The following is a 72089-nucleotide window of genomic DNA, read 5'->3' on the forward strand; positions in this document are numbered from 1 at the left end:
TCAATTTTAAAATATTATTCATGATATTCAAAAGTCAGTCAACACACAAATCCGGATCAAATAAATGCGCAAGTAGCAGCAAGTAAGATGCATCAGGATGGTCATTTTTTTTGGTACACCTGTCCTAGACAGACCCAACCCCTGTGTTGAGTCTCCAAAGTCAAATGCACGTGATGCAAACAATCGCTCCTACTAGGGATCCGGCATGAAGCTGAGTTATTCTAAGTGAAAAAACCTGAGGCATATTGATCTAGCCCTGGCTTACCCAAACGGACAGTTTGAGCCGAAGCGGGGGCAACGTACCGGGAGCACGAAAGTCTACCCGGCCTAGTTACTTGTCCCAACTTCGTCTTATTTGGTATGACTTTAACAGAAAGGTGGGCCACGCGCACGTGTGCACCATAAATTTAGAAGACTCAGAAAGAAGGGGGTTTCGTAGCAGTTGTATATATTCATAATTCAAATAATATTAAAGCGGTAAAAGTGTCATTTAGCACATTGGGCATATATCATGTAAAAAAATCAGATAATAAATAAAGCCAACTATAACAATTATTTTAAGCTCGAATTCTTGAACCCTGAACCAGAGGTTCTGGGTATAGTCCCCAGCAGAGTCGCCAGAGCTGTCGCACCTCCTTTTTCCGCGCCCGCGAGGGTGCAGGGAGTTTTCTCCAATTAAAGGACAGTCGAAACGGGATTTGTTTGTTTGTTTCAGAGTCGCCACTTGGGAATTTTAAGGCGTCCCAAGTCACCGGTTTTAATCCCTGAATCGAGGAGAATATGACTCTGTCTATTTAACAGTCTGCGCACCAGAAATCCGGATAAGGAATTCTGTTAACCCGGGAGAAGGTGTTAGGCATTCCCGAGTTCCGTGGTTCTAGCACGGTCGCTCAACTGTTATATTCGGCTTGATTATTTTGATTTGTTAAATACATTTTTATTGCATGATTTTATTGTTACCGCTTCTATTTAGATTTAAAGACCCTTCTTTGAATCGAATCACGCGTACGTATATTCGTGTTATAAATTATATTTTTTAAAACATGCGGAGTTGTGTCACGCGCACGTGTACACAATAATATAGATAATATTTTTATTAAAATAATCATTTTCGAAATTATGCTTTAAATAAAATCAAAAACATTCGCCCTTTTGGTATAATTAAGTAGTGAACCTCACATCTCGGGTTTTTATGAAATTAATAATGATATTCTCCGAGAAATCCCTTTTATTAAATATTCGATCGAAGTCACGCGAACGCATAATCCGAATTGCTTTTAGAAATATAATTAGGTTACGCGAACGTATCCCTAATCACAAAAATATTCTTGATGGTAGTATAAATTTTCCACAAATTGTTTATTACATCCATACATTTTTATGTGAAAGTCATGAGAAATAAATATTCTTCTAGTCTCTAAATTCCTTAAAAAGAATTTACAATTTATTGGACGTTGATCGCAATTTATATTTTTTCGCGTATGAATTATATTCCTCAAACCATTCGAATTTGAGGAGTAAAATAAACAACGTGTGATTAATACTACCATTTAGTGAATACAATATTTGCCTACCCAAATAAACAACGTGCAAATTACGTATAAAAATTGGGAAAGAATGGATGTAAGAAAGGAAGTGATATTTTTGAAGAATTTTCATTATTCTATTTGTAGCAAACGCTATTTACACATTTTTGACTTAAAATGTTACAATTTATAAATCTCATCTTTCTTTTACACCACTTGTTTTTAGTCCGAGGTTATAATTATTTAGTTAATTTTTGATTACGAAGATTGAGTTTGAGATAAACAATAACTCTGCCTATGCGAATATTTACAAACACTAGCTCTATATTTTGTAAAAAAATCATCGACATTATTTCATACATTAAAAGAAATGAGTTGATCGCGTTCCTAAAATAACTATGCCATTTGTTATTAAGAAAGAGAACTAATCTACCAATTGATTTAATAAGACGACATCATCTAGCTTTAAACAAAATTGGATATTTGACAAAATAATCTAGTAATGTAATTTCTGGGTATTTCCGTACTATTCTTTACTTAGCTAACAATATCACAAGATTTAATTAATGGCCAATTTTCTGCAATGTTCCCTATCTCAACAATTTAAACAGTAAATGTCATCACTAGTCCTCAAAACATATAAGATTATCGTGGAATTTACTACTCCAGAAGGTTAATTAGTTAACAGTTTATCATGTCAAGTATAATACTATATTAACCAACTAAAACAAAACTGAAACTTAAACTAATAAAATTTAAATGAGTAGAAGACATCCTTATAATTCCAAACTTCATTTACTTGCCATGTTGAAGCTTTTCATGCCATGAATTTAAAATATATACCTGATATTGGAAGCAAAAGAAAATGATGATGAGAATCAGCAGCAGTAATAACAGTACAATAGCAACAACTGCCCAGCAACAGTAACAACCCAGTAACAGACCGGTGGAGTAGTAATCCCAAAAACAAAAGCTTTAAGCTTTAAATGAAACAACAACCATTAATACTAATTTCAAACAAAGAAAGAAAGCAGTAGATTTTTTTTTAGTTTTATTTTATTTTGAAAGCTTAAATATTTTTCGGAATTTTTCTCTCTTCTATTCTCTGTCCGTTTTTTTCTCTCTATCTGTGTGTATTTTTTTTTCGTATCTCTCTCCCTATTTCTGTTCTTGTCTTGTGTTCAAGACTTCATATATATAATCCCATCCCATAAATCTTTTAATCAATTAAATCAATACTTTTTCTCTACCCAACCCATTATCTTTCCACTCATCCCCATTACATTAAATAAACATATCACACCACCCCATTATATTTTGTCCCCCATGCTTCATTTAAAATAATGCAAGATTCCCCCTTTAAATTTTGTCTTGTCCCCCCTTTATATTAAATAATCATATCACAACCCACCCCATTTCATTTTGTCCCTCATGCTTCAAATAAATAATTACAAAATGTACAATTCCTAAACTACCCCCTCCGACCTTACTAAAATTACCAAACTACCCCTGAACGTACTACAAATTTACCAAACTACCCATCAGCTATAACACATCAATTAATCAAACTTAACCAAAATATAGACAATATGATCAATTTCTAACAATGTTCAAACAACAATATGAACACGGATGAACATCATAACAACAATATCACATGAACACGATTTTAACAACATTTCAACAACAAATCACATGAACACAAATTGAACAACAAAGAACAACTAAAATTTGATTGAACAATATTTTAGCAACAAACAATCCTATTTTCGGATTCAACAACTACAACAAACAAGTATATTTAGATTTCTAACTTCAATCATATTGAACTTAAAATCAATTCTAACAACATTACAACCAACAATTCCTATATTAAACTTTATGAGACAAATTCAAGAAATAATCACAAATGGTAAACAAGAAATCAAGCTATACAAATTTCGGATTCAAGAACAATCAAACAAAGTATGAACATGAATTAAATCTATTTTAAACAACAAACATGATGGATTTAAACGATTAAACCAACATATTTCTCTAACACAACTAAATTCTTTAAACAAATAACAAGATCGACGAAGAAACAATTATGAACTTAAACTTGAACTTAACAATATTAACAATTTCTAACAATACATAAACACATGAAACAAATTGAAGAAATAGTTAATTAAATTTCAATTTGAATCTAACAAACATCAAACTAACAAATACTTACTTAAACAATAATACAAACATGAAATAAACATGAAAACAACTAATTAAACTTCTATTTTGAAATCTGAAAATTAATTTAACAAACAACATGAACACACTAGAAAATTATTTCAACGATGAACAACGAACAAAATAAGGATTAAATCATTTAACGATTTTGGATCCGGAAAATATCAAACAAAATATGGACAAAAAATAAAACTCAAAAACAACTAACCGGAGATGAATCAACGACGAACTTTGATTGTAAACAAATCTGTCCGAGCCTCGCACAAAGCTCGAACGAAGGACGACGAAGCAACGTGAAGCAAACGCAGCTTGAATAGAAGAGACGCAATAGCAGTCATGGCTGCCTGCGTCAATGAGGAGCAGCTGGACGAGCTGGAACGGCAGCAGCAGTGGCGACCATGGCAGCGTGAAGCAGAAGCTCGCAGCTAGCAACAATGGCGAGGAGCTGGAGTCGCAGCCTTGCACAGTTGAAGCAAGTTCGAGCAGCAGCAACGACAACTACGGCGGAGGAAGCAGCTGGTCGTCTACTGCTGCTGCGTTCAGCAACTTATGGAGAAAATGGAGCAGCAGTTCGGGAAGCCATGGACGACGCAGAGGCAGCAAGAAGAAGCAACAAACATGGCGTTATGGCCATGGCGATGGGTCGACGACGAAGACGCAGCCATGGACGAGCCTTTTGAGCTTGACATGGAGAAGATGGGCTTCTTGGTGGTGTGTGCGCTTGTGTCGAAGGAGACGAAGTTGCTGGAGCTTAAGGGGGAAGCCATGGATGAGCTTTGGAGAAACTTGGAGAAGAAGAAGCAAAAGTGGGGGGGGGGGATGACTTAGGTCTTTTTTAGGGTTTTTTCTTCTTTTTTGTTTTTGTTTTGTGTTGTTTGCAAGACAATAGGGGTGTTGGGTTATGGACTGGGTCGACCCAGTTCGAAATGGACTGGGTCGTAGGGAAGATTGGGCCATTTTTTGGGCTTGTGGCTTAAATTTGAAGAAGAGGCCCAATTCCGACTTTCTTTATATTTTCGCTCTCTTTTCTTCTTTTATTTCTCTAAAACTAAATTATAAAAATACTTAAACTATTATTAAGAATTAAATTAAGTTATAAAAGGGCAAATTAACTCCCAATAACAATTAACGCACAATTAAGTAATAATTAAGCATAAAATTGTATATTTGGATATTAAATGCTAAAAATGCAAACGATACCTATTTTTTGTAATTTTTTAATTTTTGTAAAACAAATTTAATTACTAACAATTGTAGAATTAAATCCTACATGCAAAATGCGACATATTTTTGTATTTTTTTATTAATTTAGCAAATAAACATGCACAGACAAATACAAATAATTATTCAAAATATCACAAAATATCACAAAATTGCACACCAAGAAAAATTATTTTATTTTTGAATTTTTTGGGAGTAATTCTCATATAGGGCAAAAATCACGTGCTTACAATCCTGCCCAAAGTCGTTTGGGCATATCGCACAACTTCGAAGTCCAGTATTGGGGCTACCCCGTTCTCTTTGGTTTATGGCACAAAAACTTTAATACTTGTCAAAGTTGGGGAGCCAAGCATCAGATTCTGATACGCGACAAAGGAATCAAATGACGAGGCCATGAATACGAGCCTGAAACTATTGGATGAACAACGTAAAGCTGCCTTTGTTCGACTGGCCACCCACAAACAATGAATCGAGAGGTATTACAATCGAATGGCCAAACTTTGATACGTTAATGTCAGGGACTTGGTGCTAAGGAAGGTAACGCTAAACACCCAAAACCCAAATGAAGGAAAATTAGGTCCGAACTAGGAAGGCCCATACCAGATTCTCGAAATTACAGGAAAATGATCCTACAAGCTCGGCACAATGAGCGGCGAATAATTACCAAACAATTGGAACGTATCGCACCTAAAACGATACTGCTGCTAAGGTACGCCCCTTCCATTTTCATTTATATTTTAAAACTAATCCTGGTAGGTGTTCGATCAGAAATAGCGATGGACTCCTTGACACGAAGTCTTTAGGTCTAAAAGAACGCATTGAACTCTTTTTCCCTTAGATCGATTTTGTCCCAAATGGGTTTTCCGATGATGTTTCTAACGAGGCAACCATTGATCGTGCTAACTTAGAACAATTCAACAGTATCTGAGGCTTCTTTACAATAAACCTCAAATACTGAGGGCATTACCCTCGAATATTAACTTTGTTGTGAGGAAATTATTTCATGTCATCGGGGTCTCGATAGGAAAATTTGTAAGGGCCAAACGGTCAAACGAACCGTGCCCGCGTAGTTTGCTCGAGCCCTGGCATAGAACATGTACGCATGTATAATCAATTATAAAGAGATGTATTTTTCCTTACCAATATCTCATGCCTTTGAAAAATTCTTCTACTTTATAATTTCATGCTCTCGATCTATTATGTAAACATGCCTAAGAGACGATTATAACTAGAGTTCGGATAATTACCCCCACAATCGAGGACAGCCGCCCGAAAAATAAATGAGATCGAATTGTTAAAGCTTCGTGACCATAAGACCTTTCAGGAAACTCCCGATTTTTATAGGCCACGACCATCCCACTCAGGGACTGATACTTCGGGCAAGCTCGAAGTGAAACGGGGAAATAAACCCAAGGGGCAAACCCCGAACTAAAGAGGCTATTGCCAAATTAATATGGATCAGAGACGTCCAAATTCGGTAACAACATAGGCCTTCAAAATCTTTTATAAACCGGTTATAAGGGCTATCTCCGACGAAATCATAAAAAACTTCGATAATATCAAGCCTCGAAAACTCTAAAAACTACAAAATTATTCGAACTCTCGAACAGTTCCTTATTTCATGCTAAGGAATTTCAACCTTTGTGAACACGAATGATAAATAAAGGAAAAACTTTAAAGGCAGAAAAGGGGAGAAAAGCCTTATGTATATGATTAAACGATCATTTTACAAAGGCCACATCGGCCAAATACAAAATTTACAAAGGCCTAAGGGCTACTCTCACTTCGAGTTCGAGATATCACTCTTGCTCAACTACTAAGCTCAAGGGCTACTTCAACTCGATTTCGAATAAATTCTTACCCGGGGACGTTTTTCGAGTTCGAGATAACACTCTCACTCGGACATCAAACTCAAAGATTACCTTATTTCGAGTCCAAATAAATGATCTCACTCGGCTCCGATTTATCAAAAATCGCCTCAGGTCGAGTTCGAATATCCGATCTGGGACCGTTGAATACAATTATATAACGTTATACTAAGGTGCTTTGACACTTGCATAAAATAACAAAAGGACAACGGATTCAGGAGTCATGAAAAGGAAAAGTTTTTACATATCAAAGTTTCTTACAAGTGTCACATGTCCCGATCAAAAAATTCTTTTACAAAGGCGGACCAGCCTCAAAGCAAAAGCAAAAATTACTAGGCCTAAGCAGCACAATCCTTATCGAAGGAAGCTTCTTCACCTTCAAAATCTTCTCCGCCAGATCCGCTCACATTCTTGGAATCCTCCTCGGAAAATGCTATCTTCCGAGCTTTTGCTTACTCAGCCTTGGCGATCTCGAGTTCAGCAGATATATCAAAACTTTCAGTAAGGACCCCCTCGAGAGCCTCCCTTTGGGCCTGCCACTTTGAATGATCCACCATGCCCTTGGACTGCTCGAGGGTGGCTTCGACATCGACCTTGTATTGGGTCGCAGTAGCCTGGGCCTTAGTATTGGTCGCGGCCGCTTTAGATCTAGAAACCTTGAGCTCTTTGGCCTAACTGGCTAAATTGGACTCGAGCTCCTCGACTTTCTTCGCCTGAACTGAGGCATTCTCCCTTGCGAACTGAAGTTGATATTTGGATGACTCCAGCTCTACTTGGACGACCTCTTTTTTCGAGGCTAAGATATCCATACAACCCTTTAACTTTTCAGCCTCGGCTCGTACTTCATCTATTTGCCTTTGAAGGTCCTTGATTTGTTCGAGCCTCTCTCGAACCTGTAGAATTGGATCGTTAGTTGTTATCTCCGATTCGTCCTCACTATCATGAAGAACTCGGAATACCTGCTCAGCCATCTCAGCATGCTCATATTGAGCCTCCACCAAGTCTACCTGAAGCTTCTCACTAAGAAGCTTGTAAGTATCACATTTCTTAGTGAGGCCCTGGACCTCGGCCTTGCGTTCTTCTCAGATTCAAAGAAAGGCCTCGTGATGCAACACTGAAGTCTACAAGAAAGAAAGAAAATATTTGAGATATCAAAAAATCAAAGTCATAAAGAAATAATGCAATGGTCCTTGAACTTACCCGATTCAGAGCATGCTGGGCCTCGTTGAACAAACAACGAACTTCCACCGCATCCATCTTGGCTTGGTCCTCTTCAGTGACCAAGCATCAGAGATAGCTAGCCACCCCCACGGGGGTAGAGAAAACTTGTGCGTCATTCAGGATCTAGATGATAAGTAACCGCTTACGCTCGGAATCAATGCTGGGAGCCGAAAATTGGTTGGTCAGTTTAAAGCTCAAGAAAGCCTCATTCGAGCTCTTCCTCGGTACGTCCAAATCACCTAGACCGATGACATATTATACATCGGCAAAATAACCTCGGAAGAAATCTTCCTCTCCATGGGCTCCCTCCCCGTGACAAGTCTCCATAACTTGAGCGTCACGTATCATCGAGTCAGGAACTGGAGGGAACGAGGAGGAAACCCCGATCTCTATTGCCCCAAGTGGATCTTTCGAGTCATCATCTTCGTTTTGGGGAGACTCGAGCCTGGTTTATGACTAGCATCGACAACATCCTCGATAGCCTTCACACTTCGAGGTGATGTATCTTCGATTCTTTCGGCTCGGGCTCATCAGGTTGGGATAAAACAGATTTGGCTCCCGCCGGTCCAATGGTTCTTTGAATCTCAGTGCCAGCTCGTACACGAGTCACCAATCCAGAGTTTTCTTCTTCTTCATCTTCGGTCTCATCCATTAGCTGTTGGACGGACTCCAGAGTTACATGTATAACATCTCCCTTAGGCTTACGGGGCCTCCTAGCCGGCCTTTTCTTTTTTGGGCCTGGAGAACTCGAAGCATTCTTTCTTTTCTTCTCTTTGCCTTGCTTCAAGGCAGAAGAGGAAAGAAGTGTCTTTTATTCAGCAGAGGGGGGCTCATTAGTACATTCTTCCCGAGACCTATAAAATGGAAAAGATGAGTAAGTATAATAATGAAGCCGGAATGAAAACCTTTCTAAGGAAAAAAGATTACCGTGGTTATGGGCCTCCCGTTGGACCCTTGATAACTCCATCCAGGCACGCTCAGAGTAAGTTTTTTGTGATACTAATCCTTCGACCCATTGCTTCAGGTCGGGGATCACTTCCGGCACAGCGGCCACAACTGCAACACAAAAAACTTGGATGAGGGGAAGACAAGAAGTAAAACGGCAAAAATAAATATTCAAAGGCAAAATAATACTTACGTTCATGTTCCATTTTTTAGGGAACGACATATCTTCGGCAGGTATTAGATCCGAAGTCTTTATTCGGACAAATCTGCCCATCCAACCTCGGTCTCGAGTCTCGTATATGCTAGAGAACGGGGGTTTGGTGGCTCGGTGGTAAAGCTTGATCATGCCTCCACGATAAAGCTGGGGGACATAGATGCACATGAGGTGGTCGAGGGTAAAAAGATGCCCCTTGATCTTGCTTGCAAAGAATCGGAGGAGGATCACGATCCTCCAGAACGACCGATGGATTTAACCTAGGGTGACATCATACCTCTTGCAAAAAGCAATGATGATAGGGTCCAAGGGACCTGTCGTGAAGGGGTAGGTATAGACGCTTAGATACCCCTTCACGTGAGTTGTGATGGATTCCTCGGGGCTAGGCACTACTACATCCTTGCCTACCCAGTTGCACTCCTCTTTCACCTTCTTGAGGAGACCTTCTGTAATCGTACACATATACCTTGACATTAGTTCACATCGACCCGGTGTCGAGGGTGTATTCTCCACCTTGAAATCAGCAGCAGTGGCACACTTCGTCGGAATGAAGTCCTCAAGGGGATGTTTCGCCGCGGCTGCGGGGCCGACATACTTTGATGAAGAAGGGGTTTCCTTGTGCGGAATGATTTTTGAAGTTTTAGCCATTCTTATATGTAGAGAAAGATGAAACAGGGGAAGAAATCTTGGTGTTTTGCAATGGAACAAGTAAAAGAAATTCAAAGATCTGAGAATATAGAGCTTTGAAGAATGCAAAGATTTTGGAAATTGGAGGGAAGAAAATTTGTAAGTAAAGTTTGAAAGATGAAGAAATATGCATTTATAGGTTGAAAGCGACGGTTCAGTGCCAGTGGTTGCCGACCATCGACTGACAAGCATTAAATTCCTAGAGAACTGTACCTACGAGACGTTTCAGTCACCTCTGCTGCTTACGTCACGATGCCTACGTCATGATAAACTGAGGGAAAGTTCGAAGACTCAATTCGTTTCTTGTCATTGCACTCCAAAAAACGAGGGGACTATCTGTATACGGTTAAAATCGGGCTTGCCTAATTTTGTATGACGAATCAAAATCGGGGTGACAGATTAAGGTTCATCCTCGGTTATATCGGACCATGGTACAGAGATGTATTGATAAGCTCGTGGAACAATGACCGATCAAGATCGAGGTCAGCTGTGATCAAGACCGAAGCGAGAAAGAGATCAAGCGAGATCGAAGGAAGCCTGCTAGGTCGAATAACAGAAAGCCGAGATATCTGCGATCGGGCAAGGATTGTAGCGGAAATATCGGCACGTATCAAATCAAGACCGGACATTGAGCCAATCATGGAATTTCTTTCTATAATTAGAATTATACCATAAATAAGATTCATCTACTATGTAAAAGGGTCCTAATTATTTTGTAATGATCATATATTCACGCATAATCAAGCAATATACTACATTTTTCTCTTAAAGCTCTCTTAATTTCTGTTATTCAGTCCATACCTTTTTAGCACAATCTGTTGTTCGAGGGTGATTTAGCTCGAGGGCCACAATTGTTTATCACACCAATTTGCTTTATTTTACTGTTAATTTCTAGCGTTAATTCTCATATTTATCAGTTTGTGTCAAGTGAAATCACATATCCTTAAAACCACTTATAAGTTTAATTGTTATCCAATTTTAAGGGTAAACACTATACTAGTTTAACGAGTACAGTGATGATAGGTTTGAAGGAGACTATGTTGCATTATCACAAGTTTTGTTATTTATCGTGAAATGTATTTGATGATTGCCGTACATTAATATCAATAACTTAATTACCTTTTTAATGAAATATATTTGTTATCCGCTATATACTCCATATATAATCACACACACTTTCCATAAGATATAAGTAATTAATTCTCAAATTTATTATACAATATTCATTTTTAGGGAAAACATTTATTAGAATACATAGTTATATTTTTGTACCAAAAAAATTACAAGAATAGCATTTAACTGAAGGGTAAAATGGTCAATTAATTTGTGATGGGTATTTTAGTCTTTTACCTTAGGCTTAGGGGCTTCACTCATAATATAGTATGATAGAGAAGTCATAAAAAAGAACATTTACTGCCTCATTCGTTATAATTTATATGACATAATTTGATTCAAATAATTTAACTCAATACAAAATTTAAGAAAGAAATATATTTTTAAAATATGTAGCGTTAAATATGCTATAAAATGTTGAAACTTATAATGATAAATATATCATAATATTTACATGACTATAAGATTTTTTTTTGAAATAAAATACTATATATATATATAAAGTTAAATTATTTTCAACCACATTTAAAAAATGTATCACATAAAATGAAATAAGGAAAGTGAGGAGTATATCACTGTACTTTGTGTTAGCAGCCGGCACGTGACAAAGATACTGTAAGACACACTCCTAATTTTCTCTGTATTCAAAATCTCCCACACTGTAAGCATTGAAGTATGCCAAAGCTGTCAACTTCACAACACACTAAACGCAATTCTTCTTGAAAAGCTCTCTGTGTGGTTCAAAGATCGTTTTCCCAAATTTGCCCAGGTACTTATCCTTTTCAAGATCGTTTCGTTTGACTGAAAATGCTTGAATTTCTGATCCATTTGAGACTTATTTTGTTTCTGATAATTTTTCATTATTTTTTTTGTAAATTATTTTTCTTTTTATTGTCATTATACTATGAAGGGTTCCTATTACAAAATCTTGAGTTGGGTTTAGCTTATTTTGTCCTTTTGCATGTTGTTTTTTCTAAATTTTGGTGGAATTTTTGCTGGGTTTCTAGGGTTAGCTCCATTTAGGGCTTGTTCCTGTTCATTTCCCTTAAATTGTGAGTTTTTATTTGGATTTTCAGTCAACGTAGCCATTCTTGAGCAGAAAGTTTGCATCTTTAGCCTTTTTATTGGTGCATGATGTCCTAGAATTGTATTTTTTTTAATGGTTTTCTTACTTTTTTTTCTTGCTGTAGTAATTGGAGATTGTGCATGGATCTAGGTGGTAACAGGAAAAAGTGCAGAGCTTTGTATTTGGGTTATTAATGTGAGTGAAAGCTGTGATCTTTGTTGTTGTGGCTATTGATTTCGATTGAAATGGATCAAGGCTTTGGTTCAGACTCTGTTCCACCAGCAGGGTCCATTGACAAGTCTAAGGTTTTAGATGTTAAGCCTATGAGATGTCTTATGCCTGTTTTTCCATCCCCAAATGGAATGTCATCTGTTTCAACTCCTCAACCCTCACCTTTTGTGTGTGTTCCTCCAAGTGGTCCTTTCCCACCTGGGGTTTCTCCGTTTTATCCATTTTTGGCCCCAAATGGATCCGGAAGATCAGGTGAAAATCAGGAATCTTTTGGTTTTGGGACGCCTATATCTCCAGTTCCTTTAAATTCATTCAGAACTCCAACTGCGAATGGAGACACTGGGCCAAGGAGGCCCGGCAGACCTCGTGCTACGAATGTCTTAGCTGCAGAAGATGATGGTGTCTCTGATTCACAGAATCAGAGCGACCAATTCGGCAGTGGCTATAGCGTGCACGTTAATGATGTAGAAGACACAAGTACAGGAAAAAAAAGGGGAAGACCGAGAAAGACTAGGATGAGTCATCCAGCTAACTCCCATGTCGAAGTGGATGTCGATCCAATACTAAATCAGCTGCTTGCGTCCTTTAAACTTGTCGATGTCGATCAGGTTAAGAAAGCTGATGGTGATAAGGAGCTAGTTGGGCGAATACTATTGGCATTTGATGTGTTTCGTAGAAGGTTGACCCAGATTGATGAGAAAAGGGGTGAGACTCCAGGTTCTGCAAGAAGGCCGGACCTAAAGGCTGCTAATTTGCTGATGACAAGGGGAGCTCGGACAAATCAGACAAAGAGGATTGGAAATGTACCTGGGATTGAAGTTGGTGACATATTCTTCTTCAGGATGGAATTGTGCCTAGTTGGTTTGCATGCACCTAGTATGGCTGGGATAGATTATATGAGTGTCAGACTTACAGGGGATGAAGAGCCTATTGCTGTTAGCATAGTGGCCTCTGGAGGATATGATGATGAAGGGGATGATGGGGATGTGCTAATTTATACTGGCCAGGGTGGAGTTCAGAGACGAGATGGCCAAATGTTTGATCAGAAACTTGAGAGGGGTAATCTTGCTTTGGAAAAGAGTATGCATCGCGGAAATGAGGTGAGAGTAATTAGGGGTGTTATAGATGTTACAAATCCGAGGGGGAAGATTTATATGTATGATGGCCTTTACAGGATCCAGGAATCATGGGCAGAGAAAAGCAAATTGGGCGACTGCAGCATTTTCAGGTACAAATTGCTTAGAGTACCTGGGCAGCCTGAAGCATTTACATTGTGGAAATCAATTCAGCAATGGAGGGATGGAACAGCGACACGTGTTGGAGTTATCCTACCTGACCTAACATCTGGTGCAGAGAGTCAACCTGTTTGTCTTGTAAATGATGTTGATGATGAGAAGGGACCTGCTTATTTCACATATATCCCTAGTCTGAAGTACTCAAAACCTTATATGAAGCCTAATCCATCCATGGGTTGTCAATGTGTTGGCGGATGCCAACCTGGAGGGTCCACTTGCCCTTGCATTCAGAAAAACGGAGGCTTTTTGCCCTTTAGTTCACTTGGAGTTCTTGTGAGTTACAAAACCTTGATACATGACTGTGGTTCTGCCTGTTCATGCCCTCCGAATTGCCGAAATCGAATGTCTCAAGCAGGTCCTAAAGCGCGTGTGGAGGTCTTCAAAACAAAAAATAGAGGTTGGGGACTTAGGTCTTGGGATCCCATACGTGGAGGTGGCTTTATTTGTGAATATGCCGGAGAAGTCGTTGAAGAGTCTAGGGTAGGTGAGCTTGGCAATGACGGTGACGATGATTATATATTTGATGCTACCCGCATGTATGAGCCATTGGAACCTGTGCGTGATTATAACGATGTATCGAAAAAGGTCCCGTATCCCCTTGTAATAAGTGCAAAAAAGGGTGGCAATGTTGCTCGTTTTATGAACCATAGTTGTTCACCTAACGTATTCTGGCAGCTTGTTGTACGTGAAAATAACAATGAGACATACTACTACATTGCCTTTTTTGCCATTAGGCATATTCCTCCCATGCAAGAATTGACTTTTGATTATGGCATGGTTCCACCAGACAAAGCAGATCGTAGGAGGAAGAAGTGCTTGTGTGGGTCATTGAACTGCAGAGGTTACTTTTACTAGTTGTCATGGTCTGATGAAAGAAATGAAGTTCACTGGTCACCACTGAATCAAGGTTTGGTTTCCTTTTTAAATTTGAAAATATCTTATTTTTTTTATTTTTCTGCTCGTTTTGAGTTTTAATCCATGTTTGCTAGTTATCATGTGAACATAAGTTATGCAGAAATCTGAATAGCATTTTAGCAGTCTAAAGTTGCTTTATCTTCATTGAGTTTATGAATTGAAGTGTTTCTGAAGATGACTTTTTTCTACTTTTTGATTTATCCGTTGGGCCTGCTCAGATAAGGTTGCAAGGTTTCTATCTTTCCCTTCATCTTCACTAGTTTGCTGCCATTCTCTTTTTCTTGAATCCGATTTTTACAGTCCTTACATACCATTTTGTGGGACACAATTTGATAGAGGCACAGAACACAGGGACTTAAGAATTGATTGGGCGTTTAAATTAGAAGGTAGTCGTTGAAAGTTAATTGGCTAAGATGTTGATTTAACTTCGAGTTTAATGAATATGAGCTGTTAGAAATTGGGAATGGTCTAGTGGAATATTATTAGTGAAAGTGTCTGAAATATTTTCATGCTCATGATGGAGGAGTCTGAAGGTGTTTCTTGGCTAGAGATTTGACTAAGGAGAACTTAGAGATGTTAACCTGTCATCCTTAAACCTTAGTACCTTGGAGATCTAGACCATACTTATTCACCTGAAATTTTAGTTCATATTGCTAGCAAGGGAGGCAAGATGTGTGGTTGATGTGTCATGGTTTGTAAAATGAGCATCTTCCTAGTCTAAAATTATCTTTTTTTCTTGACTAGTAAGGTAAATTTTATTTAGTAAATAAAATTTCAGTACCTAGAAGGTATACTGCTAGGTACAAAATGTATACGAGAAGAATCTGTATTCCTTCACGAACCATCTTGACCATCTAAGAAATCTAGCATTGATTCTATGTCATTTACATCATTTCCTCTACCCCATAATTTTAAATTATATGGACATCTGTATTTTACAAAAGAAATATTTTCTATTTTCTCCTAAAAAATATCCAAGATACCTCTCTAACCAAACTTTGCCAGAAATACTTAAAGGATTGTTCCCCACAGCTCTCTGTGTTCCTTTCTTAACATTTTATTCCTGTGAGCTAGCCTGCTCGTTTTACATTCCCCTGCGTCACCCCGTGAACTCAATAGATATTCATAAACATGCTATATATTTGCCATGAAAATGCAATGCAGCAATTTGTGTCTTGCTGATTTAGCGTCTTCTTTGCAGAAGAAACACCTGCTGCATTTATTAAATCCTAATTTTGTAGATTGTCATGTGTGTGAAGCCTCATGCACTGCTATCCGTTTTAAACGAGCCACTTTTGTTGGGGGTTTTGTTCTCCTTAAATATTTCTAGGGAAAAAAGTGGTCTGACTTGTCAATCTCCTCCTTATCAAGGTTTGGTAGCAAAATTTGACAGAAAATTTACTTTTGCTTTTTCCTTCCACCATAAGGAATCCTTCCTGTGTTTAACACAGTTTCTTAATCCAGTATTTGTAGTAGTAATGTAACCCTATCAATTCTCCAATTATTAAAGTTTTTTCTTAGTTCTATCTTCCATCCATCCACTCCAATCACTGTGCAATTGTAATCTCTTTATATTTGCTAGATTGAAGAGACCTGAAAGTTGTCTTTTAACGTACCATTATCCATCCATTTATCCAGCCACAATCTGATGTTTCACCATTTCCAACTTTGAATCTTATTCTGTCCAAAAATTGATTGCGCAAATTTCTGATTTATCTCCCAACAGCCACACCATATGACCTGTTAATTGGCTTTGAGCACCATCTATTCTCCATTCCATGTTTGGTTTGATCACTCTTTTCCATAGCTATGCTTTCCATAGATGAATCTCCAATGCCATTTGACTGAGAGACTTTTATTATGTAATCTAAAGTTCTTAATACCCAAATCACCATCTGGTTTGGCTTTCGTCACTGTGCTCCACTTATTAAGTTGATTTTATTTCTGTCCCCTAGAAAATTGCATCTACTTATGTGTAACTTGACGTCAAGTATGTAAAAGTTCCAACCAATTCTCTGTTTTCCCCAAGGTTTCAGCTTTCCTTACACTTCGCCACGATTCTTTTCCACACCCCTGAATCTTTGTATCTGGCTCCAACAGGTGATCCCAAAGTAAACTGTTGGAAATATTTCTCCCCTGCATCTCATTATCTCGGCCAATTCTTGTATATTTTGTTTACAGTTAACGGGAAAGATCTGCTTGCTCTGAGATAAATGTGTAGGCCAGAAATTGCCAAAAAGGCCACCAATTAGATAGCTTTTAAGCAAAGTCTTGCGCCACATAGGAACCAATATTACCAGCCCGGTACGAAATGTGAGACATTTCCACATAGTTTCCCGCTTCTCCATCAATTTTACAGCCTGTAATCATAAGCATTTATTGAAAGTCTCCATAACCAATAACATTAAGAAAGATGATATAGTATGCCTTAATCCCCTTGTAGGGGCGAAAAAACCTACTGGAGTGCCATTGATTAGTATAGAGAGCTACAGTTGATATACAAGTCTTCATCCACATGATCCATTTATCCCCCAAACCTATTTGTTTTTTAATTTAGGAGAAAAAACCAATTTAGTTAAATTTTGAATTAAGCTGGAAATCAGAGAAGAAAAACCAGTCAGATAGTGGATCTGAGGAAAAGGAATGTGTTTTTCTTTTTTGCTTTTGTTACTTTTGTTTAATATGGGTAGACTATCCAATGTGCATTGAGAGAGTAGATATAATGATTATCCTCCATCCCGATTTATTTAAATGTGGTGATGATCGCCTTGAAATGTGCTTACTGTCTTTGAAGTTTTTAGGAATATGTTAAAATAATACTAGTTAGAAAATGGGTGAAATTAAACATATAAAAAGTTGCATCAAATCCAAACAAGTATAAAGTGATATATGAGTGTTTGAATGTTAATGTGAATGTTCACCTTATTGTATGTCAATTTGAGTGTTTTAAGGTCAAGAAAAGCTACTTTTTGGAATTGACTAAAATAGGAAGTAGAGCAAATAAAATGAGATGGAGCATTGCACCTTAAATCAACTGATTTCTTTACCGAAGTTGTCTGAATTCCTCCTCTTTTCTCCTTTCTCTGATTCATTCCTTTCTTGCCATTTGATCTTCTCTTTTCCTGTGTTCTTTGATAGTCATGGACAATAACACTAAACATGTTGGTTTTCCTCTTGCAGTTGATCAGTAGTTGAAGGTAGGAGCAAGGTTTTGGACTTTTGATGCACCCTCAAAATGGATAGCCATTGAAATCTAGTAGTATTAATTATGTCATCACTGGAAGCCAGACCAGGATATTGTAGCTTATCGCTTGCAACAACGCGAGACCTTTTGTAGCTTTTGATGTATTAAAACTTAGGATTGTTATTGACAGGGTAAAACCAAATGAAGGCAGGTCTTTGCTCTTCATAATTTTCCCCATCTTCGGCTGGCTAGTTGATGTTATTGTACTATTCCATATCAATGTATTGACAGGGTAAAACCAACTGAAGGCAGGTTATTGCTCTTCATAATTTTCCCCATCTTCGGCTAGTTGATGTTATTGTACTATTCCATATCATTGTATTAAACTGTAGTGTTATTTTGTTGCTGTTGCATGGCACTTTTTCCCTTCATTTTAAGTTATTTGATAACCTATAGAGGGAAGATAGTCACGCCTAAACTTTGTTTACAGTTTGGCCTAGACCTTCTCATGAATAGTAGACTACTGGAATCAAGCTGCTTTCCTTATTAATCTTACTAGTATTCATTCCCAACATAATTTTTATTAGAAAATATTGCTTGAAAAATACGATATACACAAAGAAGCATGCGAATGGTATTATTTTATGAACATGTAAATGCAATCGATATCCATTGTTTTGTCTCTCCTATAATTTATTTATTTTGCTTTTTAAAATTTGGATTTTTCTGGTGATGACACTTATCATCCTATCCTTGTTTGACATAGATAGATTTTGCTTTTTTAAAATTGAAATTTTTCTGATCATCCTTTCTTTGTTTTGCTTCTCCTATTATATAAGATATATTTTGGTTTTAAAAATGAGAATTTTTCTGGTGATGAGACTTATCATCTCATACATGTTTTGTCTCTCCTATTATATATAGATAGAAAATATAGAATCTATTTTCAATATAAAGTTTTAATTTTTACATTCTTTACTATGTTTGTTGTGATTATTTCATTATTATATATTTTATTTTGTGTGAAGTAATAATAACCTGTGAAGACTTTTTCTCTTATTTTAATAATATATAAATGTTTCTCCTTTTTCTTCGTAAATAAATTGTAAAAATTGCCGATTCCAACAATGGAAGAAAGTTTTTATTTATTCGTAATTGCCAAGTTTTATAAAAAATAAAGTAATTGAACGTATAAATTTCTCCCATTGCCAACAAACGTGGGACATTTATAAACGTGGGAAATTTTGGGGTAATACAAAATAAATTTTTTTAAAGGAAAATGAACACACACCCCAAACAGGCTATTAAGCTTATTACCGTGTTGTCTTTAGATGATAAGATACAGTATCAAATATGTACAATAATTTTTTAAAACTATTTCACTACATTCTCGCAACGTCTGAGAAAGTATATTTAATAAGTTAGACTTGAAGTAATTATTATGTTCTTAAATTTTCAGGTTTAATAAATAATTTTAAAAAGTAGAATATCAAATATGTAAATTAATTTTTAAAAAGTATTTTACTACATTCTCGCAACGTCTGAAAAAGTAAATTTAATGATTTAGACTTGAAGTAATTTTTTTTTTAATTTTAAGGTTTAGTAAATGATTTTTAAAAAATGCCCAAAAAGAGTTTGAATCCAACGTGGGAGTCCATGTTGTAGTTAAGTGGGAAGGTTCAAAAAATTCAAATTATTTTCTATTTTAAATTATTTTTGAATTTCCAAATATATTGGAAGTTTGTCCTAAAATTTAACAATTGTTGAATTGTGGTTATGCCACTTGGCATTCTAACATTGTTTTGCCTTTCCTATTCTATATAAATATAGAATATAGATTGTGTTGTGTTGCTTTCCCTTCGGAGTAAGGTAAAGTCTGCGTACACTACCCTTCTCAGTTTCCACTTGTGGGATTTCACTGGGTTGTTGTTGTTGTATTGTGTTGCTTTTAATCGGGAATTCCAATGATACAATTATAGAAATATCTTGTCGTAATTTGAGCCACCGCAATAGAAGAAAATTTGAGTTAATAATTTTTTAGTTACTAGTAAATGACTAAATATTGAGATTTATAATTTTGAATGTCCAAATACCATTTTCTTTTACTTGTAAGTTAATAAATCAATGTGATTATCATGATATTTTTTCTGGGAAATAAATCACTGATCTGATTGAGTTGAATGGGTGAAGCTATGTGTGGTCAACTAAATACTCTTTGCCGAAAAATTATACCGTATATAAAATAAAATACAGGAGTACTTGTTATTGATAAAAACATAGAATTTGAATATTGACACCACTGCTGATTTTTGATCCGCTTCGACTAGACTCGCTAAGGGAAAATTCCTAATTATGCACAGAGAATTGAGTTGCCTTTTGTTCCTAAAAGATTAATATCAAGGGCTGAACTAAACCAGATTGAAAGTTAAGACCTCTCTCCATTAAAAGATAATCCGCGCGAAATGTGCGAATGAATAAGAGAATTATACTCCAACTTTTTTTAACGGTAATGAGAGAAAAAAGAAGAGGAAACATCATTCTTGGGTTCAGTTTTGTCGTCAGCATGTAGAGCTGCGAATGCTGGTTTTGATCAAAAAAGAGAGAGAGAAAAATAGGGGGGCACTAAGAGAATAGAGGGGAGAGAGACAAATCCTGCTTTCCTTTTTCTTCTTCTTCCTCCTCTCCTAAGTTTTTTTTTGGCACCAGCACCCCACAATATAGAATCTTGATTTTTTTGATCTCAATTATATAAGTTATGGGTATGGTTTTACGTCTATAATAATAAAATAACAAAGTATATAAATTTCTAAGCTTCAACTTTTTTAGATTTATTGTGATGGGAAGTGGGATCACAAATCAAGATTTGGCTCTTTCTTCCAAATCTATGGACCCTCCTATATTGAAGAAAAGGCTTTATCAAGTTTGGAAGGGTCGCAACGTAAGCTCTCTCTTTTTTTCTTTTCTTTATCTTCCTTTTTGAAGAAATTCATTGCATTGCATGTAAAGGTGTATGAAAGAAATTTGTCTAAAAGCTATTAAATTCTCTTAACAAATTTATTATGGTTATTAGAATGAGCCTTGTGCACGAAGGTGAGCCTTGGCATAACTGGTAAAGTGTCTGCCATGTGACCAGGAGGTCAGGGGTTCAAGCCGTGAAATCAGCCTCTTACAGAAATGCGGGCTAAGGCTGCGTACAATAGACCGTTGTGGTCCGGCCCTTCCCCGGACCCCGCGCATAGCGGGAGCTTAGTGCATCGGGCTGGTCCTTAGAATGAGCCTTGTGCAAAATCTTACATATGATCTGATTTAACTTTTTCGCTTGGTGGATCAAGAGAAAGCCAAGAGTCTATTGCTAGTGTTTAAGTTCTACCTGATCCTTTAACAAAAAGGAAAGCTGAAATTAAATGAGAAATGTGTCACTGATTTGAGGTTCAATTACCTTATCCCATAAAAGGGCAGCCCAGTGCACAAAGCAGACCCCATTTACACAGGGTTTGGGAAAGGACCGCACCCTCGAAGGTCAGCCCAGTACTCCATGGATCCCCTTCTACCTTATCCCATAGTAAATGACATCATCTTTGAGGAAGATGTCCAGGGTTAGTTCTAGATTAGTTTAGTAGTAATTGGCCTTTGGCCTTTGAGAAAGAGATTTGTGCTAAAGCATGCCAATATATGAACTTAAATAAAGGTGCTTTATGATCAGTGTAGATCGAAGTTTTGCACGTGGAAGAAAGTGAATTCACTCACTTACGATCTCGGTTATCATTAGGTGCAAGCCGTGGCGAAGCTTCAGTATGTGTTATATAACTCTAAAACGTACTATTTTACCTATATATACAGTGTAATTTTTCGACGAAGGGTGGTCAACTGGCCACCCTTATGACCATGTGGTTTCGCCACTGGGTGCAAGAGCATCCGCAACATGTAATAGGGGCTTTTACAAATTCATATTGCTTCATTTATCATAAGCTAAAGCAAGCAGCCAATTACTACCTATCTTTTAATGCAGAATAGCTCAATCGTAAAAGCTTTGTCTAATGTTTCAGAAATTTCTCTGTGGGGGGAGATTGATCTTTGGTCCCGACGCAGCATCACTCTACTTATCAACATTTCTGATAGGGGCTCCTGCATTGACATTTTGCATAAAAATGCTTTTGATGATACCAAAAGTCAGTCCAGTATATGGGCATGTTGTACTAATTGGGGGACTCATCATGTCAGTTTTGGTATGTAATTAAGTACTTGAGGATAAAATCACATAAAACTTTCTACTAACAATGCTCAAACCTAATACATTGACATAGTGCAGGCCTTGAGTTTTCTGTTCATGACATCTTCAAGCAATCCAGGAATAGTTCCTAGGAACTCAAGACCACCCGATTTGGATGAAATATTAAATACAAGTACTGCATCTATGGAGTGGGTCAACAATGCTGCCCCTGATGTAAAGTTACCAAGAACAAAGGATGTTTTTATCAACGGTCATTCTATCAAAGTCAAGTTTTGCGACACATGTTTGCTATATCGTCCTCCACGTGCTTCTCATTGCTCAATTTGCAACAACTGCGTTCAGAGATTTGATCATCACTGTCCCTGGGTTGGCCAGTGTATTGGAGTTGTGAGTCATCTTTTCAATTCTTAGTATGGTTTCACTATCTCTCTTCTGTTGATATTTCAAGAGCAGGTTCTTTATCTTTGAAATTGGAAAAATAGAATATAAACGCAACATACATGTTCACAAGAACAATTTATTAGGCGTTAAAACATTGATATCAGTAATATTTAATTAGCTTCTGCTCTAGTAGGGAAAAGGATATTGGCATTCTTATTCTCATGCAGGCTTAATTCTGTAGAACCAAAATTAAAAATCTGAAGTTTCAACAGAAGTTGAATATTCGATAATATGATCAGGAAAGAAGCTGAATTATTGTCTGTAGAGTTCTGCTATAAAAGAAAGCTCCCCTCTTTCACTTAAACCTTTTCCTTTTGTTGCTTTGGTTGCAGCGCAACTATCGGTGCTTTATACTATTCATATCAACAACAACAACTTTGTGCATATATGTTTTCACATTTTCGCTGCTGAACCTCCTTGGACAACCAGGAAGCTTTTTGCGTGCTATGTCAAGGGATATCATATCTGTGATTTTGATTGTATATTGCTTCATCGCTGTCTGGTTTGTCGGAGGGCTAAGCGTCTTCCATTTTTACCTGATGTCAACCAACCAGGTTATACTCTCGCTCTTCAATGGTAGTTTTGTATAGCTAGAACATAATTGGTCGATAACAACTTAAATTCAAATGCATCAATTCAACCTCGTGTGCTTTTTCATGCGACATCTCTGGTGATGTGCTGCTTGGAGATTCTTTTGAAATTTGGGGATTTGACATCACATGTTGACGAACTTCTGCATTTTCTTTCCAGTCAGTCCATTCAGAAACACTTCTATAGTTGGATGCACCTCATGTACACATTTGAAAAGATAATTTAACAAGAAAACCAGTGCAAAGCATTTAGCATAATGTTCTTTTATTTGTGGTCACAATATACAGTTCCCTAAACTATTCTATGGCTTCTTATGATGTTTGTTTCTTATGGACTCTTCTATGGTTGCGAAAAGGAAAGGGTCATCTTATTTGTATTGCACATCTTATTGCAGACGACGTATGAAAACTTCAGATATCGTTATGAAAAGAAAGAGAACCCATACAGTCGTGGCATTTTGAAGAATCTCAAGGAAATCTTATGCTCTAAGCCCCCACCTTCTTTGGTCAACTTCCGTGAGTGGGTAATTGAAGAAGACGATCCGAGTGTGAAATCCATCTCGATGAATCATAAATACGGTTCAATCAACTCTAAAGGGAAATTTGATCTAGAGATGGGAGGCATACTTGGAAAAGATGGTACTTTGCAGAATATGGATTATAGTGGGATTGATGACACTTTGAAGAAGGCGAGGAGTGACAATGCAAATTTTGATCCTCTTTTCTTTCCTGATGATCAAGACACGAATGATGCAGAGTCGATGCATTCAAATGGACAAAGAACAGTGGAAGATGGCAGAACTGATGAAGGCAGGAACCACGGATCTTCATAGCAATTCTGCATAGATAAAGGTAGTTTTTTCTTATACTATATAAAAGTTTTAATCTAGCGTTTAATAAGAAGGCCAATTACTTATCCACACGCAGCAGCCTTGAGCTTGTTCTTGATTAACTACGAATCCCCTCAGTTGGAAAATATGGCGAAAGTTTACTCTCAATATAGTAAAAGTGTAAAACTTGAATATATCTAAACAAATGTACTGACTACTGAAGGGGAGCGTTGGAGTAAAGGTAAAGTTGTTGTGTGTGACGTATACGTAATGGGTTCGAGCCATGGAAGCAGCCTATCAGTGGGTAGGCTGTCTAGATCCCCCTAGGGGTGCAACTCTTCCCCAGACCCTGCGTGAATGCAGAATGCTTTGTGCATCGCCCTGCCCCTTCTAAAGTACTGACTGCTGTACATCCTCCATTCAAAGGTTTTTGCTACTCAAGTTCAGTTTTCGAGTCATTCCACCAGGTAGGTGGAAAAGATCCATCATACCTATTTTTAGCAGTAGTGATTATGTGCACACAGCTGAATTTGCAATACGCCTGGATGTTGAAGTGACTGCATTAACATTTATTCAACGATCGTCTGCATGCTGTATTGTGCTTATTATCACTTGCACACTTGTATTTTCAACCTTGCATCAGGTATCCGGATATTGTAACTGGGATCGCAATACTTGCTGCGTTATCCTGTATATCTAATGTTAATAGAGATGATATTTTCCCCTCAATGTTTAGCCTGTGAAAGAATGATTTCATTTTACTAGATTCTGATGAAACTAAAGTAACCAAGAAACTAGACAGTTTCTGACTTCAATGACTGATAATCACGGTACTCACTGTTTATTTTTAGGCAATTTTCTTATGTTTTAACATTTTACACTGAATATATTGTTTCTGATATTGCGGGTTCAAACTTTGGAAGTCTGATTTTTTCTGAATTTGGTTAGTTTTTGAAAGCAGTGGTGCTTTTTACTTGGGATCATTGCTCTTTATTGATGACAACACTACATATTATGCATTTTAAGACAAGTCAATGACAGAAACTTGCAATGTTTTCACAGGTCGAGCGAATGAATGATGCTTATCGACAGACATTTGTGAAGGCATCATCATCAGATGACTTATTTGAATGCACAAGTTGATTTTGCGGAGGCTGAAACGCGAGTAGTTGCTTCCTTTTATGTCTTCAAATATGGAAATTACACTTTTGGAAAGTCTTTGGTACATAAATGAAACATAAAGAGTGGGAAATTGGAGCTAAATGAGGGTACTCTCTTGTACAGTATTTATATGATTTATGTTCTTTCCAACTTGTCTCCTTGTTTACATTTTCTCTAGTTTTGTTTTAGATTTAACGCTTTTCTATCTATCTATCTATCTATCTATCTATCTATCTATCTATCTATCTATCCATCCATCCATCCATATTTGTTCTAATATTTTACGGTTGTTATAGTAAACTGTTGTTACAGAGAACATATATCATAACATAAAATGAAAAACTAGTTCCAAAGAAAATTTGATCGTTATAGTGAGATGCTAATATAGAGGATGACTGTTTTAAAGAAGTCTTGAACAATTATTTATTTAACTTCTAAAGTCGCTCCATGCACCTATATAAGTTTGAGGCAAGTACTATGTCGAGATTGTGTTGAGATTCAAGATATAAGTATTGGATGTGTGTGGTTATAATAGTTTCTATAGTATGCGAGTTGTTTAACCGCATAACTACACATTAATGTGTTGATATGACATAATTGAATTTGAGTATTGTTGGCTACGTAGGGGCGGATCCAACACAATAACTACGGGTTCCCGTGAACCTAGTAGTTTTTGTCTAGATATTGTATTTGTATTGAAAAATTCATTAAATGTATAAAAATATTCAGATTGAAACCCAGTCCATTAATCCAATTAATATTGAGATTTCTTTAGGAATTTGTACACTTAAAATTCTGGAACCGAGAATGTTAAGTAAGTAAGTTCCCTCGGATAGGCTAAGCTTTCTAGACCACGACCCTAGGTTGAATTGTGACATCTTGTCTATTAAAATTTTAGTAAAAAATACTGAATGTATCTAAAAAACAGTTAAATGGTCAAGACATTGCATTTAAATTAAAAGAGTTAATATTGCAGTTATGATTATTAGAATGGTTAAAAGATAAACCTTTCAACACTAAATTTTTCACCCTTTTCTTCCGGGGAGAAATTCAAAAATAGACAGTTTTACAAGTGGTCATTGAAAATAGTCATAGTTTCAAAAGTAATCGAAATTTAGCCACTTTTCATGTAAAGATAAATATGAACGAAAACACTGTTCAAAATCCAGAAAATATTCCAGCATAATATACTGGAGTTCCAGTATAATATACCGGTTCAACATAATATGCTGGAAGTTCATTCACGGGTCCTCCATTCTCCAGTATATTATGCTGGAACTTTCCGTGTGTTGGAGTTCCTGTTGAAGTTTGGCAAAATGCCAAAGTCCCACATTGGTTGGGAGTTAAGTTTGGGGGGATTTTTCCCCTATAAAAGAAGGCCTAATGTTTAGGATTGAAAAACACCTCTCATTTGCCTTCTCATCTGTTTAAGGCATTTGTATCTTCTCTTTTTAGTATTATTTCACTTGTATTTTTGGAGTGAAATAAAATATTGGTTGTGTCCGAGGAGTAGGCAAAATTAGCCGAACCTCGTAAATTCTGGTGTTCCCTTTATTGTTGTTTTATTGTCTTATTTATTATTTGGTGGCTGTCATAATTTTTGGTATAGTAGTTGTGACTTATTCACACTATATACATTTGGCTTCCGCAACAATTGGTATCAGAGCCAAGGTACTGTCTAAGTATGCTCTGTGGTTGCAGCATAGTCTGATCTTCCACATCAGAAAAGATTTATCTTGGTAACTGAGTCAAGGTTCTGTCTGAGTATGCTCTGTAGTTGCAGCTTAGTCTGATCTTCTACATCAGAAAGGAAATAATCTTGATTTGTGTCGTCAGCTATTAAATAATATTTGTGTCAAATATGGGGGACAATAAACAAGAAGAATCTACATCAAGTGTCAACAATACGTCATCATTGGCATCTTCGCTTATGACAAGAATTGTGTCAAATGCGAAATTTGCGGTAGAAATTTTTGACGGGTCCGGACATTTTGGGATGTGGCAAGGCGAGGTTCTAGATGTCCTTTTTCAACAAGGGTTAGATCTGGCCATTGAAGAAAAGAAACCAGATGTTATTGGAGAAGAAGATTGGAGAATTATCAACCGTGTTGCTTGCGGTACCATTCGATCCTACCTTGCTAGAGAGCAGAAATATCCATACACAAAGGAAACTTCTGCAAGTAAATTATGGAAAGCACTGGAGGATAAATTTTTGAAGAAAAACAGTCAAAATAAATTGTACATGAAGAAGAGACTGTTTCACTTCACCTATGTTCCTGGTACCACGATGAATGAACATATCACCAGTTTCAATAAGTTGGTCACAGATTTGCAAAATATGGATACAACTTATGATGATGGTGACTTGGCCTTAATGTTGTTGGCGTCACTTCCTGATGAGTACGAGCACCTTGAAACTACTCTACTCCATGGAAATGACGAAATTTCTCTCAGAGAAGTTTGTTCAGCTTTGTACAGCTATGAACAAAGAAAGCGAGAAAAACAGAAGGGCGGAGAAGGAGAAACACTATTTGTGAGGGGTCGTCCTCAAAATCAAACGAGGACAAAGAAGGGAAGATCCAAGTCAAGATCCAGACCCAGCAAAGATGAATGTGCCTTTTGTCGAGAAAAAGGGCACTGGAAGAAAGACTGTCCGAAGTTGAAGAATAAGGCCAAACATAACAATGGAAAGGCCATTATGGATTCAAATGTAGCTGATTGTGATGATTCAGACTTCTCATTAGTTACAACAGAGTCATCAACATCATCAGACATATGGTTGATGGACTCGGCTTGTAGCTATCATATGTGTCCCAACAGGGACTGGTTCATGGAATTTCAAGAAGGAGAATATGGAGTCATCCACACAGCGGATAACAGCCCTCTTACCTCATATGGCATTGGTTCAATACGATTAAGGAACCATGATGGAATGATCAGAACATTGATAGATGTTCGATATGTACCGGATTTGAAGAAGAATCTCATCTCTGTGGGAGCCCTAGAATCAAAAGGGTTCAAAATCATTGCAGAAAATGGAGTGATGAGAGTATGCTCCGGTGCACTAGTGGTAATGAAGGCTAATCGGAAGAATAATAATATGTATCGCTATCGTGGCAGTACAGTTATTGGGACAGCGACAGTGACATCCAGTGACGACAAAGAGGCAGAAGCAACCAAGCTATGGCACATGCGCTTGGGACATGCTGGAGGAAAATCCTTGAAAACTCTATCAGATCAAGGATTGTTAAAAGGAGTAAAGGCTTGCAACTTGGAGTTTTGTGAGCATTGTGTCAAAGGGAAACAGACAAGGGTTAAATTTGGTACAGCGATCCATAATACTAAAGGCATTTTGGATTATGTACACTCTGATGTTTGGGGTCCTTCCAAAACACCTTCATTGGGTGGGAAGCACTATTTTGTAACCTTTGTTGATGATTTTTCTCGAAGAGTGTGGGTGTATACAATGAAAAACAAAGATGAAGTGCTGGGAATTTTTCTCAAATGGAAGACGATGGTGGAGAATCAAACAGGCAGGAGGATCAAGTGTATTCGCACAGACAATGGAGGTGAATACAAAAATGATCATTTCAATAAGGTCTGTGAAAATGATGGCATCGTCCGACACTTCACTGTTAGACATACACCACAACAGAATGGAGTGGCAGAACGTATGAACCGGACCTTGCTGGAGAAGGTACGGTGTATGTTGTCCAATGCTGGCTTGGGCAAAGAATTTTGGGCTGAGGCAATTACATATGCATGCCACCTCATTAATCGTCTACCATCTGCTGCTATTGATGGCAAAACACCATTTGAAAAATGGTACGGAAAACCTGCTGTAGATTATAACTCTTTGCACGTGTTTGGCTCAACTGCATATTATCATGTGACAGAGTCAAAATTGGATCCAAGGGCAAAGAAGGCTATTTTTATGGGAATTACTTCTGGAGTCAAAGGATATCGCTTATGGTGTCCTATGACAAAGAAAGTAATATTCAGCAGAGATGTTACCTTTGATGAATTTGCTATGGTAAATAAGGTAACAGAAGATACCAAACAAAATGAAGGTGCTTCTAAGCAGGTGGAGTTTGAGGGAAAATTTATTTTTCCTACACAAGAAGCAGAGGAGGAAACAAATGAAGATTACCCTCTGGAAGGAGAGCCAGTAGAGGAGATTCCAACTCAGGAATCTCAACAACAACTTGAATCAATAGCAACCAGCAGGCCAAAAAGAACAATAACGAAACCTGTTCGTCTCATAGAGACGGTTGCTTGTGCAACCTCAATTGTAGCTGATGATGTTCCTACTACTTATAAAGACGCTGTCCAAAGTTCAGAAGAAGATAAGTGGAGGATTTCCATGAATGATGAAATACAGTCCCTTCATCAGAATCATACATGGAGATTGGCCAATCTCCCGAAGGGAAAGAAAGCAATTGGGTGCAAATGGGTATTTGCAAAGAAAGAAGGATTTCCTAACCAATTAGATGTTCGCTACAAAGCAAGATTGGTGGCCAAAGGATATGCTCAAAAGGAGGGAATTGATTACAATGAAGTGTTTTCTCCAGTTGTAAAACATTCCTCCATTAGAATTATGTTGGCTTTGGTAGCACAATTGGATTTGGAACTAGTTCAGATGGATGTAAAAACTGCGTTTTTACATGGAAACTTGGAGGAGGAAATCTACATGACTCAGCCAGAAGGATTCAAAGTTGCTGGAAAAGAAAATATGGTGTGCAAACTTGAAAAATCGTTGTACGGATTGAAACAATCTTCTAGACAATGGTACAAGCGATTTGACGAGTTTATGTTGCGGCAAGGGTACAAGAGAAGCAAATACGATCATTGTGTGTATTTGCACAAGCTTAAAGATGGTTCCTTTGTATATCTTCTCCTATATGTTGATGATATGTTGATAGCTTCCAAGAATTTGGAAGAAATTGATAAGTTGAAGATTCAACTGAAGAAGGAGTTCGAGATGAAGGATTTGGGTGAGGCAAAGAAAATTCTTGGCATGGAGATAATTAGAGATAGACGTTCAAAGAAACTCTGTTTATCTCAAAAGGAATATTTGAAGAGAGTACTTCAACGTTTTGGCATAGATGACAAGACTAAGCCAGTTAGTACTCCACTTGCTTCCCATTTTAAGCTAAGTACTACTATGTCGCCAATGGATGAAGCTGAACGAGAGTATATGTCAAAGGTACCATACGCAAATGTTGTTGGTAGCTTGATGTATGCAATGGTTTGCACAAGGCCTGACATTTCACAAGCTGTTGGAGTTATTAGCAGATATATGCACAATCCAGGGAAGGAGCATTGACAAGCTGTGAAGTGGATTCTACGGTATATTCATAATACTGTAGATGTCGGGTTAGTTTTTGAGCAGGAAGACAATCAGTCTGTAGTTGGATATTGTGACTCAGATTTTGCGGGTGATATGGACAAACGAAGATCAACTACTGGTTATGTGTTTACTTTTGCAAAGGCACCAGTTAGTTGGAAGTCTACTTTGCAGTCAACAATTGCTTTGTCTACAACAGAGGCAGAGTACATGGCTATTACAGATGCTGTGAAAGAGGCAATTTGGCTTCAAGGATTGCTAAAGGAGCTTGGTGTTGAACAAAAAGGTATCACAATTTTTTGTGATAGTCAAAGTGCTATTCAATTAGCGAAGAACCAAGTTTATCATGCAAGGACGAAGCACATTGATGTTCGGTATCATTTCGTACGAGAAATCATAGAAGAAGGTGGAGTCACGGTGAAGAAAATTCATACTACAGAGAATCCTGCTGATATGCTGACAAAGGTGGTGACTGCGGTCAAGTTTCAACATTGTTTGGATTTGATCAACATTGTTGAACACTGAAGATTGAAGATGAAGACACAACCAAAATTTGTTATTGAGAGAGAATTGAAAATGTGGAATTTTGCCAAGGTGGAGATTTGTTGAAGTTTGGCAAAATGCCAAAGTCCCACATTGGTTGGGAGTTAAGTTTGGAGGGGATTTTTCCCCTATAAAAGAAGGCCTAATGTTTAGGATTGAAACACACACCTCTCATTTGCCTTCTCATCTGTTTAAGGCATTTGTATCTTCTCTCTTTAGTATTATTTCACTTGTATTTTTGGAGTGAAATAAAATATTGGTTGTGTCCGAGGAGTAGGCAAAATTAGCCGAACCTCGTAAATTCTGGTGTTCCCTTTATTGTTGTTTTATTGTCTTATTTATTATTTGGTGGCTGTCATAATTTTTGGTATAGTAGTTGTGACTTATTCACACTATATACATTTGGCTTCCGCAACAGTTCCAGCATGTTATGCTGGAAGTTCATACATAGGTGCACCAATCTCCAATATATTATGCTGGAACTTTCCATGTTGCAGCAAAATAGTGGCTATTTTTCGATGATTTTGCAAACGCTAGCTATTTTTCAATTAGCAATCCGAAAACTGGCTAGCCCGTGCTATTTTTACTTTTTCCCACATTGCATATCTCCGGCCTTTTTTTGGTCCCACCCGGTATTCGATAATTGCATTGGGACTTGACTAAATCCGGATTCGTGCCGGAAAATCCTATATTGGGAGGGTAAAGTGCCCCCTAACAAAGGTTACTCTATACCTAAGGTTCAAACACGAGACCTTTAGTTAATGATGAAAATGTATTTACCATTTCATCGCAATCCTTATGGGTGCATAGCACCAACTCGATGAGCAGTGGAATACATGACTATCGAATCTCAAAAATAACAAAAACTTAAAAAAATCACAAAACCTCCCCCCCCCCCCCCCCGAAAGACAAATGAATTGTGCTGTGCCTGCACGTTTTTGCCTAAACAACAAACACCAGACTGTACAATATTGAAAACACGGTTTTCTATTTCGTAATATAAAACAGAAATGAAAGAGTTTTTTAAAATAATATTTAATTCCTTCATTAGCTTAAATAATATTTTTCTTCAATCCCAATCTCGAGAAGAATATTTGTCACGACTTACTTTACAAAGTAATTATTTTTGTGTGTCTCTCTCTTTGTGTTTGCGGGCTTGTCCATATCATACTTAAATAATCATATTTGCTAGTTATGGATTTATGATTCAAAATATTTTAACTCTATGTTGTCTTAATTTATTTTGAAAGGGTATGTAGCTTTGTATTATTTGTTGCCACTCGCCATAAGTTCAAACATAAGAATTGAGTATAAATAATTACATAATTTGGTTTAATTACACCATTTACTTTACACCCGGCAATATTCACCTCTCGCAGGGAATTATAATAATAACAATAAATCCAGTGTAATCCAACAAGTAAGGTCTGAGGAGAGTAATGAGTATGCAGCCTTAGCCCTACCTTATACATGTAGAGAAGCTGTTTCTGATAGACCCTCGGCTCAAAACAAGCATGCGTAATTACAATAGTATTGAGAAAGAAATACAGTAGTGCAAAAATCAGGAAAGCAGTAACAACAACTAGATAGTAGAAAAATCAAGAGACAAGCAACATCATGAAGTAATAGAATTTTAAGGATATGAGAATATTAGAATAACGCTATTACTACTAGAATGAAAGGCAATATGCTCAACTGCGTATTAGCCTTCTCCTAGAGAATTGAAAAGCGTAATTGCTCCCCTTAATTACATCAATTCAGTGTTAACAAAGTATTATTTAATCAGAAAAGCTTATCATTATACAACTTCACCTAATTACTCTCAAATCCAAAATTCAAATGACACTTAACTAAAAGGTTACTTAAGAATACTACAATATTTCTAGGGAAAATTTATCATCCAAAACCAATGTAACTAATTCCATAATCGAGAATTAACTAAGTTTATTGCAACCGGGCAAAATCACTTTAAACTAAGATATTCCATTTAGAACTAAACATAAATAAAGAATCCCATTTATAACATAACAAAGAATTCCATTTATCATAATTAATGTCAAATGTACCCTTATCCTAATTTATTATTTCCCAATTAACCATGCATGAAATGAATAAACTTTCTCTTACAAAAATTTAAGTTATATACATTGATGATGTAAATCTTTTTACACAATCACTTTAATTTAACATATTATAGACTTGTTGTAAATTACTTACTCTTATTAACTAGATTACTAATTCCACTAATTAACTGGAGTTACTTATAATTTTTTTTAGGTATAATAATATAATTGTTATAAAATAAAGACTATAAAGTAAAGACAAGTATAGAGAGAAACTGATATATTATTCGAATTCAAACTGATGTACATAATGAACTGAAATCTCTTCTATTTATAGAAGAAAGGAAGCTGCTGTGTAAGCTGCTACTATACCAGATATGGATAATCTTCTACTAAGAGCAATGTTTATCCATAACGGAGTACTGAAAGGATAAGCTTATTATACTCGGTATGGATAATCTTCTACCGAGGGTAATGTTTATCCATAACTGGGTACTGAAAGGATAAGCTTATTATACCCGGTATGGATAATCTTCTACTGGGGGTAATGTTTATCCATAACCGGGTATCGAAGTGATAAGCTTCTTCAGGAAGCTTATTTCCAATAGAGTACTTAAATAGATAAACATATTTACGGTGGAGTCTCATATGGTTAAGCTTCTTCAGGAAGCTTATTTACAACGGAGTAGTAAATGAACATCCATAATATAATATATTTATAACAATAATTCTTTTTTTTTTTTGTTTGCATTGTGTGTTTCTAATTCCATTTATAGCAAGGTACAAAATAACAGTTAGATACAACCAGATAACGGAATATCGGCAGAGAGAAAAACAAAAGTTGGTTAACTGAAACCCAAAAAAGAATTCAACATTTTTTATTTAAAAAAGTTAAATTTAATTAGAGAAAAAAGAAATTCAAGAGAGAGAAAGAGAAAAAGCATAATTGGAGAATTTTCACACATATTGGATGGGTACATTTCATCAATATTTTTGGAGAGAAGAGAGAGGGGAAGAATCCTTTCTGGTTAAATCCGTCTTTGACACATAAACACAACAACAACAACAACAACAAAAAAAAGCAGCTGTTTCTTGATCACATATTTTGCGTCAAAATTAAGAAAAATAAAAAGACTTTCTCTTTCTCTCTCTTTTGTTACATATTTTATGTCCAAACCCCATTTCTTGAAACCCCCCGTCAAGACTTTTAATTCCCAAAATGTTCTTAAATTGTTGATAAAAAGAGGATCTTTTTCTGAGTTTGATATGATTTCCTTAAATGGGCTATTGCAAACTGATTAATAGGAGGATAAGAGAAGGAGTTTGATTGTTATTTTGGGATAAGAAGCATAGCAATCCAGAAAGTTGAAATTTTTTGGGTTGTCTTGTTTCATTAAATTCCAAATTTTCAAAGTTATGGTTCGTGAAAAACATAAACCTCTGAGGCTTTATCAGGTTTGGAAGGGAAGCAATGTAAGTGTGTCTCTTCTTTTGGATTCTGCTCTTTTGTTTTTTCAGTATCCCATATGTATTATTTTACTTAATAGAAAAGAGTAGTGAGAATTGTCAGAACCATATGAAATTTTTTATTTTTGCAATTTAGTAGTTTATTCATGTTGAATTTGAATAAGTGTGTTTTTAGCTGAAACTTTAAGTGTGCTCTGTCTGTTTTAAGGGTGATTAATAAGTGAAGCGTCGATAGCTTTGATTTGGGTTTTCATAAATGACAATTTTCACTTAAAGTTGCGGACTTTATGCAAGTTGTTTATATTTGAACTTGAAGATGCTGCTTTCATCTCCTTATGTTCTTAAACTGCTTGTTTGATGCGACAATTATCAGTTAATGTCTGCTTTCATCCAGCTGATATTTTGCATAACCGAGATGATGCAATTTTTATACTCTTAAATCGCTTGTTACATATGGTCAAATTGTTCTTACTTTCACGTAATAGTATCTGTCAATATAGTGAATTATTCAGACCTTTCTATACCATATCTTTTACCTTCACTTTTGTGCTTTTAAATGTTCCCAGAAATTCTTATGGGGTGGAAGATTGATCTTCGGTCCGGATGTGGCATCATTGTTTCTATCAACACTTTTAATTGCTGGCCCGGCACTTGCTTTTTGTATAAAAGTCTCTTGTGTAATCAGACATCGCATCAAAGAGCACAAAGATGCTGGTCCTTGGTATCCTATCCTTGGAATTGGAGTAGTTCTTACCATTATGGTACGAAATTTCTTCATCATCCTTAAAATTAGTACCACGTGGGTGATTCTGCGTTCTGATTTCTCCGTTTCTGGATAACCTATTCTTTTCCTTTTGGGAGTTAATTGTGAGTAAATGTATAATCTGTAGCTGACTGATGTGACTTGAATGATGAAGCTGCTGACCAATTCTTTAATATCTTATGCAGGATATAGTTTTTCTCTTTATGACATCTAGTAGAGATCCTGGGATTGTCCCAAGAAACACGACACCTCCTGAATCTGATGAAACATTTGATATACATACTCCTTCCATGGAATGGGTCAACGGTAGAACTCCTCATTTGAAACTTCCACGAACAAAAGATGTCATCGTGAATGGACACACAGTTAAAGTCAAGTACTGTGATACATGTTTGCTGTATCGGCCTCCTCGTTCATCTCATTGTTCTATCTGCAACAATTGTGTTCAAAGATTTGATCATCACTGTCCCTGGGTTGGTCAATGCATTGGACTTGTACGTATTGCTGACTATGCGTTTCTTCAAGCAAACTTGAACCATATTTGGGTTGCTTATGTTACCAGTTGATAAACTGTCTACTTGTGTGTGCATGATTATGGTTATGTCTAAGTTGAAATAGTACATGCATTGTGAAATGAATAAAATTCCATCACTGCATATCGAAAAGTAAAAGCTTATGGTAGCGAAAGTTAATATAGCTTTTCCTCACTATTCAGCTATGGAGTCTTTTTTTCAAGAGCGTAATTCTGGATTTCTAGTTAATAATTTCCGTAGATTATCAGGGAAAGCCATTATATTGAGGAAAAGTGGAGCGTACTCATATAATAGTTTGGCACGAGATGCTAATCAGCCTTATGAACTGATATAAGTGATGGCATGAGATGTCAATCAGCCATATGAAGCATTGGCGGAGGTAGGATTATCGCCAAGGGGGTTCAAAAAAAGAAAAAAGTTAAACAGATTGTAGCTAGTGAGAATAGAACCAATGACCTTGCAAAGATTTTGAACCCCCTTGACCACTAAGCTATGCTTTTGGGTTGTTTCAAGGGGATTCAAAACATAATATATAGAGGTAAAAAACAGATTTTGCCTTACATATATAGTGTAATTTTTCGGCGAATAGGGCTCGATTGAACACCCTTCCGCCCCCCTAAATCCGCCCCTGATATGAAGTATGATTCTGTCGACACTCATCACAAAATTTTGTTGGACGAAAAAGAACGAATTCATTGACGGTGAGGAATATATGCAGACTAATGCTTATATCTTAGTGAATGTGTAAAAAATTAGATAATCCTTTCCTAGAGTATGAGTTGTAAGAAGGAGATGTTAAAGAATTGGTGAAGGATTGAAGAGGGTCAAATGTAGTTCTTTTTTTTTCATAACTTGAGATATTAATATCATTGTATTTCCTTTAAGTTCTTGTTATAAATGATCTATTGGCAATACCAATGAAATGGAAGATTCTTCTTTTATTCTACTCTATCACTTGGGAGGGTAACTTGTCATGCAAGTTTATGTCCTTTGAGAAATAAGATACTAAAGTTACTCAAGATTGTAAAGCACTGGATGCAGTAGGATACTAGACACTAATTTGAATGAGATATTATGACATCATACGACCTTTGAATAATTTGCTGATATGTTTTCTATTTCTGACTTGGTTGCAGCGGAATTACAGATTCTTCTACTTGTTCATATCTACGTCAACCATATTATGTGTATATGTCTTCATCATATCTTTGGTCAGTATTCTTCATCGTGGTGGAAACGTATGGAGAGCTATTTCACAAGATATCTTGTCAGATGTTCTCATTGTATACTGCTTCATTGCTGTTTGGTTTGTTGGTGGCCTTACTATTTTCCATTTTTACCTGATCAGCACTAACCAGGTGACCGTTCTAACTGAGATGTATGCTAACAAATTAGTTATGATTCTTCTGCAATTTTATCTGCAATATGAGCTGCCTTATCATGAATTGGCATCATTAGAAACTGCAACTTAAAATTACATACTTTCTATGGTAAATCATCAGCACTAACCAGGTGACCGTTCTAACTGAGATGTATGCTAACAAATTAGTTATGATTCTTCTGCAATTTTATCTGCAATATGAGTTGCCTTATCATGAATTGGCATCATTAGAAACTGCAACTTAAAAGTACATACTTTCTATGGTAAATCATGTCTTGCCATTTTCGTTAGAGTATATCCTGCAGTATGAATACTCTAATCTGGCCCGAATTTCTGGCTGCTATGATATTAGAAGTTTAGAACACATAAAAACCAAATTTTATTGATTGTCCATCTAAACATCTAGTTGGATCTCCATGCTTCAGTATGAGCTGCAACCTCTGGACCATATTTGATATTCCTTCTTGTTTTCTTTCTTTTTCTTGGTTGTTGGTAGGTTGTCCTTTTGCATCACACTTATGTTTATTTGTGAGTTCTGTGTGTAATCTTCTCTCTTTCAGGGATTTTATGGAATATTTAGTAGACAAACTTTAGATGTCTTGTCCTGGTTAGAGTAATAATGCGTGCAAGTGAGCCTGCTGACATAAAATGTGAAAGTGAACCTGCTGACATCTACAAGCGCTTAGAGTAATAATTTGTAAAATCCCGTAGAGTAATAATATGTGAAAGTGAACCTGCTGACATCTATTAATACTGACCCCTTAAGTTTGTCTTGATGTATAATTGGAACCAGTGTGTCCTCTCAACTTTCTTACACCTGTTGTTCTTCAAGGTGTCGTTTCTTAGAATATTGACTTCCAAGGATTGAGCTCTTAAATATCGGGCTATGATATGGATCTAACGTTAGCATATAATTTACTACATAAACCCCACTACCACCCCATCCAAATACGTTAGGGAACTTACACTAAGGATCAACTTCCATAATATTTCTTACTCTACAACAACAACAACAAAAACAACCCAGTGAGTTTCCACAAGTGGGGTCTGGGAAGGGTAGAGTGTCCGCAAACCTTACCCATACCCTGGAGAGTAGAAAGGCTATTTCCGAAAGACCCTACGAAAAGAGACAATATATCAGTACCATCAACAGGACCATATGAGTAATAGAACCAGAAAATTGATGAAAAGCAATAACAATAACAAAAACCAGTTAATAAGGCCTGATATTATGAACAACGAAAGAATAGAACAATAATCGCTAGCAGCCTAGGACAAAACCTTATCGGACTAGCCTCCTATCCGGACGAACCTTATCAGCTACCTTCTAACCTACCACCCTAATGCTCGACTTCCACATCTTCCTCTCAAGGGCCATGTCCTCGAAAATCTGAAGCCACGCCTTGTCCCACCTGATCACCTTTCCTCAATACTTCTTGGGCTCACCCCCTCCCTCTTCTCGAACCCGCCAAGGCCAACCGCTCACACCTCCTGATCGGGGCATATGGGCTTCTCCTTTGCACGTGCCCGAACCATCTAAGCCTCGCTTCCTGCATCTTGTCATCCACAGGGGCCACACCCACTTTCTCCCGAATATCTTCATTCCTAATCTTATCCATCCTAGTGTGCCTGAAGATTCACATCAACATCCTCATCTCTGCTATTTTCATCTTCTGGATATGTGAGTTCTTAACTGGCCAACACTCTTCCCCATACAACATGGCCGGTCTGGCCACCACTCTATAAAACTTACCTTTGAGTATCGGTAGTACTTTCTTGTCACACAAGACTCCAGATGTTAACCTCCATTTCAACCACCTCACCCCTATACAGTGTGTGACATCCTCGTCGATCTTCCCATCCCTCTGGATAACCAACCCATGGTACTTGAAACTGCCTCTCCTAGGGATGACCTGTGATCCAAGCCTCACGTCTAAGCCCGCTTCTCTCGACTTAATGCTGAACTTGCACTTCGACTATTCTGCCTTAGTCCTGCTCAACTTGAAACCCTTAGACTCAAGGGCCTGTCTCCAAACCTCCAGCCTCTCGTTAACGCTGCCTCGCGTTTCATCAACCATAACTATATCATTAGCGAACAACATACACCATGGCACCTCCCCTTGAATATGTCGTGTCAGTGCGTCCATCATCACAGCAAATAAGAACGGCTGAGCGCAGATTCTTGGTGTAAACCTATAACTAGGAAGTGCTCCGAGTAGCCTCCCGCAGTCCTAATCCAAGTCTTAGCTCCATCATACATGTCCTTAATCGCCCTAATGTAGGCAACCGACACATTTTTTGCCTCCCGGCATCTCCAAAGAACCTCCCTAGGGACTTTGTCATATGCTTTCTCCAGGTCAGTAAACATCATGTGCAGATCTTTCTCCCTATCCCAGTACTGTTCCACCAACCTCCTAATAAGGTGGATCAATTCCGTAGTCGAACGACCCGGCATGAACCCGAACTGGTTGTCGGATATAGATACCGTCCTCAGCCTTACTTCCACCACCCTCTCCCCCGCTTTCATTGTATGACTTAGTAACTTGATACCCCTATAGTTGTTGCAACTCTGGATATCATCTTTGTTCTTGTACAACGGTACCACCGTACTCCATCTGCACTTATCCGGCATCCTCTTCGTCCCGAAAATAACATTAAACAGCCTGGTCCCCCTCTTCATTCAAAAGTTTATGAAAGTATGTCTGCCATCTTCGCTTAGTCTGAGCCTCTCCCATCAAAACTCTACCAATAATTTTTCTTACTTTGCGGACAATAATCTACAATGCATCGAAAATTATGAGAATCCCAGTATAGTGGCTCATTAATACTCTCGGTGATGTATAGAGCATACTGCATTAGTTGAGTTATTCCTTGGACGGCTTTCTTTCATTACTAATTTGGATTCTGTCTTTGCTGGTCATATTGTTCTGACAAGCCAATTAAAATTCATCAACAACGGAAGTTCAAGTCTCATTTCTCCTTTATGGTTTAGGAGCTAGAGAAGCCCAATATATATGGCACAGTATGTTAGTGAAATTCTTAAGACAATATCATGAACTTTTTCTTCCCTTAGTTTTGAGTCCTCTAAACCCCCTCCTCACCCCCGGCCTACAGTTCTCTATATTTACCTGCTTGAAATATAAATCTGATGTGTTGCTTCATATTTTTACAGAACCATTTTTGTTTTTGTTTTTTCTTTTCTGTTGCTTTTTGCAGACTACTTACGAAAACTTCAGGTATCGATATGATAAGAAGGAGAATCCCTATAATAGGGGGATGATTGAAAATATAAAAGAAGTTTTCTTTTCCAGGATCCCACCTTCCTTAAATAAATTTCGAGCGATCGTTAAAGAAAATGACCTTGTAATGATTGAGCGACCAACTTCCAGCTTTGTGGGAAACATCACTAGCTCAAAAGAGAAGATAGATATTGAGATGGGAACGATGTTTCCAGAGGATAGTGGACTTACACTTCCTGAAATTTTGCGGAATTTGGAATATGAGGAGATAGAGGATACTTTAAAAAGCCGGGAAGGAACTGGAGATACTTATTCTGATTCTGGTGATTATATACGAAGCATCTCCAGCTTAACAGAGAAAGTTGATATTGAGGTTGGAGATAACTCTGCAGAAGATAAAGGAGTCGCACAGCCAGAAAATTCAGAGAATATGAATGGCGATAGCATGAAGAAAAACTTCAAAAACAAGGATGAAGACAGGAGAAATGATTATCAACCTTTTTGGTTTTCTCTTGAACAAGATAAAGAAAGTGTAAAGAGCTCCACTCTAGGAAGTGGATCTAATGTAGAAGAGCACTCAGAAGAAGTAAATAGCTCGGCTCAGTATATGACACCAATAAATGAACCTAGCCCGAAGGTATCTATTTTTCATTTTCTTTAACTGCTTATTTTCTTTAGTATATCAGTACTCTAGTTCTATGTAAAGACTAGGACCACATATGTTGTTACTCTATTAAGAGCCATTGCTTTGGCTTCATCGATGTTATACTTCAAGATGCATGCTCAATCAGAAGGTTCAGGAACGGTATTGTGTTTGAGAGTGTTGGATCGATAATGTGATAATATGTTTTATTCCGTTGCTGGCGTTGTTCGTCGTCTAAATGATCTATCACCCCCTTTAGTTATTAAAGCTTAATGGCGTTATTGTGCTATCATTTCCTCTTTCTTGAGAAAGTTTTGGTTCTTCAACAGTAAAAATTGTCATCAGAGACTGCTGTAGTCTTTTGGATATTAATCAAAATGACATTAATGACATTACCATTTTTGTTTCAGGTCTAGCATACAGTACAAGGAACTCCTCCTTAAGTCTTTTCCGTTTTACGTTGTGCACAAGCTGAGAAAATCTGCTTTCCTCAAGGATAGCATTTGGCAAGCTTGGGAACACTACCAAGATACACGACTTTTCAGATTATCATTGACAAGATCAGAAAACGAATTTGCAGAATTGTGTTTGAAATAATGCAGGGTCTTACTTGAGATGAGAGAGCAGATCCTGTTGGAGTTCAAAATTGTAGATAGATTGATGAATAGCTCTTTTCTCTTAAATTGTTCATCCTTTACTCCAACTCCATGCAAAGTCTCCTTTTATTCTCTTAAAAACAGTGTGGATAGTTTGCAACAAGATGTGAAGCTATAGGATTATGGAAATATTGTTGGAGAACAAATAGATAGATGTGTGTAAATTTGATTTTGCAGCTTCTTATTCCATGTTTGTTTTCTATTGGAATGTTTTTGATTTTTTTTTTCCTTTTGGGCTTTAGTCTCATGATAAATGCCAAAGAAATTTCCAATTGACTACTATTCATGTCATTTCCCTTTTGTTCTTGCTATAAAATTTGATTCCCACGAACTAGTTTAACTATGGTACCAAGGCAAGATAAAAAGAAACAACAACTAAGGTAGGAAAATTACTACAAGTGGTGAAAGAAAAACTACTTTCCTACTTTATGTTACTCCATCCGTTTCAGTTGATGTGAACTTATTTCTTTTTTGGTCCGTTCCAAAAAGAATGATGCCTTTCTAAATTTGGAACCAATTTAGCTTAAACTTACAATTCTACCCTTAATGAGAAGCTTTTATAACTATACAAATACTCTGGGCCCATTTTTTATTTGCTTAGGACCACAAATTCTAAAAATTTTCATTTTTCCTTAAATTCTGTGTCCAGTCAAACAAGTTCACATAAATTGGAACGGAGGCAGTATTATTTTTCGGAGTGGCGTATTCAAGACTCAAACTCTATAGGTGTACTATTTAAAGTTTTTAGTATTGAATCCATCATATTTTAAAAGTTATGAGTTCATATCTATTATTTATTATGATTTTAATAAATTTTTACATAAACTCTCTCCCACATAAATTACCAAACACAAGAGTGAGTAGTAACCAATCAAAAAGACCACATGAAAGAAACTCTTAAAGATTAAATACAAATAGAATATTTTCAACCAGTAGTACTAGGTGAATATCTTGAGAAATCTATAAAAAAAAATTAAAGAAAAATCTTGAGAAATCTACATGGAGAAACATAGACCACAACTACTACTTCACTATTGGCACAAACATACAAAACTTACAAAGCTACCATGTAATCGAGCTGGCCCATCACAGTCTGCCACGTGTAAAAAACCCACTTAATCCCCTAGATTTCATTGGATGAGATTAGATTCCATCACTGTCATCTAAATTCATATATTTCCCCTCCACCTTTCATTTCCCTTGGCTTCACTTCTTTCAAAGAACTGTAGTTTCTGCTGAAGTTATCGAAAAAAATGGCAGCAGAAATGGCTTTACTAAAACCAATTACCAAATTCAACACCTTTAACACCACCACCACTTCACGGCTGAGCAACCGCAGACTGCCGTTCACAGTGAGAATGTCAGCCACCACAACTCCACCAACTTCAAAACCAACCAAGAAAGCTCAGAAACAAGGAATTAAAGAGTCCCTTTTGACACCAAGATTTTACACAACTGATTTTGATGAAATGGAGACACTTTTCAACACTGAAATCAACAAGAACTTGAATGAAGCTGAGTTTGAGGCTCTCTTGCAGGAATTCAAGACTGATTATAATCAGACTCACTTTGTTAGGAACAAGGAGTTTAAAGAAGCTGCTGATAAAATTCAGGGACCTCTTAGGCAAATATTTGTTGAATTCTTGGAAAGGTCTTGCACTGCTGAGTTCTCTGGTTTTCTTCTCTACAAGGAGCTTGGAAGGAGGCTCAAGGTTTGTGTTTCTTGTTCCTTTACTCCTGTTTTTACTGTAGTCAATGGGATTCTTGAGACTTTTTGTTCTGAAATTAGCATAATTAGTTGAGAATTTGATCAATTAGCTCATGAGTGTGCTCTTATTGTAGTTTTTGTGTTTTTGTGTTTTTTTTTTTTGTGAAAATGTTAGTATAATTATTTGGTTCAAGTGGTCTGAGCTTGTCTAGGTAGCTTTTTAGCTTCTGTTAAAGTGAAAGTTTAATATCTTCCAATTATAAGTGTTATTCTAAATTATAGTTTGATGTCTAGAATGAAAAATCAAGTGGTAGATGATTTGCTCATAGCATTCTCTCTAACACCTGTTTAGTGTTCAAGCATCTGATAAGAAAAAGTAGACGAGCACATTTCTTTAATAAGGTAGAAAAAGTAGCTTCTGTCTGACATTGTATAATATTAATATGCAACGAGAGTAACCCTCAACAAGGCTGTAGTTGATTTTGAGCAGCTTATATCAGTAGCTATTTATGTTCGTGTTCACTTATTATCTTCTTGCTTGTCAACCAATAAAAGTGCAACCCCTCCCCCGAAAAGAAAAAAGGAAAAAATAAGGTTTGTGCTTTTTACTCTACTAGCAAAGTTTGTACCGAAAACAGCCTCTCTATCTTCATAAGATAGGTTAAGGTCGCGTACACACTACCCTACCCAGACCCCACTTGTAGGATTACACTGGGTTTATTGTTGTTGTTGTTGTACTCTACTAGCAAAGTTTACTTCTGTTGTGCTGTGTTCAATCTTCACAATGGAGACTTTAATCATGGTTACAGAATTAATAAAATAGGTAGTTCATGGCCAATAATGAATAGCTCCGCTTTTGTTCCCATAACCAACTAACACTTGGATTGTTTATGCAGAAAACTAATCCCGTCGTTGCAGAGATTTTCTCCCTCATGTCCAGGGATGAAGCTCGCCATGCTGGGTAAGCTCATGTTGTTACTCTCTCTTTGGGCATGGTTAATGAGGAATATTAAAATTACTTAGAATTTACGAGTACTGAGAAGGTTTGGCTGGTCGGGATTTTGCAGGTTTTTGAACAAGGGTTTATCTGATTTCAATTTGGCATTGGACTTGGGTTTTTTGACAAAAGCGAGAAAATACACTTTCTTCAAGCCAAAGTTCATCTTCTATGCAACTTACTTGTCTGAGAAAATTGGATACTGGAGGTACATTACCATATACAGGCATCTCAAGGCCAATCCTGAGTACACATGTTATCCAATTTTCAAGTACTTTGAGAACTGGTGCCAGGACGAGAACCGCCACGGTGATTTCTTCTCTGCTTTGATGAAAGCACAGCCTCAGTTCCTCAATGACTGGAAGGCAAAGTTGTGGTCTCGCTTCTTCTGCCTTTCGGTAACCACCTGCATTTGAATATCCTTTCATTATGATTAGCCAACTGAAAGGCTTTCACATTGCCTTCTACATAGAGATTGTTTCACCTGTTTGACAATAATCTTACTAATGTTTTGACTAATAAAATGCAGGTTTATGTCACAATGTACTTGAATGACTGCCAAAGAACAGATTTCTATGAAGGCATTGGGCTTAACACCAAAGAATTTGACATGCATGTCATCATTGAGGTGATCATTTGGCCGTATTTTACTCCTCCATTATCTTTGCTTGATTTTTAGCAATTCTGTATGTTCTACTTTTTACTGCATTTGTTTGTATAGAAATCTTTAGGATGCCATTTCATGCACATTTTGTTAAAAAAAAAAAAAAAAAAAACCTAAATTAGACTTGCATTTTTTAGCCTGCCTAGTATTTGCTAAGTTTGTACCTCGGTTTACCTTGTAAATTGTTGTATGCAGTAAAATTGGTAAACTGTTAGGTTTTAACATTGTTGCCTTTCTTCTTCTGGGTCATAGGCATAGTATATTCACTAAGCTGTTTCAAAATCTTATCTTGTGCAGACAAACCGCACAACAGCAAGGATTTTCCCTGCTGTCCTTGACGTTGAGAACCCAGAATTCAAGAGAAAGTTGGACAGGATGGTGGAGATTAACCAAAAAATACTTGCTGTTGGGGAGACTGATGACATTCCACTGGTGAAGAATTTCAAAAGGATCCCTCTGATTGCAGCTCTGGCTTCTGAGTTATTGGCCGCATATCTCATGAAACCCATTGAGTCAGGTTCAGTTGATTTTGCAGAGTTTGAACCACAACTCGTCTACTAATTTCCTTTTCCCTCGTGACTTTGTGAAAAAACAGAAATCAGCTCTTTTCACATAGAGGTGCATGTTCATTGTTGTAAGTTATATAGCGTATTTAAGAAACACTTTCCTGCATAGAGGACACTCCCTTGTATTATCTTGATAATCTAGAATGAATTTCTTGTGAGTACATCATTATGTTTTCATCTTGACTGGTCTCAGTTATTAGTCGTTCTTCAATTGACAACGGTTTTCTCCTTAGATTTGTATACTGTTTTGTGCAAAAAGAAAATGGAAGACTTGAACATAAGGATCTGCAGATAAATTATCGACACAACACCAGTTATTCTAGCATGTACGCAACACCTTACCATTAAGAGATTTGCAGCTGTAAAGCTAACACATGCTAATTCCATTGTAAACTTCCTAATAACTAAGCACATACTCTATTCCATATATGAACAAGAGTGGTGAAATTTCAGAATTTGCAGGTTATGGAATTCTTCTATTTGCAGCCATCAGTGAACTTTTTACTATGGCTAACTGACTAGTGAACTGATCTCTATTTTCTAAACCTAAACACGAATTCATCTATGCTCGAAAATCTAGTGACTTAATCAAATAAAATACCTATAAATACTCCTGCAAATGCCATCTTTGTCAACAATCTGTTGTCTGTTGAGGAAAATGGAATTTTTGTCAATATTCAAGAAGGGGTAGCGAGTTACCATCATCTGATCCCCCTCGGCGAGATAAGCGATTTACATGTTGACCAGCGAAAATTGCTTAAATTTCACACAAAATGATCACAGATAAGGCATTCTGGCACCTTCATTAGCTAAGAAATGGTTGTTCCAAATAATCTGAATTTTGGCTTTCATCTTTTGCTTTTAGTCCTTCCATGAAGGAACTAGCAATTCAAATGTCCAAAATGCAAATAATTAGCCTCATTGAGCAAGCCACAAACACGTATATATGCTCCTTGGTCATATGACCCCAAGAGCAAGGTGGGAAGTTATTGGAGGGAAGGATGCCGAGGGTCTATTTGGAAACAGCCTCTCTATCCCAGGGTAGGGGTAAGGTCTGCGTACACACTACCCTCCCCAGACCCCACTAAGTGAGATTATACTGGGTTGTTGTTGTTGTTGATCATATAATCCCCTCCCCATGAATAACCCCACCATATCACCTGCAAAACATATATTAGTTAACCATAATTAAGTTACAAAGTGCGAACACGTTTCATGTATTTATTGATTGAGTTAATCGTGTGTACGTTTTTTCAAGATCCATGTCCTTTGTCGTCAGGAGGTGCTGCAATCATGAAGCTAATCCCCTCGGTTGAAGCAAACACCTCAACGCAAGAAACTGTTGTGGGGGGGGGGGGGGGATACTAAACTCCTCAGAATAAGTTTTGGGTTGAAAAATAGAAATCAAGTAATTAAATGACGCTGACAATCAAGAAAATAACAAAAGGAATTAGCCATATTCTCAGTGTCATTTGGGTGTGCTATTATAACTATACCTATAATGGTTTCACAAAATATTACCACTATTTAGTTCTGTTGAATTGTCCCTTGAATCGAGGGTTTATCGCTATCTCTATAAGGTAAGGTAAGGTATGCGTACACATTATTTTTCCCAGACCCATTTATTTGTTATTGTTGTTTAGCCCTGTTGAAGGAAGATGGTGGCAGTAGGTTTGACGACACCAAAAATAGACTAACCATGATAATCCTCTCACTTAAAGAGGAATTTTCGGAAACCACTATAATTTAGTAGCTATTAACTTTCTATAGCTATCATATACATATTTACTTCCTGTAGTTAATATTTCGTTGCTACCAGACTGTATTCGCGAAACTGTATTCATGAATACAATCGCGGAATTCGCCAAATAAGTAGGGAATCCAACCGTTTAATAACGGAAAGAGGATTAATTAGCGTGTATCTCTCCTAATTTAACTCAACAAAATCAATTCTACAAAATTCGTTGCTACTGTGTTGTATTCCAAGTATTCGCGCGACTATATTTATAAATACAGTGAGGTACTGCCTAAAAAATAGGGATCACACCTGTTTAATTATGTATTCCATGTATTCGCGTGACTGTATTTATAAATACAGTGAGGTATCCGCCTAAAAAACAAGGATTACAAATGTTTAATTATGTATTCCATGTATTCGCACGAATATATTTATAAATACAGTAAGGTAATCCGCCTGAAAAATAGTGATTACGGGTTTTTAATAACGGAAAGCGCAATATTGAATTGTATTCAATTTCACTATATTGAATTCAGTAGTATTCAAACAACAATAAATCAAGATATAGCATGTATACCGTTCTACTCAATTCGATTGTATACATTGTATTCAATTCATTGATATTCATTATTTATTATATGTTGTATTCAATTCGACTATATTTAACATAACAAAAAACCACAAAATAGTGATATTCGACTGTATTCAAAACAGACCTTCGGAATACATAAATATAGGCAAAAATATAATGTATTTATACAAAAATATAATCTTTTGGAGTGTATTTGTACAAAATATAATGCATTTGTATTATTGTATGTGACTCAATTATAAAGAAGAGAAGAAAGTTCGTTGGAGATAGCGTTTTCCGATCAAGCGAAATGCTATATGCATTGTATTAAAACTAAAAATGGATACGAACAAAAACTCCGCCCTCAAATCTTCTCCGACGACTCTGCTTTAGATTTCCAAAAGCTCAATTTGTAGCCATGGCCAATTTGTTCGCCTACTTTCTCTTTGCTTCAGATCTATTCTCTTCGCTTCAGAAAGTCCACCATCACCACCAAAAATAGATGCCTTGATGGAAAAGTGAGAGAGATTTGAGGGAGAAGAGAGAGGATTGAGAAATCTTGCTGATAGAGAGGGATAGAAGGAAGAGAGAGAGAGAGAGAGAGAGAAAGAACATAACTGACTTATTTCATGCTTCAATGGTAGGGTATAAAATAAATACCTATTTTGCTATGAGATAGAATAGGTAGCTATAAGTTAATATTTTAAAATTATTTTTGGTTTATAATAAATACGGTGTAATAATTTGCTATAGGAGATAAAATTCCCAAATTAAATATATGAGTTTAAGTATATATATATATATATATATATATATATATATATATATATATATATATATATATATATATATACATTAGAGTAAGAAGTTTTACAGTATCACATTACCTTTAGTTGTTGTAGCACGTGACCCGTTTTATTTTTATGTCTTGTTTTTAATATTATAAAGACAAAATTACAGAATAATGCACTTCATAAGCTGACTTTGTAGTATTTTAGTCAGTTACAAGTTTGCAAATGTGTAGCCAATTATCAATAAGTTTAGATCAGAATTATTTTTCCATTTTTTTGATTCTTTATATCTTCTGGCATGAAATATTCGTGAATTTTCATTCTCTTTTTTCCTCAAGTTTATACATACCTATCACAACTACAAAAACAGACGTGGAAAACCTCAAATTTCATCTCTTTTAATGCTAATCTTGTTAAATTTGAATATAATTTTGTGAGAAATTTGGAGTGGATGTTGTTTGAACTTATTAGAAATAGTGTAAGTATGCTATATACAAAGTTTGAAATCATTTGATAGAGATTTGAACTAGTTTTATACAAGAATTGCAAGTGAGAATCTTACAAAAAGTTCGTCAGAGATGCTTATACACTTTTATACAATGTTATAAACTTTTATACAAAAACTTACATTATATATATAATTGTATAAAAGTGTATAAAGATGTATAGGTACAATAGTGAAAATATTTGTGATATACTATGTATATATGTGTAAATAATGTATCAACCTTGCATACAATATTGTATAAGTGGTGTTTATACACTATTATACAGTACTCATACAGTATTATACACTATTATACAAATGAATCATGTTAATGGAGCTTTATAGGTTCTTCTCTTCATTGGGCATCTTCTGAAATTTCACTCAAATCTAGTTTAAATCTACTCCAAATCACTTCAAATTTGAGTTTTGAACTCCCTTTGATGATCGCAATCAATTGGGACAACACCCAATTCAAATAACTAACAAATTGAAAAATCTTATTTTTGAATTGAAGCTTCGAGCGACCTTTATTGGTGACTTCTATTTTTCAAGTTTGTAATCAACCACTGAGATAAAAATTACATGTGGAATGAGGATAAGATTGAGACAATGCCAACATCTTCTTTCTAGTTTGATGATCCACCAACCTACCAAGTGAACTTCATAGTTCTCTCCATTCATGTCACGACCCAAACCGATGGGACGCGACGGGCACCCGGTAACTCTACCGAGTACCAACGTAACGTATCTTTCTTATTACAAAATACACGTGACATACGGGCCTAGTAGGCCAACATAATCATTTATAAACTCAAACATAGGCCGACAAGGCCGTACAATCTTTCACGTATACGACATATGTCTACAAGCCTCTAAGAGTACATAAATGTCATAAAGGTCGGGATAAAGCCCTGCTATACCAAACAATACACGTCTAAATCACACTAACCAAACAAGCAACTCCGAAGCAAATGGAGCGCACCAACATCTTCCGCTGAGCTGATAGCCTACTTGGAGGGCTCTCGACCTGTCTATCGGGACCTGCGGGCATGAAACGCAGTGTCCCCAGGCGAAAGAGACGTCAATACGAATAATGTACAGAGTATGTAAGGCACATAAGTAAGTACATAAGAGACATGGAAGAAATATAGAGTACATGACTCAACCTGTAAGTCTGAATAACTTTGTAAATCATAAATTACTTTTAACGTCATGCATATGCGTATAAATGTCATGTCGTGCATAGGTACATGTTTCATAACATCATCAGCCTCTGAGGGCATCCCATCACATCATATTGGCCGTTGTGGGCAAAATCATCATCGTATACCAGCTGATCAGGTGGTGGTGCGTATATAACGCCATAACCTTTCCCATATCCCATATACTCCCCATATCCCATATACATATATATACATACATATATACTTGTATATAATGTCGTTTGAATCGTATTTACATATATACACGTATATAACGCCGTTTGAATCATATTTCAGCCACTGTGGGCAACATCATCATCATATACCAGCTGATCAGGTGGTGATGCGTATATAACGCCGTAACCTTTTCCCATATCCCATATACATATATATACATATATATACATATATACGCATATATAAATCCATCTGGTCATGGGTCAATGCACATGAATGCAATGCGTGAAAAATACGTTAATAAAATCTTTCGGAATTGTCATAAGATTATTTTGCCTTTGAGTAATATCATAAAGTAACCTCTTTTCAAATTTTGTATTTTTCTCAGACCCATGAAGAGATGATAAATATTATGACACATGAAGATTCAAGAATATAGATATTTTTAATATTTCTATGAATAGAGTCATTCATGGAATTTGTGCATTTGCACGTTTCGCTCGTATCGTATGGATCATGCCTAAAGAAAGAAGGGATAGCCTTAACATACATGTTCCCGAAATTATTTGAACGAATCTACTTCTGCGAAATATGGACGAAATTCTGCTTTGAAGCTCTCGAAAATCAGAAACAGAATTGATAGCTCTTTGAAATTAAAACGTTGGCAAAACTTGAATTGATGAACGGATTTTTTATGAATGAAGATAGCTTTTGAAAATGGAATCTAATACTGTTTTTGCGTTTTCTCTTTGAACCCAAAGACCAAATGAATTATGATAATTGATGTCAAAGACATAATGTCTTTTTGAAACCCAAGACCAAGGTGCTTTAAGTCTTGTTTTAATAAGACTTGATTTGCTACCTACATATAATTTGATATGAGTCATTCCTATGTAGTGGCCTTTCTGCACGTGGGTGGGGTGTTTAGTTAATTAAATTTTATCCACTTATTAGTTAATCGGGTAATGTCCTGTTACCCGGTAATTAACCAATTACCCAAAAATTTGAGAATTATTCCCACTTACTTAAAATATTACTCACTTTTCACATACCTTATATGCCTTACTATTATGGTCATGTGGTACCTTGTATGGTACTAATCCATAAATACCGCGTATTTTAGCTTGAGGCGTATTTTAACCCAAAATACCAAATTTCAACGAAATTCATTCTCTTCGACTTGTTTCCCCTTTCACCTTCACAAATTTATTCATCACTTACAATCCTTATAATTTCCAAATAATCTTTTCCTTGGACTGATGTCAATTACCTTATGACAAATTTAACATCCAATAATGTAGGGTGCAACACTGTCGTAACTTATTACTGCGAAGCATAACATAACCGTAATGTAATATTGCTGAGTAGAACACTGTCGTAACTTAATACTGCTGCACGTAATATCATCGTAATATATTACTGAAGAGGGTAACATTATCGTAATATAATACTGCGGGACGTAATATTGACGTACTATTACGGGGTGTAACATCATTCCCTCCTTTGGAACATTCGTCCTCAAATGTTGGCTAATGCTCTTATCATTTTCTTAACTTATATCTTCCGAATACTTTAGAACTTTCCTTGCCATCTAGGCGATTGTTTTATGAATAAGTCCAAAGTCTAGGGCATTCCCCCCTTAGGTCTCCTTCTTACCCCACAACTTGTAGTCCAAATCTTTCCAATCTCGTAACTGTTGCTACCTTTCATCATGCAGCCAATACGATTTTGACCTTGTAAGTGTGCCTAATCTCTAGGCTTCATATGTAGAGCTTGATAAGATGTCATGTTGGGCATCTATGAGTATACTGAAGTTCTTTGCTCGGTACTTTATTGAATTCACGAATATTTTTATATCTCATCGCATAGGTCCGTTTAACCATCCGTATGAATTTACTGCCATAACTCTTACTTTAATTTATCGTTGCTGAGGTCTGTTACCAAATCCCAGCTTACTCTCGTTGCTTATTCCATATGTATAAATTTAAGTCCTTTATTGCTTCCTCATTACTGTTCATCTTTAGAATGGCGACCTAATTTTATCTCATACTTTGTAACTTATGTTCATCCATTGTTGATTCACCTCAATACTGATCTACAATATACCAATGATAACTTAATCTTTTATGTAATATTTCTGCTAGGATTCACGTTTTATCGGGGAACGTATGAAATGATTAGATTGATCCACCTGGGGTGATACCCTGCTTTCATAACTGTACCTCACAACATCCCAATGTGATTCACCTTGCGTGGGTACTTTGATCCTGTCCAATTCATAAGATCCGTTTCTTTTCTTCGTTGAATCATTACTCAATCGAAGACCCAAACGTCATCTTTTATCTAACACAATTACACCCTCATTCTATTACCAGGGTGGCATTCTAAATGTTATTAGTCTTGGACTCCTTTGAGTTCATTCAGGCTATAGTGAGCTTTTTATAATCTAGAGAAACCATTTTCTCTTCTTGTTTTCATGGGCTTAATCCTGAGGACTTATCCATTTTTGCTACCTTCTCACTCGCCCTTTTTTATCCTTGCTCTTGTCTTTTAGAACTTTGTCGCGTCACCATACAATGGCTTGCGACCTACACAATTCTATTTATATTACTTGCAATCTCTCAACTTGCTTGCATCATAGATTTCCTTATGTTGTTCTGGAACATCAAGCGAGACATCACTTCGTCTCTAACTATCCTTTACTCTCATAATTAAGCTTTTCGATACCTAGACCATAGGCTGGAAGATATGCTACTGACGCCGCTGCTATCATTCCTGGATATTGAATCCTCGCGCTTATAGACTTCTATCCGAAGTATAGATTATTTATGATCTTCTGCCTTTGAGTATCTCGTACGTGTTCACCTTTACCTTATTTATCTTAAAATTTCGCATTGTATCTTCTATCTCTTTCAAGACCTTCCCTCCACATAGGTATAATTCACATCCATAACTTGAAGCTCTATTATAATACTTGTACCTCTGCTACATACACTATCCGATGGGAGTTTCGTACTGACTTCTTATGAGGCTGGTACTTCTTCTAACTGGCTTTCTTGTAGAGCCATTATAGATTATGGTTGTTATATTATTTCTCTTGAACATCTGATATTAAGAGTGATTTTGTCATGTTCTCAAGCACAACTTCTATAATTTTTCTAGGTCCAATAATTAGACTCTTGATTTACTTGGGTGATGTGATTCTTTAGATTCATCTTCCTTTCGATCAGCCTTTATGTAGGTTTAAGCTACCCTTCCGATTTGTGGCTCATGGTATCAGTTATTACCTTAGCCTTTCATGGGCGTTATGGAATATCTATGATACAATCCTTTAATAATTCAATCCTTTGTCTATGCCCTGGTCTTAATTCTTTCTTTTAACTTATACCGGAGTCTTCTATGGCTGTATGATTGTCAACAAATATGGTGCCTGGATAATGCTCCAAAATCTTGAGTGTATCCATAACGTACTAACTCTGGATTATTGATCAAATAATTCTTTTGTTCCATCTTAGCTTTCTTTCAACGTGAGCTATTACTTTTCCTGGTCTTTCTGCCCCCTTGTTGCGTCCATACTTAGCTTATCTTAGTGCCCACACTTGCCAGAGTTTTTATACAACTCATATGATCTCGAATATTACTTTTAACTCTTACTTTCCGTTCATTAGCCATTGTAGGTGCCACTTTCCTTTGGAATGCTTACAATGTTATTGCGAGATTGTTGTTACACGACAATTTTCTCTTTAGGTCGTTGTGCTTAGGTTGAAGCCTTCTTTCTTATCTCCTCAGATAGTCTTTTGTTGTAGTACTTAGGGAGAACCCCTGACTCTCTTAAAGATGTGAGCTTATTACGGACCTTTTCTGATGTCCTTACTTGCCTATAATCATCCGTAGTTGCTTACTTTCATGCCCTTGTGCTTGTGTGGTTGCTTCTGAACTGATATCTTGACTGCTTTCCCAATGACACTTTCTTTTATCTCCGTAATACTCATACAATACCTTTAACTACCCCGAATCTTGTTTGAATATATCTCAAGTATTATAATGATATTCTTTGAGGCTGAATTCTCCATGTTGGGTTCTACTATATTTATCTTACATGATCTGATGACTCGTCTATAACCCCGTGTTTAGTCATAACTGGGATCTTTCCAGATCAATTACTAACTACTTGTTGGCCCATTATCATGTCAATGTCTCGTTGGCCCATTATCATGTCAATGTTCCTCGTAATCTTTCTTGGGTTATTTCCTTAGTCTTAACTTACGTCTCGTACTGGCTCTTTATTTATTAATAACAGTTCGGGCATGAACCTTTACTTCCTCTCCTTGACATCGAGCTTGCGCAATATTCTTGAATCGTAGCATATCTGTAAGATTTGGATAAGTGTCATCTCATTCCTCTTTCATTTATCGCATTCTTCCTTTACCATTTCATAGTCACTAGAATCACTTAATTTTGACTTAATGTCACATCACTCCATATTCCTCCCTTTAGGGGTGTACTAAGACTTGGAGCTATGACGACCTACCTATATATGTTTTTCCTCTTCATCTTTGGCGTCCTCTCACATTATTAATGACCCTTACTCACCTTGCGGTAATCCTTTTGTACCAAAGATAACAAAATCCCTCGCTCGCGATGGTGACACTTAGTGTAACTGGCACATATAGTCTCTTAAGCTTAACTTTGCTCACATTGCTTGCTAGGGAAGCGTCTTCCTGAATGAACATCCTCTGAATTTCTCATGAACCTTCTTTTGTTATCCGTCCTATTATTGCCAGAATGCGATATGAAATTCATATGATACCGACTCTTATCAACTCACTCAGTCCTTATTTCATGTTTAGTTTATCTTGTTTACCAATTCATACTGGTTTCTATTACTCTGGGGTCTAGATTTTCCTTTTGGTAATTTCGTTAGAGCTGCGAACTTATTTCTCGAAGTGAGGATATGACTTTATGGCCTATATTCTTTCATTGTCTCAAGGCTTTTCATCTTTTGTCTTTTCCTTCATTTGACTATAGGTTCTGTAATACTGTCATCATTTTTTTGACCTACCGTTATCATCTGTGTATCATATCTTACTCATAATGTTTCATTAACTCTCTTCTCATCTCCTGCTAATTTTTCTACATATCCTTTTTCTTGTGAAAACTTCAACACGACATTCTTTCGCTTTTAGCTCTCCTTGCTTCATTCATCGGCTCTTCAAGTTGCTTAACGTTCTCGCTTTACTAGGGACACGAGCCATACTAAGGTAATATTTATCCCTTCAACGCTTATAGTGCATGTCTTTGTAGTACTCATATCTGGCTGCACTATTTCAGAGTGCACCATCTGGTGTCTCATAAGGAGATCTATTAGCATATTTGCAATATCCTTCGGAAATGTCAACTGACGCAAACAATTCATCCATCATATCTTCTTATACTAATTTTGTTACCCCCATAGGGCATATCTGGAAGGGGTGCGACCAATTGTATATACCTCTGTTACTATTGAATATAACTCAAAAAGCTTATGTTCCTCTGCCTCAATTATAACGCTATTAACCTTCATTAACTGGGTACCTCGTACCCTTTTTCACCTTGCTCCTTTTACTTGCTGAAACTTGTACTTATCTTCTTAATCTATCATTGTCCTTCACCATAAAGATGGATAGGCATTCTTGCCTTAAGTCTTCTTATCAGGAAGCTGACACCTTTCAGTACACCCATGATCTGCTAAAGACCTCATATTTACTTCTCGTAAGCATGATACAAAGTCAAGTTCCTCTAATTCAACACTTCCACAATAATCTCTCTTTCCAACCTTATTTCTGGATATGGGTACCGTCTTATTACGAATAGAAGTTCGGGACTTGAATTCTTATAAGTGAGCTCTACTACACGATCTAGAGTAAGAAGAAAGAGTGACAGTCCTAAATGCCCTATAGCCTCCTGCTTATAAGTGTGGTGCAAAACACACCCATAAACAAGACTCTACTAGACACGGCTTGTAGACTTCCTAGGACAGAACTGCTCTGATACCACTTTTGTCACGACCCAAACCGATGGGCCGCGACGGGCACCTAGTACCTTACTCGACCGAGTACCAACGTAACGTATCTTTCTTATTACATCATTATATACACGTGACATACGGGCCTAGTAGGCCAACATAATTATTTATAAACTCAAACATAGGCCGACAAGGCCGTACAATCTTTCACGTATACGACATATGTCTACAAGCCTCTAAGAGTACATAAATGTCATAAAGGTCGGGATAGAGTCCCGCCATACCAAACAATACATGTCTAAATCACACTAACCAAATAAGCAACTCCGAAGCAAATGGAGTGCACCAACATCTTCCGTTGAGCTGATAGCCTACTTGGAGGGCTCTCGACCTGTCTATTGGGACCTGCGGGCATGAAACGCAGCTTCCCCAGGCGAAAGAGACGTCAATACGAATAATGTACAGAGTATGTAAGGCACATAAGTAAGTACATAAGAGACATGGAAGAAATATAGAGTACATGACTCAACCTGTAAGTCTGAATAACTTTGTAAATCATAAATTACTTTTAACATCATGCATATGCGCATAAATGTCATGTCATGCATAGGTACATGTTTCATAACATCATCAGCCTCTGAGGGCATCCCATCACATCATATTGGCCACTGTGGGCAAAATCATCAACGTATACCAGCTGATCAGGTGGTGGTGCGTATATAACGCCATAACCTTTCCCATATCCCATATACATATATATACATACATATATATACATACATATATACGTGTATATAATGTCGTTTGAATCATATTTACATATATACGCGTATATAATGCCGTTTGAATCATATGTCGGCCATTGTGGGCAACATCATTATCATATACCAGCCGATCAGGTGGTGGTGCGTATATAACGCCGTAACCTTTTTCCATATTCCATATACATATATATATACATATATACGCATATATAACGTCATCTGGTCATGGGTCAATGCACATGAATGCAATGCATGAAAAGTACGTTAATAAAATCTTTCGGAATTGTCATAAGACCATTTTGCCTTTGAGTAATATCATAAAGTAACCTCTTTTAGAATTTCGTATTTTTCTGAGACCCATTAATATATGATAAATATTATGACACATGGAAATTCAAGACCATAGATATTTCTAATACTTCTATGAATAGAGTCATTCATGGAATTTGTGCATTTGCACGTTTCGCTCGTATCATATGGATCATGCCAAAAGAAAGAAGGGATAGTCTTGACATACCTGTTCCCGAAATTATTTGAACGAATCTACTTCTGCGAAATATGGACGAAATTCTGCTTTGAAGCTCTCGAAAATCAGAAACCGAATTGATAGCTCTTTGAAATTAAAACGTTGGCAAAACTTGAATTGATGAACAGATTTTTTATGAATGAAGCTAGCTTTTGAAAATGGAATCTAATACTGTTTTTGCATTTTCTCTTTGAACCTAAAGACCAAATGAATTATGATAATTGATGTCAAAGACATAATGTCTTTTTGAAACCCAAGACCAAAGTGCTTTAAGTCTTGTTTTAATAAGACTTGATCTGCCACCTACATATAATTTGATATGAGTCATTCCTATATAGTGGCCTTTCTGCCACGTGGGTGGGTGGTTAGTTAATTAAATTTTATCCATTTATTAGTTAATTGGGTAACGTCCTGTTACCCAGTAATTAACTAATTACCCAAAAATTTGAAAATTATTCCCACTTACTTAAAATATTACTCACTTTTCATATACCTTATATGCCTTACTATTATGGTCATATGATACCTTGTATGATACTTGTAGACATGTGATTTTTGACCTTCCCCAAAAATTTTATATTTTTAGCACGTAAATATTTAATTTAGGCCTAATATAGCTATTTCAACTCATTTTAACTCTTTTATTTTATTTTCTTACAAGAAAAATAAAAATTACAAACAAGTATTTTAGTTTATGTACTTTTCATAAAAATAATTTTAAAAAAATAGTACCTTATTTTTATCTTTATATAATTTCAAAACACAAAAATAGTTTATATTTAGTTTAATTAATTAGGATTAGCTTTGGTATTGTGCAATATTTCTATCTTATTTTAAAATGCATTATGTAGTATTTCAGATTATGAAAAAATACAAAAAAAAATATATTGCATCTGCATTTTGGATTTTATTTTACATTTTTAGATTAATTAAGTAAGTTGTTGTTGAAAAAATAGAAAAAGATCATAAAAAATAGTCATGTTACATTTTACTCTTTAATTTTCAAATTTTGGCAATTTTCTTTTAATTTGGTTTTTAATTAGTTGTAATAATTATTAGGGTTAATTAATTTAATTGTCTAAGATAATTTGGGGATAAAAATTAATTTAGGTTTTATTTTAAAAAAATGAAAAAAGTGTCTTACCTAACTAATTAGGAAGCTTCTATATTGGTAGGGTAAAACTAACACTAATGAAAATTAAATAATAACACTAACTAGTGGATAATTAAAGAAGTTAAAAGTATAATTTGTAATGGAAGATGCACTAATTTGATGCCTATTTAGAGATTAGAGAGCTGGAGAAAGAGGGAGGAGAAGTTAAAAAGATAGAGAGGAAAAAAAGATGGTTTCTTCTTAATGGAGACAGGGGGTATACACTCAATATACAGTCAATATACATTATATATACACTAGAGATACTCTCGATATACACTGGATATACATGGACAGCCAACGAAAAGAGGGTCTTCTTCCTCCTAAAAATTCTACATCTAGATCTTAACATCCACCATGAAAGAGCCATGAGAGTTCATCTTCTCCACCTGAAAAACACCCCATAAAACGCCCCAAATAGTCCACTTCCAAAACTGTTCCGGCGAGTTTCGAGGTCGTTGAAGAACGTAGTTCTGAGGTTTCCGGTTCGAGGTCTCGATTTTGCTTGCGGTTCCTGTTTGACTTTGCCGCTGTTGTTTTTTTTGAATTTGGAAGATAAGGTCAGCTTCTATTTTCTAGCACTTTGATAATACTACTGTATCAGTGTTGATCTTCTCAGCTAGTTTCGTTATTGTCGATTTTGCATCCCTGTATTTGTTTGACGTAAAATATTTTATTATCTTTGGTTAGTTGGAAATGTGAGTTTAAGTTGAAGGCCTTTTGATTTATTTGAAGGTTGCTGAAGAAGTACATGATTTCCCTTTGAATTTAAAACTCATTATTTAGAAAGTAAACAACAAAAGCTATGGAAATTGTTAGCTAAAGTTGAAAAGTATTGCTATTTATATCATTGTGTCCTTTAGATGTGTTTTAACGATGTATTGTATGTAGTTGTCAAATTAGTGCCTTTATTTATTATATTAGCGGTTAACTTTTAAGATGTCTGAATGATGTGCTATATCGTATATCTACTTGTGAAATGACCATGTTTCATATTATTAAATCCTATGAATATTCTCACGATATTTTGTCAATAAAGAATTTAATATCTTTTGATCTCTTCTATTTTGGTTTCACATGAACCTATGTCAAACAATTTTGATATGCTTGTTTTCTGCACATATTGGAACAAATGTTTACTTTAGCAGTAATGTACCGCAGATGTATCCACAATAGTTCTCCTATTGAAGATGGTTTTTCACAATATATTTTGTTCATAATCCATAGCCCGCATATAACTAATTTTAATCCTTTTGTAATCGAGGCGTGCCATTAGTTGAATTTTCCATGACCCTCGCAAATTTGAAAGTGCGTAGTTGCTTTAGGCACGTTATTTTAATAATTTATCTTTCTAAACTCGGGTGCGCATTTATGTAACCCAAATCTAAATCTCAACAATGTTGGATAAAATACATCATGGACCGCGGGTGCATTTATGTGACGGGGTTCAAGACGTGTTTTAGATGACGTTGAATTTTTCTTAAAATATTAAATAAAGAAAAGCGGTTTAAGTTCAAATTTGCACATAGGTTTAAACATGTACTAAAATCAGATAATAGGCCAATTATAACAGTTGAGCGACCGTGCTAAAATCACAGAACTCGGGAATGCCTAACACCTTCTCTCGGGTTAACAGAATTTCTTACTCAGATTTCTCTGTTCGCAAACTGTAATACAGAGTCAATCTTTTCCTCGATTCAGGATTTGAACTGGTGACTTGGGACACCATTAATTATCCCAAGTGGCGACTCTGAATTTTAATTAAAATAATCCTGTTTCGATTGTCACTTAAATTGGAAAAAACTCCCTTTATTATGCCCTCCCCAGGGTGTAGGTGAAAAAGGAGGTGTGACAGCTCTGACGACTCTGCTGGGGACATTAACCCAGAACCACTGGTTCAGGGTTAGAAATTCGAGCTTGGAATAATTGTTATATTGGCTTTATTTATTATCTGATTTTATTACATTTTTTTCATCTAATGTGCTAAATGTTGCTTTTACCGCTTTGTTATTCTGTGAATTGTATATAAATTGTTACGAAATCCATCTTCTCTCTGAGTCTTCTAAATCATGAAGAATGGTGCACTTCGTGTGACTTCTTTTCTGTTTAGAGTCAATCCCATTTTTTAGAACGAGGTTCAGATAAGTTGCTAAGCCGGTGAAGCTTCTGTATTCCCAGTACACTGCCTCCTCCTTGGCTCGAGTTGTCCGCTCGGGTAAGCCAGGTTTAGAACAATACACTCAGGTTTTAAACCTAGTATGACAAAACTACATACCGGATTCCTAGTAGGAACGTTTGTTTGCATCATGTGCATTTGACTTTGGAGACTCAACACAGGGGTTGGGTCTGTCTAGGACAGGTGTACCTGAAATAAAAAAGACCATCATGATGCATCTTACTTGCTACATGTGCATTTTATATGCTTCGGACTCACATATTGACCGGCTTTTAAATATTGAGAAAAATTAAAAAAAAATGAAAAAAAAGAAGAGAAATAGAAGTGTAGAGGGTTAAGAGAGTTAATCACTAGTTTTGAAAATACCCAATGCCCGAATAGTGTCGAAAATCTGCCAAATATTTTTTAGAAAATGAAAAAAAAAGTGTTTATTTTAAATAGTTTGTTTTATTCAAAAAGCAAAAAAAAGTCTTTATTTTTAGTTTGTCTTGTTTTCAAAATAGTTTATTTAGGAAAAAAAATAGTCTATTTTATTTGCCCGAACTACGTCGGTTTGATTCTCACCGGATGTGAGATACGTAGGCAACCCTCATCGGGTCCAACTTCCCTTTTTTGCAAAAATACCCAGAAGATGTCAAAAATTTTATTATAAGTCGGGCGATGTCGTTGTTGTCAAAAATAGCCAAATGTTCCTGAAAGGGACACCGGAAGGCTGACTTTGCATAAACGACCACTTTTGATTATCCTTTAGAGTTTTGATCGGTTGTCCCTCACAGGCTTCATCCCCGAAGTGCTAAAAGGCCGTGTTCGGAAAATCGGATCTTTCTTTCTGAAAATATAGTCAAATAATTTTTTGAGTCAAATAATTTTTTTCCTTTTGTTTAAATCGCCTTAATAAATGTGCAGGATGAGCACAAGTGAAAACAAACCCTTCACCGTCTTTAGCGAGGTCCCTCTCCAGATCCATATGTGGTGGGACGATTTGGGAAAAAGCAGCAAAGAAATAGTGGTCAGAGTCTTGGGGGTTCTCATCAGTCTACTAAATGTCAAGGCAAGGACGGATTTCATCGAGGCTTTGATACCATTTTGGGACCCGACCCAAAATGTATTTCGCTTTGCGGATTTTGAGCTTACACCCACACTGGAGGAAGTAGCAGGTTATGCGGGTATGAATGGGAATCTGAGAAGTCAGTATTTGTTGTCACCAAGGCCGGTATCGCTACACCGATTTCTGGACTTGTTAAATATCAGTCGGACTATGCAAAATAATGATTTATCAAAAGGATGTTGCGCTCTTCAGTTCTTATATCAGCGTTATGGTAATCCGCGGGGTTTTGACGAACCAAATTTGGGACTGACTTACGCCGGAAACAGAGGTAAATGGGAAGCAAGACGAACCTTGGCATTCATAACGGCATTCTTGGGAATCATGGTTTGCCCACGAGACGACAAGAAAATAGAGATAGGTCTCGTGGGGATGGTTGATGTCGCAATGAAAAGGGCTGACAGCACTATAGTTCCCCTGATCTTATCAGAAATATACCGAGCATTGACCGTGTGTAAGGAGGGAGGAAGTTTTTTCCAAGGTTGCAATCTATTACTTCAGTTGTGGATACAGGAACATCTCTGCCATCGAGTGGGGTATATGAACTTCGGGCTGACTGGTTTAAACTGCATTGAAAAGTTTGAGAAGCGGGTAACGGGTGTTGCGTTCCCCGAGGGTACTGGAGATTGGTTTATATGACTGAGATCACTAACGGCGGACCAAATTGAATGGGTGTTTGGGTGGTTGCCCACTACTGAAGCAATATACATGTCGGCCAAAGAATGTTATGTTCTTTTGATGGGTGTCTGTAGTATCCAACCATACGCTCCCCATCGGGTATTGCGTCAATTGGGAAGGTTCCAGATTATCCCTCATGATGAAGATTTGAGCAAGCATAACATTGAGCTAAGACCGAATGCCACAGTCCCGGAAGATACAATTCGCAAATTGTGGCATGAATGCAGATTCCTTGAGCCCAAAACTATGGTGCGAGATTTAGCCAAAGGCGAGGTGGACCCGAAGTATGATGCATGGTTTGGGAAAAGGTTCCGGATTCATCAAAGGACTGCTAAAAGAGCCCATGTCCAGCAATTCACGAATGACTCGCAAGAATAATGGGGCTGGCTGGCAAGAGAAGAAGGCTATCGGGTTGAAATTGGCAAACTGAAACAGCAAATTGAGGATCTGAAATATGAAAATAGCGTGCAAGTCGATGCTGACACAGGAAAAAAGAACAGATTGACTCAAGCAAATAAGGCCTTGAAAGCCCAAATCCAACGAGTCAGAATGGATGCCGACAACCAACAAAGGAGCCGGTCCGACGAAGGTCTGATAACTGGGTTGAGAAACCAAGTCATTGAAAGCCGAGAGGGTTTGGCAAGATCAGAGGTCTGCATAGCAAGAATTCGGGTCAGATGGGCAAAAGGTACAACAGCTCGAGCAAAGCACTTACGGCAAGTGAGAAGGGATTATGAAGCGAGCATTGAAATATTAAGAGAAACAAATTCCACTCTCAAAGATCGGGTCTTTAAACAAGCCCGAGATGCCAGAACGGACAGGAAGCGCTGCTATGATTTAATGGCCCGAATGGAAGAACAAATGGAGAGGTTCCAAGATCAACTCGCTGACAACGCTCAAGTACTGGGAGCAAAGAATCAACGAATAGAGCAACTGTTCATGGAAAGGGATAGAATCAGGGGTAGAATTGAGGAGATTAGGCATTACGTTACCATGAGGTGCCTAGCATGTGAGGAAATACCCCGTGATACCCTTTTTTCTTTCAGTCATGGGTTACGTCCACTGAATCATGGAAGAATTGAAAAGCTTACAAAGGGGCCTTGCACCAAAGCCCGCGGAAAGGACGAACAATGCCCCATGGGCACCAAAATTCAAAGCGTTAATGTACTCCTAGTTCAAATCTGTATTTTTCTATTTTCAAACGCTTGTTGTCTGTCCATGTGTTTCCTTTTGGCATCAAATTATGTTAGTACTTCGGAGTCTGTATTTTGTTTTTCTTTTCCAAATTGGTAGTTTGTAATAGAAGTTTTAGTAATGAAATAAATTTTCCAAAAATTGGTGTCTTTATTTGTGGTAAAACTATGTACGGTCTGATTCATGCGGGGACATGATACGTAGGCAATACACATAAGATTCAACCACCACTAAAAGAAAAAGTGAATAAAAGAAAGGAAAAGAAAGAAAGAAAAAGAGAGAAAGAGAAAGCAAATAAAGGAAAGTTTCAGAAACACCTAAAGGGCACAAGTAAAATAAGTCGGGATGATGCATACGGAGCAAAGACATGTTAGAAATGGTTAAGTTGCCTAGGAACATTGCATTCCCCAACGTGCAATTGCAATATGTGTTAAACTCTAACGCTAACAAGTTTGTTGTTTTCCAGAGATTTCAAACCAGTTAGTTTGTTTGAACGTTCTGGCAGATTACCATTACCAAACAAGATCCAAAGGGCCCATACCGAAAAGCATGACTAACTCAGAAAACAGTGTTGAAGAGGAAAGGATGGAAAGTCAGATGCTGAAAGAGGCAATGGAAAAAATGGAAAAAATGAGACTAGAGATGAACGAAATGCAACTAGCCCTGGCTAGGGTACAAAAGGGGCCCGAACCACCCGTTACTCCTACTCTCCCACCAGGACACATGCCGGAATACCCTTCACCCGACCCTTCGACAAGCTTCCCAAGTCACCACTACTATCAGAGAAGAAATCCCTATGATCCCCAAGCTCCACCACCCAATCAGAACCTTCCCCCACCAAATGTTCATGTTTTGCGTGGCACCCCCACCAGCCACGTTACAAAGTCATCTAGTGGGCTGTTGTTTCAGGCTCACGATAACCAATATTACCCCCCTGAACCTACCCTCAAAGCACTCGAGCCATATACTTATAATCTTCACTTTGAAATACCGGTGGAGACTGAAAAGCCGACTAAGGGCCCGGAGCAGGACGAAGTGCTTCAAAAATTTAAAAGCCTGGAACAGTCCTTCAGGAATATACATGGGTTAGGCAATCAGGTCAGTGTAGCTTACAAAGATCTATGTCCTTTCCCTGATGTTCAATTACCGGCAGGGTTCAAGATGCCAAAGTTTGATCTATACGAGGGGCACAGTGATCCAATGGCACATCTGCGAGGGTTTTGCAGCAAGATGAGAGGAGCAGGTGGTAAAGATGAGCTACTAATAGCTTACTTTGGTCAAAGTCTAAGTGGGTCTGCACTGGAATGGTACACAAGACAGGATCCGAGTAGGTGGTACACCTGGGACGATCTAGCACAAGCATTCGTAGGTCACTTCCAGTACAACCTTGAAATCGTCCCTGACCGTCTCACATTGCTGAAACTTGGGAAGAAGTCGGGAGAGAGCTTTAGAGAATTTGGGTTCCGGTGGAGAGAACAGGCAGCAAGAGTTGATCCTCCGATGAGAGAGGGGGAAATGGTGGACTACTTTCTGCAGACTCTAGAGCCAACTTACTTTGGTCACTTGGTGACGTCAGTTGGCAAATCTTTCAACGAGGTGGTGAAAATGGGCGGTATGATTGAAGAAGGACTTAAGTTCAACAAAATCCTGAGCTATTCGGCAATCAAAGCAATAACTTAGGCCATTCAGAGCGGCACGGGAGGTGCGCTCAGGAAGAAGAAAAGAGAAGAGGTTGCAACAATAGAGGCAGGTAATTGGTCCAGATCGAGAGGTCCTTTCCCCCGCTACCAAGCCAGACCCCATCACCCAAATTACCCACACACTCCAAATTACCCCCACAGCCCTACTACCCACCACAAGAACCACATTTCTCCATCCATCAAGCCCAGACATATACCCAGGCTCCGGCTCGCCCACAGTGGCGGGCACTGGCTCCCCAAAATACCTATCCACCTCCACAGAATACATATCCACCTTCACAAAATATATATCCACCACCAAGGGCCTACAGGAATCCCGCAGGGCCAGGTTTTCGGGGGAATCAAGCTTTCAGAAATGAAAGGTTGCAGAGACAAAGAACATTCACTGAGTTGGGAGAAACCTATACTACTTTGTTCCACAAATTAAGGCCGTTAAGTTTGTTGAGTCCTGTTGAGCCCAGATTGCCGAATCCCCTTCCCCAAAATATGGACCACTCGGTAAACTGTGGGTATTATTCGGGGGCTCCCGGACATGATACCGAGAAGTGCTGGAAGTTGAAACGTGCAGTGCAAGATCTTATTGACACCAACAAGATCGAGGTTCAGACACCGGAGGCACCCAACATCAATCAGAACCCGTTGCCAGCACACCACGAAACCCACATGATCGAGCTTGTGTACGAAGGAGGGAGCTAAAGAAACCCTCACAGACGGTGATGATGATCCGTGCCAGTCCAAAAGAAAAGTTGACAGGTGGAGAAGAGGTGGTACAGTTGGAAAAGGTAGACGTCAAGCCAGTAGTGGTGATAGGGAAGAGTTCGCATGTTGTTGCAAAGAATCCAGAGCCGGTCAAAGTAACGGTGCGAGGGGTACCAAGCAAGCCAGCATGCATAGGGCCAATTGTCATCAGGCCAGTAATGTAGATGGCGATAACCAGCGAGAAAGCCGTACCATGGAGCTACAGTAAAGCGATGGTAATGTACAAAGGGAAGGAGGTTGTGGAAGAAGTATGTGAGGCCCAGGGCTTAACACGTTCGGGGAAAGTGTTTTGCTCCCATAGAGTTAAGAAGGTCCAACCCAGCGGTGGTAAAGAAGCCAGTGACGGAGGAAGAGGCTGAGGAGTTTTTGAAGAAAATGAAGGCACAAGACTACCCCATTGTGGAGCAGTTAAGAAAAACCCCAGCGCAGATTTCGTTACTATCACTGCTGATCCATTCCAGCGATCATTGCCAGGCACTGATGAAAATCCTGAACGAGGCCCATGTTCCGGATAAAATCTCTGTAAATCACTTGGAGAGGATAGTGCACAAAATCTTCGAGGTAAACCGAGTGACATTTTCTGATGATGAATTGCCAGCAGAGGGTAGAGAACACAACAAAGCCCTATACTTGACCGTGAAATGCGAAGACTCGGTGGTCACCCGAGTATTGATTGATAATGATCAAGTGCCAACATCTGTACTTTTGACTACTCTAAACAAGATGAAAGTTGATCATGATCGGATTCACAGGAATAGCGTCTGCATCCGAGGTTTCGATGGAGGTGGTACCGACACGGTGGGTGATATCATACTGGGATTGACCATTGGTCCAGTAGAATTCACCATGGAATTCCAAGTGGTAGACGTGGCAGTATCATAAAATCTTCTATTGGGGCGACCCTAGATCCATACCGCCAAAGCAATGCCTTCTACATTGCACCAGATGGTGAAATTTGAATGGGACAGGCAGGAGATAGTGGTTCATGGGGATGATGGTACATGCATTGTGAGTGATGCCATTGTGCCATTCATAGAAACTGATGACGACAAAGGTCTATGGGTGTACCAGGTTTTCAACGCGGTTTCAGTGGATAAAATTTCTGAAGGCGAGGACCTTCCACTTCCCAGGATCGCAACTGCGACCTTCATGGTAGCCTCAGAAATGCTAAACAGCGGGTTTGTACTAGGAAAAGGTTTGGGGGTTGATCTGCAAGGTATGGTCCAGCCAGTTTCTTTGCCCAAGAACCTGGACACTTTTGGGCTAGGATTCAAGCCTACGGCAGCAGATGTAAGGCGGGCCCGAAAGTTGAAGAAGAAATTTTGGGTTCTTCCCAAGCCAGTTCCACGTCTTTCCAGATCCTTTGTCAGAGCAGGTATCAGAAGGTTGTCAGTCCCCAAAATTCTCGGACCTCTGATTGGGTTAGATGGAGATTTGAATCAGGGTTTTGAAAGGTTGTTCGCCAACGTCAACGTGATAGAAGCTGGAGAAGGTTCCAGTAGGGCAGATATACAGTTTGTGGGGCCTAGGGTCAATATCAACAATTGGACAGCTACTCCTCTTCCTACCCGGAGGGAGTCTTGGTAGTAGGCTCTGGATTTTCTTTCTTGTTTTCTGGATTATTCCAGAGTTGTAATCCAGTTTTGTTTTATTTTTGTATTCGACAAAAGCGTGAAACTCTGTTATCCCGCATTTTAATAAAGTGAAAGTTTTCTCTCTTTATTTTGTTTTAATTCTGTTTTCTTCTTTTCTCTTTATGAACAGTTCTCTTCATACTGGTTCTAATGACATGGCATGCACAACGGATCTTCAACCTAGTCTAAAAAATCAATCTGATTCCGAACTAATTGTACAAGAGGTCGATTATGATGATGAATCGGAATACGATGAGGATGAAGCCTTTGAAGAGATAAACAGAGAATTAAGCCAGTTCGAAAGAGAAACCCAAGCCCAATTTGAACGACACTGAAGCTGTCAGTTTAGGGGATGCAGACAATGTCAGGGAAACCAAAATAAACATCCACATTGAGCCGAACATCAGGAAGGAACTAATCAAAGCACTCATTGAATTTAAGGATGTTTTTGCATGGTTGTACGATGACATGTCGGGCTTAAGCACCGATCTAGTGGTTCACAAATTGCCCACTGACCCGGTGTGCCCTCCCGTCAAGCAGAAATTGAGGAAGTTCAAGACAGATATAAGTGTGAAGATTAAAGAAGAAGTAACCAAGTAGCTGCAAGCAAAGGTTATTTGGGTCACTCGATATCTTGATTGGTTGGCTAATGTGGTGCCAGTGCCGAAGAAAGATGGGAAGATCAGAGTGTGTGTCGATTACCGTAATTTGAACAGGGAAAGCCCCAAGGACAACTTTCCATTACCCAACATCCATATCTTGATCGATAATTGTGCCGGACGTGAGATCGGGTCTTTTGTAGATTGCTATGCTGGGTATCATCAGATTCTGATGGATGAAGAAGATGCGGAAAAGACGGCATTCATTACACCGTGGGCGACTTATTGCTACCGGGTAATGCCTTTTGGCTTGAAGAACGCTAGGGCAACGTACATGAGAGTAATGACTACGGTGTTTCATGACATGATACACAAAGAGATTGAGGTGTACGTAGATGATGTGATCATAAAATCTAAGTGTCAGGAAGACCACGTGGCAGACCTAAGGAAGTTTTTCCAAAGACTTCGAAGGTACGACATTAAGCTCAACCCGGCCAAATGTGCATTTGGTGTTCCATCTGGAAAGCTGTTGGGATTCATCGTCAGTCGGCGAGGCATTGAGTTGGACCCGTCAAAAATCAAATCCATCTAGGAATTGCCACCGCCGAAGAACAAAACAGAAGTAATGAGTCTGTTGGGAAGGTTGAATTATATCAGCAGGTTCATCGCTCAACTCACGGCGACTTGTGAACCCATTTTTCGGCTACTGAAGAAATATTTGCGGTAGAATGGACGGCAGAATGTCAGGAAGCCTTCGACAAAATCAAGGGGTATCTATCAAACCCACCTGTGTTGGTCCCACCTGAACCAGGAAGACCGTTGATTCTCTATCAAACGATACTGGAGAATTCATTTGGTTGCGTACTGGGGCAACATGATATCACAGGAAGGAAGGAGCAAGCCATCTATTATCTCAGTAAGAAGTTTACGGTCTATGAGGTTAAGTACACTCAACTTGAAAAGACGTGTTGCGCCCTAACTTGGGTGGCACAGAAGTTTAAACATTATCTGTCATCATATACTACTTATCTCATTTCACGCTTGGATCCACTGAAGTATATTTCCAGAAGCCTATGCACACAGGGAGGTTAGCAAAATGGCAAATATTACTCATGGAGTTCGACATCGTCTATGTGACGAGGACGGCCATGAAAGCCCAAGCATTGGCCGATCACTTGGCTGAGAATCCTGTTGATGTAGAATACGAGCCATTGAGGACGTATTTTCCTGATGAAGAAGTGATGCATATAGATGAGTTGGAATTATCTGAGGAACCAGGTTGGAAACTCTTCTTTGATGGAGCCGCAAATGCGAAAGGAGTTGGAATAGGAGCAGTACTTATTTCTGAAACAGGACATCATTATCCTGTTACGGCACAGCTACGTTTCAATTGTACCAATAACATGGCTGAATATGAGGCATGCATTTTGGGCTTACGGTTAGTTGCAGACATGGAGGTCCAGGACATCTTGGTCTTGGGAGACTCGGACCTCCTGATGCATCAAATCCAGGGTGAATGGGAAACACGGGATTTGAAGCTTATACCATATCGACAATGTTTGCACGATCTGAGCAAGCGATTTCGATCAGTGGAGTTCAGACACATCCCAAGAGTTCACAATGAGGTTGCCGATGCTTTGGCCAATTTAGCATCGATGTTGCACCACCCAGACAAAATTCATGTTGACCCGCTGCATATCCAGGTTCGTGATCAGCATGCTTATTGCAACATGATAGAGGAAGAAATGGATGGAAAGCCATGGTTTTATGATGTCAAGGAATACCTCAGGATGGGGATATACCCAGAGCAGGCCACCGGAGATCAAAAGAGAGCCATTCGGCGATTGGCAAATGGATTTTTCCTCAGTGGAAGAGTGTTATACAAAAGAACACCAGATTTGGGATTGCTGAGATGTATAGATGATGGTCAAGCCACGACAGTGATGACAGAGGTACATGCGGGAGTTTGTGGGCCACATATGAGCGGATATGTATTGGCGAAGAAGATTCTTCGAGCAGGGTATTATTGGCTCACTATTGTGAGCACGTGATTTTTGCTCTATGAGAACTACTCCCAGAAAATTCAAAATAAAATAAATTTTGTGTTATTTGCAATTGTTGTGAATTTTTGTATTGTTTGCATTCGTTCGTGCCTATTTATTTGTTAAGTTAAGAATAAAATCACAAAAATAATGTACTTTGCATTTTAGGCATTTAAGGTCTAATTGTGTGATCTTATATTTTAATTGGTACTTAATCATGTTTGATACTTATTATTAAGAGCTAATTAGTATTTTAATAAGTTAATTTAATTTATAATTCAACTTAGAATTTTAGTTTTTTTTAAAAAAAAAATAATAATAAAAGATAGAAGAAAACAAGAAAATTTCGGATTGGGCCAGCTTTACAAGAAAACAGCCCAGGCCCAATGTCACCCCCCCAATCCAGCCCGTCTCCAGCCTCAACCAAACGACACCGTTTCAGGCAATTCCATCGGGACCGTTGATCTCAACTGATCAAATGGACCCAAAGCACTTGACCGAACCCGACCCCGACCCGTCACTCCAATACCCAGACCGCCCCAGTACTACTCCAAACGCCACCATTTGAGTTAAATGAACTGATCTGGACCCTCGATCTCTCTTGATCGAACGGTCAAAATCAAACCACCCTCCCACTATATAAATGAAACCCTCATACCCAGCCCCCCAGTCCAAACCCCTGTTCATCTTTGTCTCAGAGACGAAGCCCTTCCCCCAAACCCTAGCCGCCATGGCATTCCTTCGCCTGAAACCCGGCGGCAACGCCGTCGCAGGCCACCAAAATAACACCCCTGAACCTCCTAACCACCCCCAATCCAAATCCAGTACCCGTTTGTTTCGAATCATCCTCAAACTTCTCGAATCTTCATTTAAAGATTCGAGCAAAGCTTGAACCTATCCCAATACGCCTTAAACTCACACCAAGGCACCCCCTGACCACCCTCGTTACGGATCTGTTGATTGCTTGCCTCGAATCAACCTCCAACTTCTCGAATCTTCAATCGAAGATTCGAGCAGGACCTAAATCTACCCCAACCAGTCCCAAACTCATACCAGACATGTCCCTGACCTCCCTCATCACCAAACCACCGTGGGTTTGGTTCAAATCTGACCAGAACCGTTCGAACCCCAAATCAAACCCCCAAGAACCCTAGCAAGCCAGAGGGTGAAATCTGTCCTAACTAAAGGAAGGTTTGGGGTCTAACCGACTTTAGTCGAAGAGTTCTCAGTTGAGAACACTCGATTAAGGTCAGT

The 72089-nt window shown here is 37.6% G+C and overlaps 4 protein-coding genes across 4 annotated transcripts; all 4 read left to right on the forward strand.

Annotated features, from left to right (window-relative positions):
- The first annotated feature begins 11628 nt into the window (after positions 1-11628).
- Positions 11629-18143, forward strand: LOC104238051 (histone-lysine N-methyltransferase, H3 lysine-9 specific SUVH1-like). Its single transcript, XM_009792320.2, has 3 exons — positions 11629-11790; positions 12212-14520; positions 17709-18143. The coding sequence occupies exon 2, from the start codon at positions 12333-12335 to the stop codon at positions 14466-14468; it is 2136 nt and encodes a 711-aa protein (XP_009790622.1). The 5' UTR covers positions 11629-11790; positions 12212-12332; the 3' UTR covers positions 14469-14520; positions 17709-18143.
- A 2107-nt stretch (positions 18144-20250) lies between these two features.
- On the forward strand, positions 20251-25141 carry LOC104238052 (probable protein S-acyltransferase 1). The gene is made up of 6 exons (XM_009792321.2): positions 20251-20650; positions 21759-21938; positions 22022-22330; positions 22717-22938; positions 23370-23826; positions 24867-25141. Exons 1-5 carry the CDS (start codon positions 20549-20551, stop codon positions 23805-23807), a joined length of 1251 nt encoding a protein of 416 aa, XP_009790623.1. The 5' UTR covers positions 20251-20548; the 3' UTR covers positions 23808-23826; positions 24867-25141.
- An 8740-nt stretch (positions 25142-33881) lies between these two features.
- Positions 33882-41802, forward strand: LOC104227010 (probable protein S-acyltransferase 1). The gene is made up of 6 exons (XM_009779138.2): positions 33882-34391; positions 34952-35146; positions 35334-35642; positions 36818-37039; positions 40279-40938; positions 41355-41802. Exons 1-6 carry the CDS (start codon positions 34335-34337, stop codon positions 41358-41360), a joined length of 1449 nt encoding a protein of 482 aa, XP_009777440.1. The 5' UTR covers positions 33882-34334; the 3' UTR covers positions 41361-41802.
- A 944-nt stretch (positions 41803-42746) lies between these two features.
- LOC104227011 (magnesium-protoporphyrin IX monomethyl ester [oxidative] cyclase, chloroplastic) lies at positions 42747-45696 on the forward strand. Its single transcript, XM_009779139.2, has 5 exons — positions 42747-43312; positions 44205-44269; positions 44376-44703; positions 44835-44933; positions 45267-45696. The coding sequence occupies exons 1-5, from the start codon at positions 42854-42856 to the stop codon at positions 45528-45530; spliced, it is 1215 nt and encodes a 404-aa protein (XP_009777441.1). The 5' UTR covers positions 42747-42853; the 3' UTR covers positions 45531-45696.
- Positions 45697-72089: the final 26393 nt, after the last annotated feature.

The sequence above is a fragment of the Nicotiana sylvestris genome, chromosome 12 (assembly GCF_000393655.2).
Source record: "Nicotiana sylvestris chromosome 12, ASM39365v2, whole genome shotgun sequence".
Lineage (NCBI taxonomy): Eukaryota > Viridiplantae > Streptophyta > Magnoliopsida > Solanales > Solanaceae > Nicotiana > Nicotiana sylvestris.

Coding starts and splice junctions, on each gene's coding strand:
- LOC104238051 (XM_009792320.2), top strand. CDS start 12,333: ATGGATCAAGGCTTTGGTTCAGACTCTGTTCCACCAGCAGGGTCCATT.
- LOC104227010 (XM_009779138.2), top strand. CDS start 34,335: ATGGTTCGTGAAAAACATAAACCTCTGAGGCTTTATCAGGTTTGGAAG. Junction 34,392..34,951: donor AGGTTTGGAAGGGAAGCAAT/GTAAGTGTGTCT, acceptor AAATGTTCCCAG/AAATTCTTATGGGGTGGAAG. Junction 35,147..35,333: donor GAGTAGTTCTTACCATTATG/GTACGAAATTTC, acceptor TATCTTATGCAG/GATATAGTTTTTCTCTTTAT.
- LOC104227011 (XM_009779139.2), top strand. CDS start 42,854: ATGGCAGCAGAAATGGCTTTACTAAAACCAATTACCAAATTCAACACC. Junction 43,313..44,204: donor AGCTTGGAAGGAGGCTCAAG/GTTTGTGTTTCT, acceptor TTGTTTATGCAG/AAAACTAATCCCGTCGTTGC. Junction 44,934..45,266: donor ACATGCATGTCATCATTGAG/GTGATCATTTGG, acceptor TATCTTGTGCAG/ACAAACCGCACAACAGCAAG.
- LOC104238052 (XM_009792321.2), top strand. CDS start 20,549: ATGGGAAGTGGGATCACAAATCAAGATTTGGCTCTTTCTTCCAAATCT. Junction 20,651..21,758: donor AAGTTTGGAAGGGTCGCAAC/GTAAGCTCTCTC, acceptor CTAATGTTTCAG/AAATTTCTCTGTGGGGGGAG. Junction 22,939..23,369: donor ACCTGATGTCAACCAACCAG/GTTATACTCTCG, acceptor ATCTTATTGCAG/ACGACGTATGAAAACTTCAG.